Raw genomic sequence first — 72,089 nt, 5'->3', positions numbered from 1 at the left:
GAACAATTTATTTTTCAATAAAATATACAAGAAGATAAGATGTCACGATTTCGAATTCATACATTATTTAGTAATAGACCTTTTACATTTTTATAATAAATTTACGAAAAATTAAGTATCAATGTTGTAGTGTACATCAAGTGAAGGAGTTTGGTTTCTTACAGTGTACATTGTACACATAGTAAAATTTTCCATTTCTGTTTGCCCTCCATTTCCCATTCAAAAAAAAAAACTTTACTAAGATGATTGAATATTTGAAAGAAAAAATATTTAAGTCGTCAGATTTGTCGAGTAAAAAGCATTTAGTTTCATTTAGCATTCTACTCCACGGAAAGATTAGTATGTTGCATCCTGACCATTATACTAACCCGGTAATATTAATACCATTACGGGAAATATATCAACGAGGTTCATATCCATAAATACTATAATAGGAATACGTGGGGAACGATTTTTTGATTCCCCATATCTTGGAATCAACTGGATGGATCACCTCCATCAAGGTACTTCGATTCCTAACTTTCTACTCTCTACATCCTTTCCAAAATTAGTGGTGATCCATAAAAAAAATCTTGAGATTTCATGTCGGACACAAGGACAGACAAACTAAACGGCGTGATAAACATCTTGGCATTTGAAGGCGGCGCTCCAAGTTCCCTTTAAATGCTGTTCGCAAATGAGAGGCCAGCGGTATTGTCACGTTTATTTTGTACACATCCACGTCTATCCCCTGTCACCTGATCGCGCTGTAGTTTGTCTGCACAGCCATAGCCACATTCCTTTACCACTTGGCAACGTCGCGCCAGAGCTTGCGTTTTATTTGTTTACCTGAAATGCCAAGATGTTTGTCACAAGCTTTAGATATCTAAAGGAGCTTTTCGTAAAATCGAACTCCAAAAAATTAGTCTGATCATCCAATAATATCGATGTACTTGCTTTGTAATAATCATCATTACACACAGAAAATATTTAAGTTGGAATTGGAGCGTTCAGGGAATCAACTCTAATTACAAAGTTGTGAGAAAAAGAGACACGAAAATTGCATTTGACTTCATTGTGCACTGAACGCGCCATTTCTCACTCAGGTAGTCGTGTTAGGGCAATTACTTCACGTATGAAAGATGCAGGGGGACAAGAGATACTCTTTCTTGTCGTCGTGCTACTTGTATAGCATTCTTCCAATCAAATAATCTAATTAATGATGTCCAATACCTGCGCCATATTTGTCTTCTTAGCCAATTGATATATGTTTCTCGTGACGGGGAACAATAGCCTCGGTCCTGACGTTCTCATTAGTCCCTATATTTCTTCATATTTATTTAAATGTCCCTTACTGCGTAAAAATTTAAATTTCATTACATATAATGTTAACACAGCATTTAAATCAAATTTATTATAAGCAATATTTTATTTATATGTACAGCGTGTACTAAAATGATACAAACGATAAGAAATCGATCTCTGAGCGATAAAACTTCATTGACGACATCCTCGTTCCTAATAGTTCGAAATTCTTCCTCCAGGTGGCAGAGTGACAAGTTGCAAGATGACTGTTGTGCAGATAAAGCATCTTGCGTAGTACAATTTAATATTCGTCAGTCGGTTGTGAATGATCATCAGAATTTCGTAAAGAACCATCACTACCAAAGAATTCCATTGTACCATAAGCAAGAAGAAGGCATTACCGCTGCAGTGGAAACTGTTGGTGAATACGTACTGAAGCGGGTTTGGGAAGAATTGGATTACCGAATTGATATATGAAAAGTAACAAACAGGACCTACATTGAGCATTTGAGAGTCACTGTATTACAATTTTAACTTCTAAAATTTGAACAGTACTTATGTGTGAAATTTTAAGTAATTTGCACAATTATTTTTTTTTTTTTTAGGAGTTGAAATCGTTCCAATAATTTTGAAACACTCTGTCTAATGCAAATTCATTTTGAAAAAGGAAGGAGTAGTAAGGGCGATACTCTGCATAACTTTTTGGCCCCTGGGTTCCTGCCTCAGGACCCATGGTCCCTGGCCGGGGTCAATGACCTAGGGGTACATAGGACCACCCCCTCTAAATTTTGGCAGGGGTACCATGGCCCACCCCCTAAATTTTGGCAGGGGTACATAGGACCACCCCCCTTAAATTTTGAAAATTGCCAAATCTAAAAATTTGGTGTGGTAGCCTAGGACCATAGTATGTACCTCGATCAGTATTGGGTGTCTATGTCTTTCCCTTTCATGAGTAAAAAATTGCCAAAAATTCAAATTTCGGAGGTTTTTGACCTAATTTATCCCCTTGGATGAGGTGTTATTACCCTATATAGTTATATGGGCGTATACAGGGGTCCATTACCTTTCATAAGACATGGGTATATTAATGCACCCCTTTAAATTTTTGGGAGGGGTACCTTGCCCCACCCCTTCAATTTTGGAAATTGCCCAATTTCAACATTGGGTATTATAGTATAGGACCCTAATATGTACTATGATAAATTTGGGTGGTCCACCTCATTCCCTTTTAGGGGTACATAGGACCACCCCCCTTAAATTTTGGAAATTGTCAAATCTAAAAATTTGGTGTGGTAGCCTAGGACCATAGTATGTACCTCTATCAGTATTGGGTGTCTATGTCGTTCCCTTTCATGGGTAAAAAATTGCCAAAAATTTAAATTTCGGGGTTTTTTGACCTAATTTATCCCCTTTGATGAGGTATTATTACCCTATATAGTTATATGGACGTATATAGGAAAGGGGGGCAAGAGTACGCAAATTTTAATTAAACTTATATATTTTGGTAAAAAATAGTTACAACGGAAAACTTTTACATGGAACACAAAACTTGAACTCTCCTTTACGAAATGTGAACTCAACTTTTATATACCTCTATTCTTAGAGGAACTAGAACTCATAAAATGAAAACATTCATATTCGTACTCTTGCCCCTATATGTGGGGCAAGAGTACGAAATCAAAGGGGCAAGAGTACGCACCCAAAAGAGCATTAACAACTATCACAGGTGAAGGTGCCTACTCCTTTATATGATGTGCATTGTTCATGCCACCATTCATGGCATCTTGCGCACTTGATCCAGTCTTCTATTGGTGGATCACTGTAAATGATATTGCATAATGGACACTCGTACACTATTTATACTTCCTCACTGACCTGAGGAGTTGTAGCTACAACTTCGGTTGTAGCTTTCCTGGTGCAAGATGATGATTGCCTTTGCTCTTTGGAGGACGCCCTTTCGAAAGTAAGTTCTGCTTGAAAGGAGAGGATGTCAGAATCTCTGATTGACTTCGAGATTCAAGATCTACTGGTTGAGTGCTTGGTACCAGTTGGAGGAGGACTGACAACCACCAAAGGAGTGCATGATGTAAATGGTCCACATGGGCTCCTGCTTACCTCCAGTAAAGATCTAGTTTACTGGTTGAAGGTTTGGTAACCGATGAACGAGCAGCCAGCAGAGAAGTGTTTGATGTGGATAATCCGCATGAGCTCCTGCTTGCTTCTAGTGAGAATCCGGTATTATTGGTTGAAGGTTAGGTAACAGATGAATGAGAACGAGCAACCGGCAGGAGAGTATTTGAAGTGGACAGTCCGCATTAGCTCTTGCTTGTTTCTGGTGAGGATCTAGCGTTACTGGTTGAAGGTTTGGTAACAGATGAGTGACAACGAGCAACCGGCAGAAGAGTGTTTGAAGTAGACAGTCAGCATGAGCTCTTGCTTGCTTCTAGTGAGGATCTAGCGTTACTGTTTAAAGGTTTGGTAACAGATGGAGGAGGACGAGCAACTGGCAAAGGAGTGTTTGATCTGGATGCACCGCATGGGTCCCTTTTTCCTTCCAGTGAATCATCGATGAACGATTTTGGGCTCTATTCAGGTCTGATGCTTGATTTGTTGCTTCAGGAATGCTTTCGTCTTCAGATCTGGCTTCTACATTTAAGTCTATCACATCCACAATAGAAGGAAGAAAATCTTCTTCAGTGAACACATCTGGATTCAGTAGGACAACTCCAGATTCTTGAAGGCTGAAAACCAATGGTTGCAGCTTTGTAGTCATCATCATCATAGGTATTCTGCCTTTATTGGCAGGTCACTTGCCGCAGCTGAGAAGCTTCCATGCTCCACGGTCCTCCGCAAACTTCTTCGTCTTCGCGTATGATCTTTCTGTTTTTATATCATCCATTAATTATAGTCTCCTTCGCCCCCTCCCTCTCTTTCCCGCCACCATACCCTCTAGGACGTCCCTCATGATACAATATCTTCTTAGGCAATGTCCCAACCAGTTTCTCTTCCTCTTCCTAATAATATCTAAAAGTGTTCTTTTCTCACCCACCATTTCTAACACTCTCTCATTCGTTTTACGCTCGACCCAACTAATTCTTTCCATTCTTCTCCACACCCACATTTCGAAGGCTTGCAGTCGATTTTCATCACCTTTACGTAATGTCCACGTTTCCGCCCCATACAGTACAACACTCCACACGAAGCATTTTATGAGTCTTTTTTGTAGTAAGCCTCAGTAAACAAGCTCGCAACTTGGAATTATGTGGGATGGATGATTCCTCATCCATTTATCACGCACAGTTGAATACCAGGATTTCATCGGGTCAAAAAAAGGAGCGATCTAATGGTTTTAAATTATGACTGGGATTTGGTGGTAAATTCAACACAACTATCCTATTTTGCCTGCAGAAATCAATCGCTTCGATTGAAATGTGAGAGGTCTGATTGTCAACAAGTAAAAATACCTTTTTCGTATCCGAATTTGATCGCACATGTTGGTGTAAATAATATAACCATTTTACGAAAAGTTGTGAGTTGATGAACCAGAATTAGATATTCCCACAGAACCTGGCGGCGAGCCATCGAATAATTCTTGTTTCATTTGTTTTGTGTTAAATATCTGGGAAATAAAGGAACCAGATGCACTCACCATGAAACAGCTGTTATGTTAACTCCAAAATCACTAGATACAGTTTTATTCACAACTAATTTTTAGTCGACTTTTGGAACTTTATGAGGAACCGTATTTATTCCAGTTTCGTACATGTTATAGATATCCCGTGGAGAAAAGCCGTTTTGTCTTACAAGATCTTTTAGACAATTAAAAAAAACATTCAACTTGTGTCTTGCTAAAACCACGAGCTCTCCCCAGACCAGTCTTTGAAGGCTGTGGCAAAGCAAATGTTAAAAATCTACGACGGAAAGACTCTGTCCAATCTCTTTCTGCCATTCGATTCACACGGCTAAAGGATATGGGGCACCTAGTTACGTTCAGGAAAATTGTATGCCATTCTTCTTAGATCTTTTAAAGTTAATTCATAGAAGAATTGATCCAGTAATGTGATATATGCACTAATTCGTTCTCCATTTCTTCGGTAAATAGGCCTACTGGCATTATTGTACCTAAAGACGTTGCAGATTCTCATTCAAAAAAAGAAAAGAAAAATCCTTAATTCTCCTTATATCAGTAATGGGAATGCATACGATACAAAAAAAATCAGATAATATTTAGACCCTTTATAAAAATATATTTCCAGCTTATCCCATCAGTTACAGAATGCTTGTCACCTACGAGGGTAACTTGAAAACTTCTCGACCTATCCTTGATGAAGCTACATATTGTCAAATGTTAGGTTAGCTTCATATATTTTTATAGAATCCCATACCAATCATTGGACTGATACCGCCTTATACAGAGCCGTTTTAACGTATGATTACTAAAGAACTGACTACTACAGGAAACATACGGTAGTCGAACTTTTTAATATGGCACTAATCACGCATCAGAACGACAATGCATAAGGCCCATTGAAATTTATTACTGAAGACTACTGACATTTAAGATAAAAGAGGACAAAGCGTAGTATTTCTGAAACCTGAATAAAATAAGCAAGCGTGACGTTATTCAATAACTGCAGATGTTACTATCTCACACGTTTATCTGTTTCGAAAACTCAAACACCACCTTAGATACTGTTATGTAAGGAATGGTATTTAGAATAAAAAGTCATTCCTCGTATATAAGAAAATATCAGGATTCTTCAGAATTCTTAACGTTAGAGGCTACATATGGGAACCAGTATTCGTAAAGTTTGCCGTCACTCTCTATTACAACGGAATCTACATTCTTTTTTGATTGTTAGTTCTAAATCAAATTGGATTCTTTTTCATAGAACAGAAGGGGCAAGAGTACGCACGCGTACCCTTGCCCCGTAGGTATCTGCGTACCCTTGCCCCCTCACTGCACAATTGACTTTCCCGTGATGTTGTACAGCCAACTGTTGGAAGAAAGTCAATTTACTCCATCCTGTCAAACAATGGATATATTAGAAACTAACGGTTTATAGTACTTTGAAATCGTTATAAAATTGTGTAAGTTATTCATTAAGCACTTATGTCCCAATATTATATCAAACTATTAGAAAAACATAAATAATTACCTAGATAGCTTGTAGTTTGCCGCAGCACACTCAAACTTGTTTAGGTTCTAGACGCCATTAACATCAAACTCCACGTGACGCATTATTGCCATACGCGAATATATTCACCTGATTTTAGGAAATCGTATTCTTACCCCCCACGTACTCTTGCCCCCCTCTACTCTACAGGGGTCCATTACTTTTCATAACATATCGGTATATTTGTACACTCCTTTAAAAATTTGGGAGGGGTACTTTGGCCCACCCCTTAAATTTTGGAAATTGACCAATTTAAACATTGGGTATTATAGTACAGGACCCTAATATGTATCATGATAAATTTGGGCGGTCCACCTCGTTTCCTTCCAGGGGCACAAAATTGCCAAAATATAAACGTAAGCAATACGTTATACCACGTGTTTGATTTTTGGTCGATTTTATCCCCTTTGATGAGATGTTATTACCTTATATGGTTATATGGTCATGTATAGGGGTCCATTACCTTTCATAAGATATCGGTATATTTGTACACTCCTTTAAAAATTTGGGAGGGGTACTTTGGCCCACCCCTTAAATTTTGGAAATTGCCCAATTTAAACATTTGGTATTATAGTACCGGACCTTAACATGTATTATGATAAATTTGGGTGTTCCACCTCGTTCCCTTTTAGGGGTACAAAATTGTCAAAATATAAACGTAAGCAATACGTTGTACCACGTGTTTGGTTTTTGACCTAATTCATTTCCTTGGATGAGATCCTATTACCTTATATGGTTATATGGCCATGTATAGGAGTCCATTCCCTATTATGAAACATAAGTACATATGTGCACCCCCGGGAATGGTACCTTGGCCCACCCCTTAAGTTTTAGAAATTGCCAAATTTAAACATTTGGTATCATAGTACTGGACCCTAATATATATTACTACAAAATTTGGGTGGTCCACCTCGTTCCCTTTTAGGGGCATTTTGTTCCGCTTTAGGAGTGAACATGGATACCTTGGATTCGTCCCGAGTTTGATTCTTGGAAATGTTGAATTTAACGTCCCCGCGAAAACGGTAAGAAATGATAGGACGAAACATGAACTTACTTGACTGAGGATTGAAGCAGGGACCTCATACAGTAGAGACAAGCACTGAGCCATCGTACACGTGTGTTGATTACTATGCAACGGTCCCGAGTTTGATTCTTGGTGCTAGTTTCAGGAAATGTTATCGTCCCACTTGAAACGATGAAATGAGAAAAACATCATAAACTTACTTGCTTGCGGATTGAAGCAGAGATCTCACACATCAGAAATAAGAGCTGAGTCACCATGGCCCATTGAGAAGTTCAGTTTGTTGATTACTATGTCATGGTCCCGAGTTCGATTCTTGGAAATGTTGAGTTTAACGTCCCCTTGAAACGATGATGAGAAAATGATAGGAGGAAACATGAACTTACTTCGTTGTGGATTGAAGCGCTGAGCCGCCGTACTCCATTCAGTGCGAACAGTTTCGCGTATGAAAAGAAGACGAGCAGATTATGTTACATTACACATTTCAGTGCGAGCAGTTTATACTAGGTTTATGTTTCATATAGAAAGATAGAAGATCTGCGTTGTCATCTTTTTTACTTCGTGTGCAACTTTGACCTTGAAGAAAACCTTGTTGACTCAGTGCAAAGCATTGACGTATACACATAATCTTATTGTTTAGTTGGCTGTATTTAGAGATGAATCAGACATTTAAGGTTGTTGGTTCGAATCTAGTTGTGTTCGCTGTAACTCAGGGTCTGAGCGATACTTACCGAAAATTTTCCAGTGTTGCCAACACTATCAGAATGAATCGATTCATTTAGTCGGAGCAGTTTCGTGACGAAAACTGATTTTTGTTTTGCACACACAAACTTTTCTGAAACAGAATTTTGTTTGTACATAAAAAATTTTTTCTGAAACAGAATTTTGTTTGTACATAAAAATTTTCTGAAACAGTTTTTGTTTTGTACACACAAAAAATTTCTGAAACAGAATTTTGTTTTCGTACACAAAAAATTTTTCTGAAAACATTTTTTTTTCGTACACAAAAATTTTCTGAATCAGTTTTTTTCGTACACAAAAAATTTTCTGAAACAAAAATTTAGTTTGATTTTTTTCCCGCAAAACATTGATTTATTTTATTGGTAAACTGATTCAGAAAAAAGAAATTGAAATCGCAGTAGAGGAAAAAGAATTTGATTTTAGGATGTGAAATAAAAACACAGAATCATGTTTTTGTACATTTATTTTTAGCATGTGAAAATGAATACAGAATTTCTTTTTTCTTCAAAGGAAGACGTGTCCGTGACGGGTACAAATTCTGTAAAGAGAAAATAAAACATATGAATATACATGGTAATATTTATTTTGTTTCCTGTGAAAGAAGAAAAACAGATTATTAACATCGAACTAACTGATCAAGAGAGAGTGAGGTGAGAAAAGAAACGCAAATGTGACGTACCTGAATTCCTTTTTTTTTTTTCTCCACGGGTTTCTGCAAGGTGATGTCATCTGAGTTTTTGTCTTCGCTCGTGCATCGTTGAAGCATGTCCCGTGTTGCGTTGATTCTTTGCCCCGTCTTTGGGAGGTGATGTTGGTGGGATTAGGGGAAATTATGGCTGTTATTCTGTTCTGGCTTTTTTATACCCATAGGGCAATGTCTCGTATGTGTCTGGTATTAATCGGCGTTTTTTATAGTTGAAACTGTACTTCTTTTCTTCAGGTTTTGTGACAAGATGATGATCGTGGGTTCTGTAAATTTTGTGTGGCGTGCTAATGGAGATTTTTTCACTCGATTGATTTATGATCATTTGCTCCAGACTATTAAAATTTAACTTTTGACTTGCAGTATAATTGAGTGTGAATCCACGAATTTTGCATACATAACTGGTTGATTTCGTGTCGGGGTCGTAGATTTCCAAGGCGTACTGTTTTGGGCCACCAGACACGAATTTTTTAATGTATGCTTTTGGTCCAATTGATTCCAGTTCATTTGACATTGAACCAAGAAATACTTCTGGTTCTATTGTGGGCTGTGATGGTCGCTGCGTGAATATCACGGAATCTGTATCGAAATATAATACTCTTTCTTGCAGCAGTTCTAAATATTTGTAGAGTTCCAGACGAGCTTGACACGTTGTAAATGCTCCAAGGACAACATTAGCATTGTGATTTTGTACTGGAACATCATCTTCATACTGCCAATAAAGGTATAACATCGAATCGTTAACAGGTAAAATTTGGTTGACTTTTATGTCTGGAGCAGTTAATTTCTGATACAGTTCTTTGGGGTCGTTAATGATGGTCGTTTGGCTGAAATTGTCTCTTATAGCGAGTCGTCCCCAGAAGGCATTCAAACAGAGTTTTGCAAGACTACGACGTGCTGAATTTGTCATTATATTTGCTGCATCCAAAGTTATGCCTTCCCGTTGTTGTACCACTTGAATATACTGCTGCTTTTCTTCTTCGGTGACGCAATTGGCAGGCCAACCAGAAGCTTCCAGCTTAGATTTCAAAAATGTGTTAATGTATTCGCTGAATAATCCGCCAGTCTTGGTTTCTGGATCATATACGGTGATGTCGTAATCCCAAATTTCGTAAATTTCAATGACTTGATACCCAAGTTCAATGGCTTTTTGAATTTCATAGGACACCCATGTTCCTGTTAGACTTCGTTCACTGTCCGAATGTGTACATTCAGAATCTTGATTTAATGCTGTGGCACAGGCAGCACAAAGTGGAAACAACAACTTCTTATTTGAGCGAAATGGCAGCACTGGATGAAACACATTTCTGCTAGGCAAAATCTTCAACTTGACCAATCCGTTGACATCTTGAATGTCGGGCATTTCTGGATCTCCCTGTAGATATATTCGTGGATGCCCTATTGGATACCGTCCACATTTATTCACATAAGGATACAGGGAAACGATATCCAAGAATTTTATTTCTTCGCCTTCATTTTCATTTGCTACGTGATACAATTTAATGGCATTTACACGGCCACCATAGAAGCTGTCTCTTGGATTTAATTGTGTCTTATTAGTATAAGGATGTGTGCTTAAAGAAGAGGCCAATGCTGGATTGGATTTTAACACTTGATGAAATTCACATTCCCACATTTCATGTACTTTATATCCCATGGATCGTAATAATTTCATTTTACGCTGTGTTCTCTCGTAGCGATAGTTCATCGTTTCTTCGGAGTTCTCATAAATGGGCTGATCACGGCCTGTAGGGACACATAGAGGACATCCATGGAATCTACAGCCTTCAAATTCATACACGTGTTCCTCTTTAGTGTCGGGATCTTTGTAGTAGCCGTCCAGATGAAAACCAGCAACATAAACTTCTTTTCCTCTCGCAGCATGTTGAATTGAATGGCCCTCTTTTTCTTCCATGTAGGCAAGCCACTGCAAAGCAATCCGTGACTGATTGTTTCTGTGACGGTATCCTCGTGCAGGAAGAATGCTAATAGTATTAGGTTTTAAGAAATTTCGTCGAAATACTAAATTGCACGCACTCGCCAAAGTGATAGCCTCCAGGAAAGGATTGACGTGAGTTTCTTGTTCAAAAGTGGTCATGAAAGATATACAAGCCATTCGAAGTACGTTGACGTCCTGGACACAATAGTTTACCAATTCTTCTTGGAAAATAAACGTATCGTTCTGGTGTTCGTTGTACCATGTCATGAATTTTTCTCGTTCATCCACTTTCATTTCATCTGCACCATAATAATGGATGTCCGGTAATTTTCCCACATACGCTTGATTTGCAGCAGTATTAAAAAAGTGTGGAAAATATCCTTTGGTCGCTGGTAAATGAAATGCCTTGGATAATTTACTTAAAGCCATTGGCATGAAATTTAAGGAGTCAATAAACGATAAGTGATTCACTTTCATGCTTAAAATTTTTGCTCCGTTCAAGATCAAAGTAGGTTTCAATTCATGTTCTTCCACTAAAGATTTAAGAATAAAATGACCATCATATCCCTTACAGTTATGTGCCAAAGATACAATAAGTTTGATGTTGGGTCGTGGTTGACGTAAATACGCAAGAAAGGCATTGATCGGATCATCTTGAAAAATATGTTCCCGCTGTCCACAAACTTCACACGGATGATGTATATCCTCATCTTGAACACAGTTGTAACATACTTGTTGGGCCACCAGTAAATTGGGCTTATGAATGAACGTGTCTTCATCGAAGAAAGTATCCTGTGTGGCTTCGATATCATAGAAGACAATCATAGCCTTCTTGGCATGTAACACTGATGGAACTCCAGGTTTTAATTGAGTCGTATCAGGCTTCATGTAGCATTGGTGAGTAGACGTAACGTGTTTATGACATACATTACAAAAATAATCTGTACAATCATGTTTTCTTTCCCCTGTACGGACAAACGAATAAATGCGTAGACATTTGGAACACTGTTTCACCATCTTGCATATTGGTTGGCCTTTATGGTGTGGTACAGTTAGATGATTTGTATAGCATGTTTCACCATAAAATTCACGATTGCATTCTAGGCACTGCTTCTCCGTATTGGTCTTACTGCATGGCGGTTTTTGCAAACATTTTTCACACATGGCCGAACAGTTCTTAACGTGTCTATTAAGATGATCATATTTTTTGTGGCATGCTACACAATAATATCCAGTAGAAAAAACAGACGTTAATGACGTGATGATGTCATAATGAGAATTGATGCACATTAAATTGATTGGAATCTTGTCTTTGCCACCCGGCCCTTCATACAGAATATCTTCTCCGGAAAAGCTGGTGTATACGGTAAGTTTATAATTTGTCAAGTAGCGTTGCAATTGTCGTAATTCTTCCACAGATCCCCCATGGTCTAAATTCACTGATGATCTGGACAAAAGTTCATGTACGTCTGGAATAACAACACACTTGCTCTGGTTGTGATATTGTCTGTACAGTTTCTTGTTCGTATCCTTATATTTCTTTAGGCCAATAGCAATCACAATTGCATACGCTAAACATTTCTTGTCGGTGTTTTTTACACGTAAAATGCCAGTCTTGCGTTTTAATAATTCGTCGTTTGATAAAAGACCTCGACGCATTCTCCCAAATCCACGGGGCACAGCCACATGATGAAAATGTACAATGAACGGTTCGTTCATGAGAAAACTATCGTTACTTTGAAGGATGCGATCAAAGGATGCCCATAAAGTCTCCAGTGTCAAATTACTTGCACGCCGGAAAGATAAATAAAATGGCTTGTTCTTCTCATCGTGGGATAAAATCGACAATCCAACCATCGATGATTCGTCGACGTTTTCCAATAAATAATCCAACATCTGTTGAAAGGAGGCCTGAACCCACTCCACAATATCGGTGCCACTGGCCGGAGCATTAATTTGAATTTCCAGCATTCGTCCTTCGAGATTAAAACGCCGATAATGTCTATTGATTTCTCGCAAGACAGTAAAGCCAGAAGTAGCCATATTCAAATAGGGAAAAAAGGTAAGGTAAGCAAAAAGGAATAGGCAAAGAAAACAAATATCTAAAACGAAAAAAAAGCACGAATTAAAATTGAATTCAGAGATCACTACGTTATCAAAATGACTACACGATCATATCTCAAATAGTTCTACTACTGAAACGTTTTATTGTCGTCATACTGGAAATCAAACCCGGGACCAACATGTAACTGACCTAACTTTCTGTAGTGATAAAAAAGAATGAATGAAATTGTTTTTCTAACTGTGTTAAGAGAATCATTGTAGTAAGCATTTTTTCCTCTGACACTGAACTTTAAAACGTATGACGAACATGAAACGAAAACAAAATCTCATGCGCTTGCTTTTCTCGAGCTAAGGCAAGAAAGACTCGAATTCGTTTCTCGGCGGGAGATCAGATCCCACATTAAATTGTAGGTCCACGTCTCACTTTCGGGGAACAAAATCGTGCGTAGTTTCTTTGTTTACGTTAATGGTAACTTTCAGAAACTGAGCTAAGTGGTTAGCGTTACGCAACTCTGGCCCGGGTTCAACACCCAGTATGCGATCAGATTCAACATTAAGCTGTATTCCTAACCCCCCACTACTGAAGGGACGCTAAAACCAAAATCAACAAATTTCTCGTGCTTACTTCTAATGTGTGGGATGTGGCCCGGGTTCAACACCCAGTATGCGCTCAAATTCAACATTAAGCTGTATTCCTAGCACCCCACTACTGAAGGGACGCTAAACCAAAATCAACAAATTTCTCGTGCTTACTTCTAATGTGTGGGATTCCTAATTTGATCCCCGGTCAAGTAAGTGAGGATTATTTTTCCATTTGCTAAATAATTCATGCTAAAATAAAAACAGTGATAACAATGTTATGCTCATGCAAAAGCACTCCATTGATGTTAAGAAAACGCGGTCGATACTTACCTCAAATTCAAGGAACGGAGTAAAGTCACGCTGTCACTAGAGGTACACCTACGTTCATTCACGATCTTCGTGGAAGTAGGACTTCAAAAATGAAATTAAGAATTTTATTTAGATCTGAAACGGTTCAACTATAAAGTGACAACACTATCAGCCAATCAGAAACGAGGAAAATGAATCAATCACATCACGGAGAACCAATGAAAACACAGCTTTCATCATGTATCATGAGCCGAAACGGGATGTAAGAAGCAATCTGATTGGTTGTGACATTATTCACGTTTTTCTCCTTACACATCAATCGTTACGACATCTAGTATCGCAATTTTGATCATGACATCATACCGTTGACTCGTTAGTTTCTTACGACATTCAAATTACCACATCTAAAATGTGATTCATTTTCCTTAAACTTGATTGAAAAAATGTAACACTCATCGATATGTTACGAAACTGTCTTTGACATAAATGTAAAGTTGAGCTTTAAAAGTCCGTCAGCTGAGAAAAATGCTGATGTAGTACTCTTCGTAAAAGCACATGCTGCAATTTCACAATAACAAGCTTCTATGCGTAACAACGAGCAGAAATGTGTAATGTAACATAATCTGTTCATGTTCTTTTCATACGCAAAACTGCTCGCACTGAAGTTGGCATGGTGACTCAGCGTTTTTTTTCTGATGTGTGAGGTCTCTGCTTCAATCCGCAAGCAAGTAAGTTTATGATGTTTTTCTCATTTCATCGTTTCAAGTGGGACGATAACATTTCCTGAAACTAGCACCAAGAATCAAACTCGGGACCGTTGCATAGTAATCAACACACGTGTACGATGGCTCAGTGCTTGTCTCTACTGTATGAGGTCCCTGCTTCAATCCTCAGTCAAGTAAGTTCATGTTTCGTCCTATCATTTCTCACCGTTTTCGCGGGAACGTTAAATTCAACATTTCCAAGAATCAAACTCGGGACGAATCCAAGGTATCCATGTTCACTCCTAAAGCGGAACAAAATGCCCCTAAAAGGGAACGAGGTGGACCACCCAAATTTTGTAGTAATATATATTAGGGTCCAGTACTATGATACCAAATGTTTAAATTTGGCAATTTCTAAAACTTAAGGGGTGGGCCAAGGTACCATTCCCGGGGGTGCACATATGTACTTATGTTTCATAATAGGGAATGGACTCCTATACATGGCCATATAACCATATAAGGTAATAGGATCTCATCCAAGGAAATGAATTAGGTCAAAAACCAAACACGTGGTACAACGTATTGCTTACGTTTATATTTTGACAATTTTGTACCCCTAAAAGGGAACGAGGTGGAACACCCAAATTTATCATAATACATGTTAAGGTCCGGTACTATAATACCAAATGTTTAAATTGGGCAATTTCCAAAATTTAAGGGGTGGGCCAAAGTACCCCTCCCAAATTTTTAAAGGAGTGTACAAATATACCGATATCTTATGAAAGGTAATGGACCCCTATACATGACCATATAACCATATAAGGTAATAACATCTCATCAAAGGGGATAAAATCGACCAAAAATCAAACACGTGGTATAACGTATTGCTTACGTTTATATTTTGGCAATTTTGTGCCCCTGGAAGGAAACGAGGTGGACCGCCCAAATTTATCATGATACATATTAGGGTCCTGTACTATAATACCCAATGTTTAAATTGGTCAATTTCCAAAATTTAAGGGGTGGGCCAAAGTACCCCTCCCAAATTTTTAAAGGAGTGTACAAATATACCGATATGTTATGAAAAGTAATGGACCCCTGTATACGTCCATATAACTATATAGGGTAATAATACCTCATCAAAGGGGATAAATTAGGTCAAAAAACCCCGAAATTTAAATTTTTGGCAATTTTTTACCCATGAAAGGGAACGACATAGACACCCAATACTGATAGAGGTACATACTATGGTCCTAGGCTACCACACCAAATTTTTAGATTTGACAATTTCCAAAATTTAAGGGGGGTGGTCCTATGTACCCCTAAAAGGGAATGAGGTGGACCACCCAAATTTATCATAGTACATATTAGGGTCCTATACTATAATACCCAATGTTGAAATTGGGCAATTTCCAAAATTGAAGGGGTGGGGCAAGGTACCCCTCCCAAAAATTTAAAGGGGTGCATTAATATACCCATGTCTTATGAAAGGTAATGGACCCCTGTATACGCCCATATAACTATATAGGGTAATAACACCTCATCCAAGGGGATAAATTAGGTCAAAAACCTCCGAAATTTGAATTTTTGGCAATTTTTTACTCATGAAAGGGAAAGACATAGACACCCAATACTGATCGAGGTACATACTATGGTCCTAGGCTACCACACCAAATTTTTAGATTTGGCAATTTTCAAAATTTAAGGGGGGTGGTCCTATGTACCCCTGCCAAAATTTAGGGGGTGGGCCATGGTACCCCTGCCAAAATTTAGAGGGGGTGGTCCTATGTACCCCTAGGTCATTGACCCCGGCCAGGGACCATGGGTCCTGAGGCAGGGACCCAGGGGCCAAAAAGTTAGGCAGAGTATCGCCCTTACTACTGAAGGGATCTTTAACTAGACTTGAAATAAGAATCGGTAAAACCACACCATTAGAAAATTCCAGTTCATTTCATAGAAAACAGAAACACGATTTCCCGAGCTGAAAACGAATACCGTAACAGTGTAGCAGCACCCAGGATACAACTACACTTAAATCGCCATCATTATATTTTTCTTCTTTTAAAAATATGTTTTCATATTTTATTTTGAAGCCTCAAGGTTTTCCAGAGTATTTGCACTCCAAGACACGCAATTTTTGTATTCTTATCCTAGTAGATATGGTATTATTATTCATTTTTTTAAAAGTTCTTCCATAATATCTTGTAGAAGAGATCTAAAACCCTTTAACTCCTCTTACGTACACCACTGATGGTCATACAACAAATCAGAAAGTTCGTGTACATAAGATTTAAGCATATAATCCAAATTATATAATTTATATTAACGTAACAACTGCACTAAGTACGAATATATTTCTCAGAGTGCATGTGGTACATAGTGTTCAAGGAGAAGTCAATATAACATTGACGAACATAAGGAACTCTATGCATTAATTTCATTTCAGTTTAGAAAAAAAAAAAATCATCAAACAACTTCCTTGACCATGGCTCTCAAGTCGGATTGAACCGGAAATTATCAAGTAATTAGCACATTACGATCCTCCTTCCCTTCATCTCCGTCCAAATATAGATCCTTAATAGAAGACACGTTTACGCTGTGAGTTGAGCCAACGGACGTTAGAATATGAGTTTGACGTTGAAATTTTCCACCAGCTTCTAAACGACTATTTACACAACGAGTTTAAGAAGGTATTGGACTAAATGGGGTTTCTATAAAGAGAAGTCGCAAAGTCAGTTCAATGAGGCAAAGTTTATTTTGTGCATTATTATTATTAATTAGTTTTCTTCCTCAAGATACCCTTAACTTTAGTCTTTTATACATTCAACTACAGGGTAGATACAAAATTGGAATCAATCGAAAACTGATGACCTTTTCAGTCCCATTTGTCAACTATCATTGTCAATATACTTTCTCGAATCTTTCCTCTATGTTTCTTTGAGTTAGTTTTATCTTCAATGTGTAAGGATCCACACTGAAGATCCTAGATCTTCCGTCATTTATTTAATTTTTCTGTTTTAAAAAATCACAAGGACAGTATTTGTCGTATGTGATCTACAGAAGACATTCGATTGTGACCAAATTTGGTACGGATTTAGACTCAAACTTGATTAGTACGCAAGGGAAATATATCTTTCTGAATAGACTTTTGGTTCTTGAGTTATGGTCCATTGAAGTTGGGATTTGACTTTAGAACAGTGGTTTCCAACCTTGTTTATCTGTTGTCTCCCTTCGTCAACCCTGTATACTTATCGCACCCTGTCCTTGCTGCTTGTTAGTCTGACCCCTTTTGCGATTTCAGATAGGAAGACTTCACACGCATCAGCTCCTAAAGGAACCACATTTGGAACTTAAAAATAATTCTGTTATACCACAAAGGATGAAATACTATTAAACTCTTTAGATAAGGCTAATTCTGTGGAAGGATAAGGCTAAAAATTTCAACTCATGTTTAACTATATATTTTGACTCTGGTTTATAGCTATTTTGAAGAAGATAGATCTATAATTATATCTTAAGCGTATCCTGAGGGGCATGCTGGAAGGTATGGTGGCAAGGATAAGAGAAAGGAACAAAAGAAGCTACAGTTGATAGACAATATTAAAACAGAAAATTCTTACTTGAAGATAAATAAGTTAGCTGAAGACCGTAGTACATGGAGGCTTGTTGGTTTGTGGCAAATTATCTGCCAATAATGGAAGAATACCTATGATGATAGCAATGATGGTGATGATAAGACTCCTACTTCATTAAGAAATATAAAATAATATCTGTTTAAATGGACAATGACATCTAAATATGAAAAAAATAATATTTTTTAAATCTTTACCAAGATATACAGGTGGAAAAATCCATGAGATAAGAAACGCTACCAAATCGATTACATTCTTGTCAATCGATATTTCAGGAATAGTGCATTCTGTACGGGACGACCGGAGCGGACATTGATTCGGCCTAGTGGTGAAAGTAGAAAACCTGGTTAAAGTAAATCAAGAAAAGTCGGAGAAGAAGTCGAAAAAAAATTGAGAACGACTAAAAAGTATGGATAGTGACGCCAAACAAGAGACAGAAGAAAAATTCTGATATGATAAGAAGCGTAGAAAGTTAAGCAGGGGGGGGGAGTTCCCAGAAACAGCTGGGGAGAAAGTTAAGCAGGTTCTACTAGATACACTCTAGATACAAGAACCACAATTACTAAATGGGAAGAGTACCGAGAAAATCGTGGATTATTGAAGCGATGCTTAAGAAGGCGGAGGAACGCAGAAGGGTGAAAAGCACGGACATCAAAAAATACAGAATGATAAATAATGAATTCAGAAGAAAAATGACAGAGGCAGAGAAGTATCTGGAGAAATATTGGAACTTTACGAACGGCAGATATGATCTGATATATCAGAAAGCACAAGAATTAGGATGGAACGCTAACAAAAGAATACACACTTTTGGAATCGAAGAACAATAAGGTCAAATAGTCACTGAGATCAACGATTCTTTAAGAACCTGGGAGGAATGCATAAAAGAACTATGCGATCAGTATAACAGCCCAAGAGCTACTGCGAAAGAAGCATACGAAGAGACAGAAAGAAGGAAAAGGAACCAGTATATTGAAAAATGAAACAGTACATGCCATCAAAGACATAGAAAGGAGAAAGGCCACTAGAGACGACGACATACCAGCAGCTTTGCTAAAGGAATTAACAGACAATGCAGTGAGAGTACCGACTTCAATTATTAGCAAGATGTACCTGAGCGGAGAATGGTCGAATTATTATCTAGACCAGCATTTCCCAAACTTTTCAACTTGTGACAAACTACGGGTGTTACTTGGATTCTCGTGGCACACTTATAGATATTATTATTTGTAAATATAAAACACAGTTATTATTTCTGTGATTATTGATCTCCTCACAGAGAAGAAAGCTCTATCACTGTTTTTTTTTTCCGCGTGGTAAATCATTATGCTTATTTTTCATTCTAATTTAAAAATAGAAAACAATTGCAATGAAATATTGGACTCAGGTTTTTAAGAATACGCTTTATTTTTAAAAACTATATCCAACCTGTTACTAAGAAGGAAGATCACTAAATAACGATCGAACAAACAAATCTTTTCTACTTTTAAAACACAAATGTAGGTAATTTTTCGAAAGGATTGGATGATATTTTAAATTTTCAAATTACGAAATAGTCTGCAACAGTAAAGAAGCAATGGTCATGATAATGGTCATAACAATGATAGCAAATACTTTTTACAACATTAGAAATGTACAGAACAGTAACCCGGTATGAAACTTAAAATTGTAGATTCATAGTAGAGGTTCATAGTGATGTGAAATACAAATATACATTTTCCCCTACGTTTTGCAATTTGATTGCTATAAAATTAATAATTTTGTTTCGATTCCTCGCGGCACACCGGTTGGGAAACGCTGATATAGACGTTACAATGGTAATGCAGACAATGAAATACAGTGATAATAAAACCATTAACCCTTTTCCCGACACTGGAAAGATTATTGCGTGTGTATTGAATAGGCAGCTGGAAAGTAAAATAAAGAAAGAAATGAAATCTTTCAGTTTTACATCCCAAATTTATGCCCCCTAGGCTAAAAAGGACGGTGATAATGAGAAATGAATGAAATGGTGGAATGAAATAGTTGAAGGAAACGGGAGAACACCGAGAAAGCCTACACACACGGTGTTTGTCCACCATAAAACCCACTTGGCGCCAGCTGGGATTGAACCAGGGCCCCCACGCACCAGAGTGGAAAATAAAATAGAAGAGATGTTGAAGGAAGGTCAATTTTAATTCCGAAAAAGAACAGGTATCAGAGGTGATATTGGGTTGATGAAAGATACCAGAACTGGTCCTTGATGAGGGAAGGGTCGTTTTTTGTGCTTTATCGACTGGCAAGAAACTTTTGACCGGAACGATTCGACCAAACCTTTGAAAATACTTGAAGAAACCAGGGTTAACTGGAGAGATCGTCGGATCATTCACAACCGGTACATAGGAGAATGAGTGAAGTTGTGCTTGAACAAAAGAGAAACCAGTAGTGTGGAGAGTGGGAGAGGAGTCAGACAAGGATGTGTTATGGTTCCTCAATTAGTCAACGTTTATAGTGAATACTTAAAGAAGGAAGCAATAATGTGAGTTGAAGATTTCAAGATTGGAGGACGTTTGCAAGGTCAGGTATACAGATGACACAGTTACTGTAAATGTTTTTATTTAGAATTTTCTAGAGAGGAGAATCCTGAATCTTTAGCTAACACTTCAAAATTTAAAAACTGTAGCCCTCCCTCACCCTGCGCCAAACAGAAAATTGATATTTTCTGTAATGCTATTCGGGAGGTATTATTACAACTGTCTTGACAAGTATAGAATTTCATACTCAGTATCTTTTATTTATTTGACACTAGAATTCGTAGTTACTAAGTATTTTTTTTTTGTATAAATAAATTTAGGTAGAAAAATAGGAACCAAAATAAGAGTAAAGTTATACAAAAATTGAGGATGGACAATATATATGTTTTATGTCATCTTAATATAGGAAAAAATATTAGAAAAACAATGTCTTGATGCATGTTAACGAGAACTTTCCATAATGAACATAATTTACATAAATATCAGTTCTTACATTGCAACAGTGAAGATATTTGAGTTGAGTTGATTTTGAGTTTAACGTCCCTTTCAGCAGCAAGGCTATATGAGACGTGGACCTACTGATTAACGTGGAATCCGAACCACATGAGCTCCCGCCGGGAATCGAACCCGGGTCTCCCATGCCAAAGGCGCGTATGCTAACCGCTTAGCCACGGAGGAGCTCCAGTGAAAATATTTGAGACTGGTAGACATGCAATGTTGACTCCTGATCAGAGGGCTTGTCAGCAGCAGAATGCGGATCGCATTATTAATCCATTTAACAGTAGGATCGTCAGCCCTGAAGAAGAAAACGTGTGCGCGGTCCATTAATTCATATTCTAAAAAAGTAGAGATTTTAGTGTTTTAACAATTAAACGGTTCTTAGATGCAGTATGATGAAGTTTCAAACTCGTTCTTTCACATTTCGTAGATGAGATTGGAAGGATAAGTCTTATATTATTTGCAGACTATCAAAGTAAGTTTGAACAAGACTCTTGTTGCAGACTATTCAAGACAATTTGATGAAAGACGTCAACACTGATGTCATTTTTGGCAATAGTTTCGTTCAAGAGATTTCGTTTCGGCCAAGGATGTTATAAAATAGAGGATTTGCCCATACAATAAAATTGTGAAGCCATACGTCACAGCTTCGCCACACCTACTCTGCCCACTCCACGCCACTAAAATCACAATGTTTCGAGCCAGCAATCATGACGGAAACGAGAATAGCTAATCAGACGTTCCGGCTCAGATGATGTTCGGTTGTTTTTTGGATTCATTGAGTTCATATGATGAAGATACTTATGGGCAAATTCTCTATTTTATAAAATCCTTGGTTTCGGCCCTGTTCTAAACAGTCCAATTCAAGAGCATTCAATAGCCAATCAGCGCTCGAGTTGAGTGCAGAAAAATACAGAACAACTAGGCCTATGATGGCGTCGTGAGCCAGGGCGGCATTTGTTGAATAAAATATTTTTTTATTACTCTTTTCCATAATTTTCAGATGTTTAAAATGTGCATTACAATAATAAACAAAGGCTAATAGAATCTGGGTGGAAGATATTGTTAGTATTTTTATTGATACTTGTAATATACAAGGTTTATGTAGTTATAGTGCTTGCATGCCCATAACCATTGTTAAATTTTGAGGTAATGATAGGTGTATAAGTACCGGCATTAATTTGAGAATTTAATATACAAGAATATCGGGTGTAGATGAAGAAAGAGGAGTCCATCAAATGAAAAAAATACGTATCTGACTTTTCTTGTTTTAATAAGATGTTTTGTACTGGTATTAATCTGAGATAATAAATAATTGCATACAGATTGATAATATGCTCGCAAACTGAAGTACTCTGGAAATGATTACATGTTATCCTATTAGAATGCAATTATTTTATCACAAAATTCACACGTAGTATTTCGGAAGTTATTTCTTAAGGTAGGAGTTGCTTTCATGCATGCGGATTAATTTTACGATTGCTTTCCGTGAGGTAAAAATGCGCATCCAGACATTTGCCACATATACGAAAGTGCAATAAAAAAGCCCACTAAAATCAAGAATGCTATATAACAGTGTCAGAACAGGAATATAGAAGGGAGCCAGTCCGTAGGGAGCACCGTCATTGGGGGTTATAGTGCAAGAAATATAAGAATAAAAAATAATGCATAAATAAGAATAGCGCAACAAACCCTTGATATCGTATTCCTTCATTTCAACTCAACTATAGCCCTTACAATGATTTGATACTGGTAACACCAAACTTCCAAACATGAAATACTGGTTTCCTACATTATACAGGCATGTTCCGACAGTGGAAATTATTATCTCAAACAATCCTCTTTCATACACGCTCACACATTTTAAGAGTAAAATTACTATTTGTTTGACGGGCTATTCTTAAGCAATACCAAATATGAGATAAGTTTGTGAAGAAAGTCTGATACAGTCCAGTAGCTGAAGAAATATTATAATTGCTTCGTTTGGTTTCTTGTGTTTGCAGCCTTTTCTTTAAACAGTCTTCTATGCCATAGCATAAATAACATCAAAAGGCAGTCATTGCTTCGTGATACACACAATTTTAGGAACAATTCGATTTTTAGTGTGATTCTGTCATCAGTACACCATTTAGAGAATCAGATTTTTAAAAAGCTTAGTACAGGGAACGATTTTCTACCTAAGCAGCTCTTTACTCTTTTAACGTAACCTAACCTAAGCCACATTTAATATAAAAGGGACAAAATACTTAATGAAAATTAGATGGGCTTGCTACAAAATCAGTTTACCTGTTTCCTAAATGATTTAATATAATCTATTAAATCCGAAATGCGTGCAGAAAGTTAGGAAAGATATGTTAATATTATAACTATTTATGCGCAGGTCTGAATTAATCAGCACGCAGTTTCTCTTTCCATTTGGTTTCATAGTTTCAGTCACTTGTTTGAGACTGGCACCTATCAACAAGAATATAAAACATGATTCAATACCTCTATATTGGTGTAAAAGTTATGTCAAGTTCATTCGAGATTCTTGTTCAAGTGTCTTCAACAATACTCCTTTGAACGTATACATTTGAGGTGTTCAAGCTTTCTTTGATCGTCTACAATCAGCATTAGGAACAGTTTCGATAGGTTTTGTCATATGTAACCAGGTTTCGCCCTGAACTCCAAAACTCCTGCAAAATTTTTGATGATTCGGCAGAAGGTAACTTCAATTTTTCTGAAATTTCCAATACTTCTAATCACCATACAACATTTTCTTAGCCAGTTCGATTCATCAACACTACAAATCTATTAAAAATTTCCTGGAGAAAGCGAACTTCGAAAACAAAACAGTACTCTTATCCGTTCATATCTATGAAGAGACTCTTCTGAGTCAGAGTTTCGCTACTGGAACTCTAAAAAAGGTACCATTATCTTCCAACTGACAACGAAACTCTCTAAGGAATTTACCAATATCATTTTATAGTTCCGAGCCTTGGTTGGGAGAAATGTGGTGTTGGAGAAAGATGGAGAAGATAAAATGGACACAGAAAGAAACAAAGATATTTTAAAACGGGGTGGACAGAAGATTATCCTTTTAGCTAGTATCCTTCGTAGAAAGGCCAATTGGATTGGACACATTTAACGAAGAAATTATTTTCTTCACAACGCCATTGAGAAGAAAATGGAAGGAAAGCGAGGAGTAGGAAGAAGACCAACTTATCGATGATTTGGAAACTAGAAGAAGATATTATGCGTTAAAAGAGAAAGTTAGAAACATTTCCGAGAAACTTGGAAGAAACGTTTCCAGACCAGGCCGGTAGCCAGCCGAAAAATCTAGGGGAGGGGGGCGATTCAACCATATCATAGTTCATCACCATATTATAGTTCATTTGCAAGCCTACCATGAAAATTTTAGGGGGCCAATAACAATTTAGGGGGGCCCGACCCACCCTAGCCCCCCGTGGATACGGGTCTGTTCCAGACCCAAACCCAAACCTAAAACAAAACAAACAAACAAAAACTTATTAGTCCCTGGACCTATCGGCTCGAATATTCTAGTCTTTCTCACATCGAGAGAGAGAATTTTATTCCAGTCGCAGTATTTAATAAATTTAGTTTGTGTACGAGTTTAAATAATTTTTATTCTCATCATTCAGACAAACAACTTTGTAGTTGGAATCAATGGTTCAGTTCTCTCTCCTTCTCAAACTTCTTTTCCTGTTCAGAAAATGATCTTAATATTTAACTTTTTGAATGTGCATCTTCCAATGAATAAAAAATATATAACTTCATATATTCAATTTTGTTATACAGGGTGGCCCAAAAGTAGGTATATACCCCTGCATTGATCTCGTATAACATTCTAGTTTATGGGTTTATTTGCTTTGGCTGTTCCGAGCTTAAGGTATAAGTAAAAGGACATTAAGAACAAATAGTAAAAAAAAAACTAAGTCTACCTGATGGATAACAATAAGAAATGATATAAAATACAATGAGCTGATCAGTACGGTACTGTATACCTACTTTTGGGCCACCCTGTATAATACGTAGCATTCTACTTAAATTTTCTATGTTTTGTGTAAATCAGATACTTCACTAATACAGTATTTCCTTATATCTGTTATACTTAACTTTTGAACGCTAGAGAATATATGCATTTCGAGAATTCAATAATTTACCGAATACATTTAAAGTTTATCGAACCAAATAATAGGTGTGAGGTTTCAGATTTGTTGATAGTGTAACTCTCCACGTTCCCCTACAGTAAAGATGAACAAGAACTTTTGAATTGAGGCCATAATATTGATAGAAATTACATAAAGGATCACCATTTACGTTGACGACTTTTATAATGTTAAAAGTAAGGTAATTTCATAGTAATAATAGAAGTGTTTTTATTTTTTTCTAAAATGTGGATACTCTCAGTTTTAATTAATCATAACCATCATTTTATAGTTTAAATGAGAGAAAACGTACACAACGAAACTATTAATAAACGAGAAATAGTGCTAAAAGAAACATCCAGAATTGAAAACATTTTAAATTACTTTCACAACAAAAAGTAATTGAATTAAAACAACTAAATTTTAGCACATGGCAGTGACCCTAACTACCACTTTAGCATGTTATTTCAACATCAAGGATCCAATGTTAGGTTAACACAGGCCTAGTGTTACCGGTTTGACTCTCAGTCGGTATAAAGTGGTGTGAAAGTAGCCCCGTGGCGGTGTTAAAGAACTAGGTGGATGAACAAAGGAACGCTAATAGAAACATCACCATGGCGTTCTTTCAATATATACAGTATGTTATTAGGAATACCTCAGCTCGCATGGTGAATGCAAACCTTTGAGGCACTAATATTGATAATTATATTCCTAAGAAAAATGACTGCGAAGGTTTTACAGTTGCCTCAAAATACTGTTTATTAAATAGTTTCTGAGAGTATGAGTTTTCTTACAGAATTTATATTAACGGAAGTGCTCGCACTTAACTAAGCTCTTGTTCCTTATCTTCAGTGAGACTCGCATTAGCTCAATCTCAAGGCCATTAGACCTTATAGATCCCGCGCTCGCTGAGAGCTCAGGCTCACTCTCCTTATGGGACTTCAACTAAACGGCGTGACACACATCTTGGCATTTGAAGGCGGCGCTCCAAGTTCCCTTTAAATGCTGCTAGCAAATGAGAGGGCTGCGGTATTGCCACGTTCATTTTGTACACATCCACGTCTGTCTCCTGCCACCTGATCGCGCTCAAAGTCGCGTCAGAGCTTGCGTTTTATTCGTTTAGCTGAAATGCCAAGATGTTTGTCACAGGCTTTAGTTCGTGCTCACTAAACTTACTTAATAATTTGCACACGCCAATCATATTCATCGACATAAATTTCTTCAACTTCTTACAGGCAGTCATCCAGTCATTTCCAATTGAATGTACCATGACGTCACAGTTTGCTAAGGCAGCAAAGCCAACGTTGATAGTGACAACAGGGAGACAAAGTGTAGTCAATGGTTTTGTAGATACGCTACTCGTGGATTTATGAATAATCGAACACTGAAAACCTTGTTTTATTCCATTTCATCCCTTTTATGCTCAACCTTTTTTCTTTCTCATTCCTCTGACCAATAAATGCCAGCTTCAACGTCATGCTTTCAAGAATTGGAAATTACTGCTCTACAGCGTAAAAAAGTCAAATTTATTTTACAGACATTTTTATATGAAAATTAAATTACAAAATAAATAGACTAGTTAGATATTTGAATAGATATTTATTAACAGAAATAGGACAAATGAATACAATAAAAGAGTAAAAGAATACCAATTCGGAAAGAAGCTTCCTCCAGCCCAGCAAGCTAAGGATTTCAAAAATAGAATAAGGCGAATAAAAGCTAACACACTTACAAGTGGCTTATTCTTTGTTTTTTATGTATATATAGTTCAAATAAATATATTTGTTACCAAAAAATCTTACAATTAATTAATTTTTTAATTACCATTGTGGATATATATAATGAATTTGTGAGCTTTTAGTCAAGTGTTGTCGTCTTTGAAGTGATTACTTGATTTTTGTTTCCGAGAATAACAATTACAGACTAATATTGCTGAAACTTAAAATTTAATTTTTGTGTAGTCAACGGCCACCGTCTTGTTTGCTGACCGATGATGATGTTGACCTTTTAAATCTTTCAGGACTGACGATCCTCCAATCCTGTAAACAAAACAAAAAAAAAAACATCCTTTAGTAATTTAAATTTATGAGGCAAATCTTTCCCATTTGTTAAATATTTCCCCTTATTATTTGGGTACGCCTAATTAGTATAGGTGTCATAGTGTTGTCAACAGGTGACTTCAGAAAGTAATTCAATGATGCACAGATTCTGGCCAAAAATGACTTACCAAAAAGTACAGCTAAATTTATAGTTAACTTATTTATTTATTTATTTATTGTCAACACAACAGGCTACAGCAAAATTACAGTTGAAAATTACATGATTACATATTCGTATTATTACTTTGTAACAAAATATTTTGTAAATAAAATTTCATTTGTTTGACATACACTGTAAAAAATGAAGTGTGGAAACAACACAAAATGACTACCACTTTAGCGTGTTACTTGTGTGTTAATTCAGCACTAAGCACATCGCTTTCCGAGCATATCAGAGATAATTCGTTACTACCTGGGAAGATTTGCATTGGTATTTATCATATAATATGGGCAATGTTTAATATATATATATTAACATGTCATAATTTGTCATAACATTATAATTTGATATACATTTGAGAGTAATGGGGTATCATACGGATGTTTCTGTAAACTTATTTAGCAAAATAGTCCGTAGAGAAAACCTTATTTAAGCAAAATTCAGTTTTCCATAAACGATAGTAATAATTTATAGTACATAAAAGACATAAAAATTAACTCATCCCTGGCACGGTGCACTGTTGGTATATAAACGATTCGGTTGGATTGGATCAGACCCACTGCTGCTTCAGATGAAAAAAAATCCTTAAAACAACAAGTTTTAAGGAGCGCGTTTATACTTTAGTAATTTAGATGTCATATAATAAACTCTGCTTCTTTCAGAAAAGAAAAGGTATACATATTACACTGAAAAACTAAAAAGAAAAAGAAAGAACTTTGAAATATTCATAAAAATAATGTATAATTCGAGGATAGTTCAATACTAAGACAGCGCCAACATGTCACTTTCATCCTGTTGTTTTTTGATTCCCCAAATGTGATTTCCCTACAATTAATGCACATGTCTCAGTAAACCAAACTCGAATATGAACGTTGGACTAAGTACATGAGAGTTTTACATTTGCAATACACCAGGTTCAGAAAAGAGTTGGATGCTGGTATGTCCAAACAAGTAATTGGGTAGCATTTTTCATTTTCTCCTCCGATTCCCAATCTGCTGGAATATCTTGCTCCAGCCAAGTTTATTCCTGATGATACACCTTCAATACCTGACGTCTGCTTACACTTGCTTTTATGGATAAAACTGGGAGATGAATGACTAGTGTGAAATAAGTCCTCTGTATGTGAAATATTGACTGAAAGCTAGTGCGTCACCATCATGTGATGCATAAAAGTGTATTTGGAAATGTTATCCCACTTTTATTAGTTCTTCAAGATTCGTAGTAGGTTTCATGAATATACTCACAACATGTTGCACTTTGATATATACAGATTTATAGATATTTTGAAACAGGAGAAGGTAGAAAATGAAATGATAATGTATCAACTCTGGATGGGACACGTCGCTACATCAAGGAAAGCAAAGTAGTGTCGCCTTAATCGACGTATTGTGGAACTCGAAAAATTTGAATCATAAGAAAGAGACATAATACAGTACGTTGATGCAGTGTTTCACTTCTTTTCATTCACGTGTGACTAGTGATTTATTTTAATTTATGATTTATGCAAACTCTCGTAGAAGTTGTTACTTCATTTTATGTTTGCCGTAATACATTTCGTAACTTCATGTAATATTTTCATACCTCGATGTCAAACATATCATCTAGTCATATACTGTAATTGCGCATATGCTGTTTTAATATGTACTTTTTAAATATATATTATTTTAAAATTTAGAAACTACAAATTTTTGTCATTTCTTGTCAGTACTATCAACATAATTTCGCATTAGGCAAATCTTGAATTCAAGCTTTTCCTACACTTTCTCTTGAGTTAATATTCTATCTGTAAATTCTATGGCCTGAGGTTATTAGGCGAATCTAGAATAGGCAAAAGTTGGTCACCCATAATCAGAAGATGAAAAGTAGCAACTTTCACTTTGTTTCGCTTCGAATATTCTTCTAATAGGAGTTTTGATTAGAGAAAAAATTCAAACTAATAGCTCATAGTTAGATCACATAAGCTACCTAGCACTTGAAAATTGCTTGATTTAGCCATGAAATTGCTAAATTTGACACTATTTAAGGTGACGACTTGCGAGAGATTCTTCTTATTTTCACAAAACTGTCATTATATTCCAGTGGGTATGTTAAAAATTGAATTGGTCATTGTTTCAAAAAATGGTTTCAAATGTTCCATTTGAAATACGTTGCACATATCACCTTCTAACAATGACTGATTCAATTGTCTGTCCATTAGTTTAAAAAAGTAAAATAAGGCTAAGATACAGTCATAAAATTGATAAGTTGACAGTTATACCCGTAAAGAAATTACAAAGAAGTGAAAATAAATTTAGCAGTCAGTAAACTAGACTTATCTTGAAGCAAAATAGTAAAGTTCCTATTTCTAACAGCAAGAGAATTACAATATTTTTCTCTGATCTTAGTCACATGTAAAGAAGCATTAACTTTTTATCGTCCTAATGTCTTCATATATATCATTCTGAAATTGAAGGCAAAATGGCTCCTTCTCTTGTCCCTTTATACGTTGACATCATCTTTTGACTGAAAATTGTGAGGAATATCTCAAAAATGAACAGTGATAGGACATTAATACAACAATAAAAAAGATTACTTCTTGACTAAGTTCAATGATTTATTAACTAATGCGTAATGGACGTTATCCTGAAAAGTATTTATTTATAGTGAAGACTAAATATTATTTTGAGTAAAACTCAACTCATGCACGTTTTCACAAAGTGAACTAGGGCACAAGGATAAAACTAGAATTGAGTGTGCTCCTGTGAGATTTCATATGAGCGTATTTCTACCAACTTTGAGTAATAAACAGTGTTTCATTCACTTACTAAAACCAACCACTCTGTTATCTGTATCTTATGCATAGGATCTGGTCAGATCTTTTACATTTCTTCCCATTGATTAAAGTTTAACGTCTCTTTCAGCATGCAGACTGTATGAGACGTGGATCTACAACTTAATTTGAGATTTGAACCACATAAGCACTCAAAGGGAATCGAACTCGGATCTCCCGCGCGCCGAAACTTCATGACACGTTGTTAATGTTTCTAGTAAAATAGTCTTCCAGCTATAACTGAAACTTCGTAAAAGATAGTTAATAAGCATTTTGATATAACTATAAGGCTGAGAAAATATATTTTATTAAAAATCATTAAAAACCATTGTTCCATAATAAATGTTTTAACATATTCTCCACTGGTTTTCAAATGTTAAACTTTTTATTCATTTATGAACAGCAATAATCCCTTCACATCTGAATAAAATTTATCTCATGAAATACTTCGGAAGAACTATAATAATTTTCTGTACACGACACATTTATTTCTTCTTCTAAGCTAACTTAACTGATCGTTAAGAAATTCGGAACTAGGGGCCGCTGTGTGATAGAGCTTTCGTCTCTGGTGCATGGGGTCCTTGGTTCGATTTCAGATCCCGCCAAGTGAACTTTGTGGTGGACAAACACCGTTTCCGTGGATTTTTTCGGGGTTCTCCCGTTTCCTCCCACTTTCTTCATTCCTCCATTTCCTTCATTTCTCATCATCACCGTCTCCCTTAGCTTAGCCGGCTATTTTCATTTCGATTCGGGACTAGTTTAAGGAGAGAATGAAAGAGCAGAATACAAAATTTATTTCATTTCTATTTACTCACCTGAAGTCTGCCATCGAGGACGCTCCTGAGTCTTTGATACTGGTCAACCGTCCGAGGGTCGCAGGGGGAGGGAGGAGGTGCAGCGTCTTCCGTCGAGACTGGTAACATAGAAGCAGCAGAAGCTCTCTTCCGGCCATTAGTCCAGCCTCTGCTATACTGGAACGTCTGTGCTATCACCGCTCCAGTGCACCACAATAAAATCAGTATACACAAACGGTGGTATAGGTACATAGCGCTAGAGAGGGAAAGAGAAAAAAAGACATCCATGTAATACACTATATTATTTATACACGTGTGTTTCTAGCAACATTATGTACTATGGTGTATCTACAGTCAAAGATAGAAAGAGATATTTATCATGGATTAGCTGAAGCGCCCGTTCATCGCATGAAAAGGATATGTTTATGGAAAATGTACAAATCCTCTTCCACTCTTACTGTTAGTATGAGATACACTAATTTTGATATACATTTTGAACCCCCTTACGACACGTTCTTTAATCAAAATGACATGATGGAAATCCAGCTTAACGTCGTCGGTTCCAAAATTCATTTCAAACGAGTCAGATTCAGATCTTCTCCCATGATACAATCACAAACTATAGGTAAATTCACTTTGAATCGACTCAACCCATCCTGCCCCAATCAGAAAAATAATGTTTAATTTGTTATACTAACTTTTGATAAACGTTAAGCGGCGTTGTCTTGTCCTTAAAGAGTTCCTAAAGTAGGATAGAACCACTACTCAGTATTGTATTGAAGGCAAGTGCCTCATAAAGAATGGAACCCGCACCATATGAACGAAACTATGCCCAGTAGTCTGCGAAGGGGCATACCATGATAATAAAGGTTTGACAATTCCTCCTGAGGTACTGGTTACTATCTCAGATTGGTTTAGGTTATATTTTCAACTGTAGATCCATCTGCCTCTAAGGGTTAACTCACACATAGTATGCTGTTCCCAGCCGTGGTTCATGAAGTTTCTTTTCAGAATTTTATATTAAAAAATCATTAGGTTGTCCTTTTTAATTCACACATGATGTGCCGTGTCTGTGCCATTCCCATGCCGTACCAAGACAGGCAGCCTTGGAGGGAAACCACCCCGGCCGCGATGCTTTGGCTTTCCTTAGAGTACTCGAAACTAGGGATGGACAAAACTTGTTTTTATAAAAACCAGAAACCGGTTTCTAGAAAAACCGAAACCCGAGAACCGGACATTTCGGTTTTCTCCCGAAACCGGTTTTGTTTTTCACTGAAACTGGTTTCAGTTTTCTCGAAAACCGGTTCGGTTTTTTCACATAAAACTACTTCTGTTGAAACGGGATCGATTTCCGAAGAACAACGAAGCACTATTCTGGTCAGAAATAGAACCAGTTGTGGAAAGACTGAAACCGGTTTTGGAGAAAACCGGTTTCGGAAAAAAACAGTTTTTTTAAATTTTCAAAAACCGGTTTCGATTTTCCTAAAAACCGAAAAATCGGTTTTTGTGCCCACCACTACTCGGAACAGCATGCAATTGACCCTCTTGCAATCACCTTGGGAAATGGTCTGTGCATTACCTTCGTGCATACAAATTACGACAGTGGATTAAAGCTTGCAATTCACTCTCTGATACATCCATCCTAAAAAATATTGGAAGCGTTTCAACACACTCACCGGAAAATACACCAGAACTTCCTATCCACTCATTCATCAAGATCAAGCACTCCACTCAGACCAAGATAAAGCTAATGCCTTCGCTACCTATTTACAGGATATCTTTACGCCTTTACAAACTACACGCCATTTTCGTCATCATCCCACAGAGCACTTTAACTTCTGGTCTCCATATCTGCAACCTGATGCAAATCACACACTTGCTTCTCACAAAGCACCCACTGTCACCATCACTCCTACCGAGATTATGAATGTAGTTACCCGCAAACGCAACACCGCTCCAGGCATCGATAACATCTCATATCGCCATGTGAAAGAAAGTCCAAATGCTCTGATAATACTCTTGCCCTGATATATACTTTCATTCTTCGTACTGGCTATATACCCACTCCATAGAAAACATCTAAAATTCTTATGTTTCTTAAACCAGAGAAACCTCCTGACCAAGTATTCTCTTACCGTCCAATTCAGCTCACCCCGGTTTTCACTAAAATTCTGGAAAAAATCATAGTACAACGTCTTCATCTCCATCTGTCCCGGTACAATCTCTTGCCACTACACCAAGCAGGATTCCGCCCGCAATTCAGTATTAATGATCAGTTCATGCGTCTTTTAAACTACATCACTAATCAATACAATACGGCAAAACCATCCTGCATGGTCCTTTTTGATCTGGAAAAGGCATTTGATAAAGTTTGGCATCAAAGTTACTCAATTTTCGCCTTCCCCTCGCATACATACGATTCATTTATAATTTCTTGTCTGGTCGCTTCGCATACGTGTTCATCAATGAGCAATAATCTCATCCTATCTTCCTACGTTCCGCTGTACCACAGGGCTCTTCTCTCTCTCTCCTCTACTCTACCTGTTGTAAGTCGCCGATATGTCTCTACTTCCTACCAACGTTTATTTATTTCAATACGCTGACGACACAGCCTTTCTTCCCGTAGTCCTCACTGTTCACCAACTTAGCACAGCATTACAAGAGGCGATAGATACATTTTTCCTCTGGTGTGACAAATGGAGTCTCAAGATCAATGCCAGTAAACTCAAACTACAGTATTCTTACCACCCAATAAACGCTCCAAAGTAAACCGCAATCCATCTCTATTGAATCTCACCGTTAACGACACCCGTCTTCAACTTTCTAAAACTGTTAAATATCTCGGCCTCACATTAGACAGACACCTTACTTGGAAAACACACCTACAAGATGTGGCAGCAAAAGCTTACCGTCAACTTAACCTAACGACTAATTGGCACAACTTGGGGTCTTCATTCAGACCTTATTTTAAACACCTACAAAGTATTCCTTCGCCCGGTGCTGACTTATGGCCATTCTGCCTGGATTGCAGCTCCCCCTTCCTATTATCACAAACTTAAAGTCCTTGAACGACACACGCCCTTCGTATTGCTTACCGCATCAAACTTCCCAGTCCAACTCAGATTCTGTACGATAGAATGCCTTTTCCTCACATCTTATTCCATCTCGAAAAACTTCGCCTTAAATACTTTCAGACACGTCTCAATTTTCATCACCCGATCCTCCGAGATACTCTTAACGCTCATACCAACTTCGATCTTCCACATCCCATCACACATTCTCCTCTTTCACTCCTTTTCACATTGTATCATTACTCTCTACCACCCCGATCTTCCACTTACTCGTACTTTTCTCATCGACCATCCTCACACCTCATATCGTACCGTCATATTCCGCACAGTAGACAACTGTTACTAACAGGGCTTCCCTTTTGTCTCTCATCAATGCTTGGAGCAGCCCACAAGCGAGAAGATTAACCTGCATCTGTCCTCCAACTCTCACCCTCGTGTTGTGATGTCAAGTACACCTCATCTCATCATCATCCCACATATCTCTTTGCCCCCATAAAGAAAATAATGTCCAGTCTTATAATGTACTAAAACAGAATTCACTGTACAATAATGAACCTTTCCCTATTCTTATGATTGTTATCGCAAAGATAGCAATATCCCCCTCCTGTATACCACAGTATTAAGAATAAACTTTTAAATCAAATAATGAAACATCCCTTAGACCCTATCCCAGTCCTTTTCCTCTCAATCCCCAAACTTCTCTTTCCCCATGGAGGGCGTAACCCTCGAGCTGGTGGCTAGCCTCGGCTAGCAAAAAAAGCGCTTTTATTGGTATTGTAGCATTTTAATAGATGGGTAGAAGACAAAACAAAAATTAAATTTTACGAGTTAATCATAATTGTTGGCTATATCTTATGAACCATGCTGCGTACTGTTGTCTTCCTAGAGCCACAATGAAAAGCTTGATGATTAGTATTAGTTTCATCTTAATGGGTGGCATAGTTACTATTCAGCGTCAATTTTCAAGTTAAAAATCCTCGATTTTCTCGAAAATTAAGCATAAGTATTTATATACCATTTTGTTCAGCTGAATCAGACCTACCGATTGATAAATATATTATCTTTGAACTTTATTTTGTTAAACGGTTAAAATTTTGTTGAATTGTTTATTATTGATGAAAAGCAAAGCACTATCGAATGAACACTAAGTAGTGTTGTACGAACTATGAAAGGGAACTTTCCATTGGGAATTCCGAACAAACTTTTACGCACAACTCGTACTAAAAGAAAGAGCTAGCAAAATGGCTTTATAATCGAAACATGGTGTCCCAACCTACTCCTGGCACTCGTTTCTCCTCGAATCAAATTTACAGTTCTAACGGTGCTTGTCAGCGAAAGACGGAAAAGAAAACAAGATTTCTACCCTTGCAGCTGAAACGTGCACTGTTGGGAATACTCGAGACACGATGTTTTCTGATGTATTTCGTCTCCAGCTACTGCATGTATACCTACCTACCTACGTACTATACATACATATATACAGCCGTGTTTCAAAACTGGCCACACCACTTCTCTTGCTTTGAAAGGAATTAAAAAGATGTGCTTTTTAATACAAATTCTTCTAAGAAGGAGAGTACAATATTGAAAATTAGTTTTTTTTTTCAATATTGCTTAAGAGTCTTCATACCGGCGAAATTAAAAATACCGCTAATTTTACAGTAATTATGTGATATCTTCAAATAGATAAAAGATAATCGAAATGTGGAACAAGAGCGCCCTAGACAATATTATTTTACATGAGAAACCGTTATCATGACTCACTTATCTGCTTTCAATTTCGAGCCATTTTGAAAATCGGCATTTATTTTCGCGTTTCTAAACAGCTGAAAACGGAAAGCCACTAGGTTACTTGTGATAACAGTACCTCACGCAAAATAATATTGTCTAGGGCGCTCTTGTTCCATATTTCAATTATCTTTTATCTATTTGAAGTTATCACATAATTACTGTAAAATTAGCGGTATTTTAATTTCGCCAGGATGAAGGCTCTTAAGAGAGAGCAGGAGTGCATACAGTTAGTATGGATTAAGAGCTTCGACTGAACATGGGCGTATTACATTCATTATACAGGGTGGCCCAAAAGTAGGTATACAGTCCCGTATTGATCTGCTCAGTGTATTTCAAATCATTTCTTATTGTTATCCATCAGGTAGACCTAGTTTCTTTATTATTTGTTCCTAATGTTTTTACTTACATCTTAAGCCCGGAACAGCCGAATCAAATAAACACATAAGCTAGAATGTTATGCTTGATCAATGCAGAGGTAGAAAATATATACCTATTTTTGGGCCACCCTGTATATGCATGCATTATAATACATACATATAATGAAAAGTGTTTATGATGCATGTTAAGTCGAAGCTCTATATAGTGAGGCATTAGTTTCTTTTGATATTGTCTCGAAGTGGATTGAACGGCAGCTCGAATACCACCACATAAGCTTCCCATCCTTCTATCAAGCATATGCAGGACATGACAACGCATAGATCTATTAACCTTGAGCATAGACGAGAGTCTTCGTCAAAACAATTAACTTTTTTGGATATGTTCTACTAACAACTCTAAAGGTACGTGACTGAGTGATATTGTGCTGTATTTTTTAAAATTGTTTGTAGTAAGTTTTTTTCAATAAGCATTAGTTCTACATTTTTATTAAACTAAGCGATCTTTGAGATTTTCTTTTTATCTCATGTAATAACATAGTCTCTTATACTGTAGATGATTTATGCATATCCGTTTTGCAACCAGTAATCATTAGTCTGAATAATAATAGTTTTACTGTAGTTGCAAATGATTTAATACTAAACATCGTGACTGCTGAGTGAGTTAACGCACTCCACTCCAGAAATAGGGTGAATAACATGTGCATTGCGGCCCGCAACACCAGACAGCCTTGTCAGCTGCATTTTATTGTCGTGTAAACGTTCATATATGTCAAATGTAACCAAAGGTACACCTGTACACAGTAGATACGATCGACTGCGGAATTTACCTCTTTATCCTTAGATTATTTCAACCGCAAGAAATTAAGAGTAATTCATAAGCGTTAAAGGCTTACATATGTATTTTTAAAAATACCATGAACATTTTTCTTAAAATAGCGTTGACTTCTCCCACTTGTTCTTGACAGATCCTATTTTCAAACAATATTCTACACTCGGAAGCCTCAAATAACGCATACATACTCCAAGTTTTACAAAAAAAAAAAATCCGATAGATTTTGTGATAGTTATATTGTCAAACGGTCAGGTAGATTGACAGACAAACAACCAAGTACGCAGGTCATGTAGAATGTTGAACCCACTTAACCCTTCCTCTCACAAGTTACATCCATGCATTTAGTAAATAGATGTTTTATTTTTTGAACACCCTGTATGTTTTATCCGCATAGTCATTTTTAGTGAAGTTCTACTCTCAAAGCTACTAAAGTCTCTCCAGTCTACTCACTCTTCTTTACTTTCCTGATATATTATCTCTAGTTCCTCAGCTTGTTTGTGTCTAAACAGTTATACTATATGGCAGCGTTTCCCAACCTTTTTCAACTTGCGGCACACTACGGGTGTTACTTGGATTCTCGCGGCACACTTATTGATATTATTATTTGTAAATATAAAACACAGTGGTATTTTTCTGTGATTATTGATCTTCTTCTCACAGAGAAGAAAGCTCGATCACTGGTTTTTCCCCCGTGGTAACGTTATGCTTATTTTTCATTCTAATTTAAAAATAGAAAACAATAATTTCAATGAAATAGTGGACTCAGATTTTAAAAATACGCTTTCTTTTTAAAAACTGGATCCAACCTTCTACTAAGAAGGAAGATCACTAAATAATGAACAAACAAACAAATCTCTTTTACTTTTAAAACACGAATGTAGGTAATTTGTCGAAAAGATTGAATGATATTTTAAATTTTCAAGTTACGAAATAGTCTGCAACAATAAAGAAGCAATAATGGTCATAACAATAACAAATACTTTTTTCAACATTCAAAATATACAGAATAGTAACCCGGTATGAAACTTAAAATTGTAGATTCATAGTAGAGTTTTATAGTAATGTGAAACACAACTATACATTTTCCCTACGTTTTGCAATTGGATTGCTATAAAATTAATAATTTTGTTTCTATTCCTCGCGGCACACCAGCGGCCCATTCACGGCACACCGGTTGGGAAACGCTGCTATATGGCATGAGCTCGCGATGCGCTATTGCCAATACGAGAAGTAGTTTGCTTTTCAGTAGGCGAGTATTGCAATATATTGATAAGATTCTCATATCACTAATAACACACAGCATATCGACCTTTATCGGATTCCTACACCACAGCATTGGGAACGTCGCTGTAAGCTGATTGGTAGACAGAAGAATAGCGCTCAGGTGCAGATGTCAATTCGGATGCCGCACACAATAGAGCTCTCGTCTTTAGTCCGGAGATCTGGGTTCTATATCCAATGTTAATATATACTTCGGAACGACATACATTTTAGTACCATAAAAGTTTCATTTCCTTTTTCAATTTTCAATTTTGTAGGACAAATACATGTTGAGATATTCAAAACAACGAAAACGCCTACAATCGAAAAAACGCAAAACGGTAGTAGCCGGTGAGTTGCCATGGGATGTTGTAAAAAATAATTAATTGTAGTTTTGAAGTACTCTGATATAGGATAACATTAATGAAAAAATTATATTTTTTTGAAAAGGTCGAGCGGCATTTTTTCTTTTTTCTCGATCACTTAACATGGATTGACCCTGAATTGTTTATCATTAATGTATTGATGTTTAACCTATAGAATGTCACTTGTTTCACCTTCCTGTCCCTTCTCATTCCAGAGTAATGGAACAATCCATGGCATTCAGTGATGACGTCTGGTTGAAACAGTGGGCTGTCATTGAATTTCTGACTGCGGAAAGTTGTGCGCCCAGGAACATTCATCATCGGTGACTAGTCGTGGGCACACCATTATGACTCGAAAACGAAGCGTCGGTCGATGGAGTACCGCCACACATCCTCTCCTCCGCCAAAAGATTCAAAGTTGATCTCTCTGCTGACAAAGTGTTGACATTCTGCCTCATCCTGCCTATAGTCCGGACCTTGCACCCTGCCACTTTTGACTCTTCCGAAACTTAAAGACCACCTTGAGAGCCAACGCTACAGTTATGGCACGGAGATGAAAACAGCAGTTTGGCAGTGGTGTCGCCAGCAGACACCACGATTCTTCACCAACAACATGAAAAACCTTTCTTCTCGTTGGCGCAAGTGTGTTGGCCGTAATATGGACTATGTTGAAAAACGATGCCCTCATTTGTAGATGACTTTGCAAGCTTTCCACTGATACCTGTATCGGTGTTATGCGTCAAAAACAAATAAAGGTATACCCTATCGCCTTGGATACATTACTTTCTGAATCACTCTCATAGTTTAACAAAAGTTAAAGTTTAAGCGTTAATCACAATTTTGGGCTCATTATCATTAACCATACTATATACTTTCTTCTTCTCACTAGTGTCATAAAGGAAAACTTGATAAAGGTATACATATAAGACTTCCATATCTAGGGATGCATTCGAGTCGAGTCGAGTCGAGATTTAAGCCTGTCTCGACTCGACTCGAGAAAATGTTGTCTCGACTCGTGTCTCGACTCGAAAATATGTTGCTGTCTCGACTCGTGTCTCGACTCGACAGTCTCTGTCTCGACTCGACTCGAATTCGAGTCGAGACGTCTCGAAATTCGAGTCGAGAGAAAATATACACACACATCAGCCAGACCGTTATGACTACCTACCTAATTGTTAGTATATCCACCTTTTGGCATGTATATCCACCTTTTGAACGGCAGCGCGTCTTGGCATGGTCGCAATGTTCCTCGGTGGGTCGCTGGAGAGAGTTGGCACCACATATGCACACACAGGTAATCTAATTCCCGTAAATTCCGGGGAGGGGGTGATGCACCCTCACGTCACGTTCAATCACATCCCAGATGTGATCGATTGGGTTCAGATCCGGAGAGTTTGGGGGCCAGCACATCACTTGGAACTCTCTCCTGTGTTCCTCGAACCACTCCATCACACTCCTGGCCTTGCGACATGGTGCATTATCTTGTCGAAAAATGCCACTACCGATGGGAAACATGGCCGTCATGAAGGGGTGTACGTAGTCTGCAAGCAGGGTGCGATACCTCGGCCGTCATAGTGCCTTGCTCAAGCTCCACTAGACACATAGATGCTCACCTGAATATTCCCCAGATAATAATTGAGCCGCAGCCAGTTTGTCTCCGTCCCGCAGTACAGATATCAAGGAGCTGTTCCCTATTAACACTACGGATTCGCACCCTCACATCGTCATGATGAAGAAGATATCGGGATTCATCAGACAATGCAACGCTCTGCCATTGTGCCAAGGTCTAGTGGCGATGGTCACGTGTTGATTTTAGTTATAGATGCCGATGTCGTGGTGTTAACATTCGCCATCGTTAGGAGTGTGTGTTCAGACTAGTGTTGTGAAGGCCTGTGAAAAAAACGGAAATTTTGGGTTAAAAAACAGTGTTTTTACTGTTTTTCCGAGCTGGGGAAAAAACGGAAAATTTGGGTATTATCAGAATCATCATTTAATCACAGAATCATTTTAGTTAATATGTTAAATCAAAGATATATTTCATAGAGATATCTTGATTGTTCTATGTAAAATTCCGGAAATTTTGAAACCATTAGAAAAAATCGTTTGTTCGAAAATATTGGCAAAAACAGGAAAATGTAGTTTAAAAACTATTTGTTAGCCTGATGCTAGTAATCTTACTTGCTGTAACATGTCTGCAACATATACAGAGGGAAGTCGAAAATCCGAACTAATTGGGACCACAGGTATTCGGATTTTCAAATTGTTCGGATTTTCGAAAATGACCAAGAAAATGCCATTTAGGCTTACATACTGTACGGTATGTTCTTCTATCGATACAGTGGTTATTCAGTACGTACAGTAATTACAATACCGTACGTAAGGCTACTTACATTTAATGTTTCTGAAGAACTTGCTTGTACTCTAAATAACACTGTTCTTGTAAGTCACACTTAAAACTTATAGGCCTAAGAAAAAATAAAAATAAAAATACATGACAAACAATCTATTATATAAAAGAGAACGCACAAATCCTTTGTTAGCTCATCACGCTAATACGGCTGAACCAATTTCTTTCATTTTTGGGGGGTTATTAGGATTTGGACCCTAGATGGTTTTTATCATATCACTTTAATTTTTAATTACCAGTGTCTTGAGATAATTGACCATTCAAGTGTCCATAACGTACAAATCCTTTGTTAGTTCATCATAGGTATAAAAATAAACGTATTTATATGCAACCCGCATGACCGTGTCACTCGGCGGGTTAACATAAATGACAGGCGATATAATGTTAACATTTACTGGAATCTACTATGGTTTTTATCATATCACTTGAAAGCGAAAAAGTAAAAATTATCTAAGTAACAAAGTTTATTGCGTTCCGGGGTGACCGCAGCGAAGCGGGGCGGGTTAACATAAATGACAGGCGATATAATGTTAACATTTACTGCAATCTTCTATGGTTTTTATCATATCACTTGAAAGCGAAAAAGTAAAAATTATCTAAGTAACAAAGTTTATTGCGTTACGGGGTGACCGCAGCGAAGCGGGGTGAACGCTGCTAGTTACATATAAATGAACTTTTGTAAAAACACTGACTTCACATAACGTCGATGGACACGCTATTGTTTGTTTATCGCTAGCGTTAAGACAAAATGTAAAAAGCTTCTAGGGGATTTTTGACGTTAGGATTATCGACGTCCTACTGTATATACAATGTACAGTATTTCGCTAACGGAAAAATACTTAAAGCAACAGGTTTTAATTCTACTTTACACACATATACCGCACAAGTGAGTAAATTTGAGCAGCGAGAAATATATTAAATGAAACTTCCGTTAGTTATTATCACAGACTAGCAGAATATCCGTTCTTCGCACGGGGAGAATAGTTTCATTTTGGACACAAAGGGCACCAAAACTGTCACTAATGAACTTGTGGAGCCCCAAAACTATGAATTTGACATTAATATCGATAATTTTCAATTATTTTTACATGACACCATCCTCCTTAGAGTACTAATGGGGCTGAATTTGTGGATTTAAACGGCATCTTCTGCTCATCTCAGCGAGTATGGATTCGAGGCCATTTTCGATCATATATATATATATATATATATATATATATATATATATATATATATATATATATATATATATATATATATATATATATATATATATATATATATATATAGAGGCGGATCCAAGGGGGCTATAGCCCCCCTTCACACTCAAGTATACACTGCATAAAATGGGCTTCAATCCTGCTTTACACTGGATAAAACTGCAAACTATGGTTTAGCCCCTCCCTTGATCATATCCTGAATCCGCCACTATATATCTATACTGTATATAATGCTCAAAAAAATTAGGGGTTCAGCTGAAATATCACACAAGACCTTAAGATAGTGTATGAATAAGCTTGTGCTTGACTCATATATATCATACAAAAAGGAATGCTTTAAGATACACTAGAAAAATGGGGCACATACTGGTGTTGGGGCACGGAAAACATTGTTCACATGGCTCATGACACAAGACGGTTATGTGTGCATCTCTCGAACTGCCCATAAACAGGCAAAGCAACAACACTGATTGTTCCTTAATATGTCATATGATCACTTCGAATAGCCAACAGAGCCTCGCACCTGCGTGGCATGGATTCAATCAGATTATCGATGAGTTCTTGGGGGATGTTGTGCCACTCATCCAGAAGAGCGACTTCCAGCTCTGGAATGGTTGTTGGATTTACTGGCCTAGCGGCAATTCGTCTGCCAAGCATATCCCAGACATGCTCAACTGGAACGAGATCCGGAGAGCATGCTAGCCGCTTCATCCGAGCGATACCCTCAGCATCTCATCCACTAACCGAGTTCTGTGAGGACAAGTATTGTCATCCATAAAAAGGAACGAATTACCAATGGCACCAGCATAAGGAAGAACAAGAGTTTTCATGATCTCATCCCTATATCTGAGAGCCGTCAAAGAGCCATTTCGGATGATGTGGAGCTCAGTACGCTCACCAATGCTGATTCCTGCCTACACCATCAGTCCACCACTATGATACTGGGATCTTTCTCGCACAAACATGGGATTGTGTCGTGTTCCACACTCACTCCAGATGAAAACACGTCGATTATTGGCTCTACACTGAATCGAAACTCGTCAGAGAACAAAACATTGCCCCATTCATTGCATCCCCACCCACGATGTTCCTCCGCCTACGCTCTTCGATCAACACGGTGTCGTGCAGTTAATGGGACACACACCATAGACCTACGTGCGTAGAGACCACCTTCTCGAAGGCGATTGCGGACCGTTTGAGTAGATATTATGCGTCCTGTTGTTGTTCGGAAGGCTCGCGGTAGCAGAGTTGTATTCTGGTTTTGACGGGCTGTTAACAACAGATAGCGATCGTCTCTGGCTTTAGTTGCTAGTGGACGGCCCTGTCCTTGTCTTCTTCGAACACTTCCAGTTGTTTGAAATCGATTCCACAATCGGGAAATCACACTTTGTGCCACTCCTATGGCATGTGCCACCTCCCGCCATGACTGACCAGCTTCCAACCTCATTGGGGGCCGCGGTGGCTCAGTGGTAGAGCGTTCACCTCTGGTGTTTGGGGTCCCGGGTTCGATTCCAGCCCCTGCCAAGTGAACTTTGTGGTGTACAAACACCGTGTGCGTGGGTTTTCTCGGGGTTGTCCCGTTTCCTCCCACTTTCTTCATTCCACCCTTTCACTCATCTCTCATCATCACCGTCTCCTTTAGCCTAACCGGCATAACCGTGGAACGTAGAAACTTAAAGATTTTTCACGGTCCGCATACAATTATAGTTGAATTTGCATATCATCGCTAATGGAATTGTCACCATTGATTTCAGCGACTGCGAAAACTATGGATTTGACACTAATATCGGTCATTTTGGATTACTTTTACTTGTCTCGGTATCCGATCCCCCCGGTGACCCCCGGCCCGAATAGGGTGAATTTGTAAGTTAATGTGATCAGAGTTTTCAGCGACCGCGAAAACTACGAATTCGACAGTAATATCGGCCATTTTCTACCACTTTTACATGTCCCTGTAAGCGCCCCCTGAGGCCTCCTGGTCCGAATTTAAAAAAAAAAGATTCGTCTTGATCTGGGGCCTGGGCCAGGGTACCCCTGACTAAAATTTGGTAACTCTCGGTCCACTCGTCTGGTCCCCAGGCCGCATACAAACAGACAAACACAAACAAACTATTTATTTTATATATATTAGACTAGATAGATTCTTGCAAATTATGCCAGATTTTCATATTATCTTTCCGAACTCATTTTAAAGACCCGCTCCTACTTATCTTTTTATATATATACGCAGTATCTCTATATTTATATCTATCTATATATGTATATAACAAACGTAGGAATTACACCCTCAATAACGCTCCTGGAGGACCCCTTTCTCAAAAAAAAAAATGCTGGGGAAACACTTGTAGAAACTTCATTTTTCGTGCCAGACGATTACCGAGACCTGGTGAACAAAGAAAAAATAAATAAATAAGTAAATAAATAAATAAAAATAAAAAAAATTTAGCGATCGAATTAAGAAAAATAGTTCTCCATAATAGTATTCACTGAGAATATGAAATTTAAATTTTATGGGTAAATCAGTAGACTTTGAATACATCCACATCGTATCCACTAAGTTGCGAAATTGTGTACCTCCAGACATGGGCGCCCGAAGAAAATTTTCTAGGGGGGCATCTTCAATGTTTGCTATATTAGTCTGGCATTTAATGTGCATGATTTGTTATATTACGTGTACCTTTTCGTGAGCCAGGGAAGTTCATTCTTATCAAACACGGAGATTATGAAGGAGCAGATCTACTGCACAAATTTTAACAAAAACATCTCTTTCGGATTTCTATCATCCCGCAGTCCAACCCCGAGACGGAAACATAAGAGATAGGCTTTTTGTTTTTAAACAAGATAACGTGCCTGGCAAATGCTTTACATTGTGAAGATTATATTAGTAAAAATTAAACGAATATAATTTTACAACTTAATATACATATCACTAAATGTTGAGCTTCCCGTTGCTATGTGGTTAGCGTATGCGCCTTTCTCGAACGAGGTTTGATTCATGGTAGGAGCTCATGTGTTTCAAATCCGACTTTAAACTGTACGTTCACGTCTTGTAGAGCTTTGCTCCTGAAAACGACGCTAAACTATAATCTAATTTAATATTACTAAATATTAAAAAATAATGACTTACCAAGGTGACGTCAATTTGGCAGTCATCAAATCCATTTTATACTTTCACTTAATCCAGTGGATATTAATATAACAATTACAAGACACACGTCATCATCTTCTCATGTATCTGCATTATTTGATTCATCCATAGATTTGTTATTTGTACGCATCATTCATTTTTGCATTTTCGGGAGGGTTCAGGGTTCTTTCTTCATTTAAAGAGTCGGTTCTCTGTATTGGAAAGAGAATCAGGGGAAGAAATATATACAAAACATGCCGCTTCCGACGCAGCACTGAAGCATTTCTTTTAGCGGTCATACCCCCCTCCCCTCTCAAGTTGTAAAGTAAGAAGGGACAGAAACATCCCAGACACTCAGGGTTCAGTTGACAATAATAAAACTATGGGTAAGTAAACATCTTGTACAGAGTCACGTTTTGCTTATTTTTGAACATTTCTGTGAATTCAACAATACTACAGCGGAAATACTAACTGGTTTTATTACTCCAACCATCACTTCAACTAAGGGTAATTCCCAACGCTCAGTGAGCCATCTAAATTTTCGTCCTTTTTCTGTTCTCCAGAGGAAAGAATGAGATTTTGCCAAGATGCTGGATGCTAGATGGGAGTGAATTATGCTAGATCTAGCACCAAGATGCTAGATATGGCTTCACTGGCGGGCTTCGATATCTACAGAACTTTCTGCCAAAGCATACAAAAAAACAAAGCACAATAGTTTCGATAACATCTGTGTGGTCCTTCGGTAGACTACACATCCGGTAAGAAGCTCAATCCAAAGAGTAGTTTGCACTGCACCCGTAGCCGGCTAACAAAAGACTCGTAGCCGGCTTGTATAGATAATTGAGTTCAAATTTTCAAGTATCCATTTACTGAATGCCCATATCGTGTATGCAAGCATTTGCATGCATTATTTAATAAGTAAATAAAGTACACACACAATTAATTATGTCAGTGATAAACGGTGTTTATTGAAAAAAAAAAAAACCTCTCCAAACAATGAAGATTAATCTTAGACTGGAGAAATGGTTATCCTTCGTTTTCATTATCATTTGGCCATGAAACAAACGCCTGAGAGATATACAACCCCTATATACAACTATGTGATATTGGAATATATAACTCGTAGGGTATGATGCTTTACTTTTTCAAAAATTTCAGTACTTCTAGTGAAATGAAATCTTTAGTTTTACGTCATACGGTTATGCCGGTTAGGCTAAAGGAGACGGTGATGATGAGAAATGAATGAAATGGTGGAATAAAGAAAGTGGGAGGAAACGGGAGAACCCCGATAAAACCCACGAGCATGGTGTTTGTCCACCACAAAGTCCACACGGCGCGATCTGGGATCAAACCAGGGACCCCATGCACCGGAGGTGAACGTCCTACCACTGAGCCACCGCGCCCCCACAGTACTTCTTGTGTACCCTATAAATGCAATAAAGAACTAATGGCCATTTTTTTTTTACAAAAATATTCAATTAGAACTGGACAATTTGCATAAAATTTGGAATCGACAAATGAAAACGGCACGTTTCTAGCACTTGTGGGTTCGAGGTCTCATTGTTGAAAGGATTGGAGACAAACATATAAACTTTTCTGTGAGGAGAAACATATACGCGTAAATCTACTATTTTAATATATAGATAATAATTGGAATAATTTTATTTTCGAGTGCTATTTTTTAATATTCGCAATATTGAAATTTTTGAACTTAAATTTTTCCCGTGTTTGAAAAAAAAAAGATATCATTACTAGTAAAATTAACCTAATACAAACATATTTATTTTTTTCAATTTTTCCAGAAAATCGAAAAAAACGTTTTTTAAGAAAAAACAGGTTCAAAATTTCCGGAAATTTGACAAAACTAGTTCAGATACACTTGTACTTTGCCCAGCATTAAACTCTGATCTTAGTTCCGACGCAGTTCGCCGCCTGTTCTGTTTTACCAATCTGCCCAGACTAGAACGTTCGACATCTGTAATGAGGTGGGGGCACCCAACCCCTCGACATTTGGACGTCTTTTCCCCTTGGTTTCGCCACTTGCTGAAGACAATCACCACAGCACTCCTCGAACACCTGACAAGTCCTGCAGTTTCCGAAATACTCGTGCCGAGTGTTTCTGAGCGAGCACTTTCTTCAAAATAATATTAAAAATTATAGAAAAATTTTCGAGACATTCGAGTCGAGTCGAGATTTTTAGCAGCTGTCTCGACTCGACTCGAGTCTCGACTCGAAAATTCGAGTCGAGAAATACGTTTGTCTCGACTCGTCTCGAATTTTACAAAGTGTGTCTCGACTCGAATCTCGACTCGAATTCGAGTCGAGTCGAGTCGAGATTCGAGACATGTCTCGACTCGTGCGCATCCCTATCCATATCAATTTAATCTTAAATTGAGTGGTTATCCTATAGCATAAATTTTCAGGTTTATAAAAAGATAAAACCTCGATTTTTTTTTCGAAAACAATGCATGGGAATTTACATTCACTAATATAATTTTATTCTGCTCAATAAGATTGGGTCTGTCTTTCATCTTTGGACATTTCTTTTTCAGCTATACGCTAACAATATTTTAAAATGTAAACACACCTCCAATAAGACAGCAATGACTGTGGAGATCATGATGATATAACCATTGAATATTTACTTTAGCATACGTGAATTTGCACAGAATGAGGGAAGTTTAAACGACATGGAGGTCATTCATTGAATGTTTTGAAAGCAAAAGCACGACTATTTTATGAATGCATAAGAAGGAGCTCAAGATAACTACTCAACAAATATTGGTGTCCAATTAAATTATCACACTTGACAGACAAAATAGCATTCAGCAGAAAGTGCGTTTTGTCCATATGAATTATTAACGATACCAAGCATCGTGCGCAGTGAGTTCAAGTGAAGCTATTGACTGTGAAAAGAACTTGAGATCTAATCTGTTCCACTAAAGAAAACCCATTTTCTAAAGTAGCCAGGATATAAAGAAAGATGGGGAGGGGAATCTTTCAAGTATACTTACTTTAAATAAATTAATAACGACGGAGCGAATATCGAAGGCATCCTAAATGCAGTGAATATTTCGACTTTTGTGTGTTGGTAACTCAAAGAAAATGCTCAGTAAAATAGAATTATTAGTGACGTTTTTATTTTCTTACGTTTACCAGTACTCCTAAATATATCTGGAGAAAAATTAATTGGTCATTGAAAATGGGAATGCAAGAGCACAAAAAAAACAGCTATCTTGTGTGTGTGTGTATAACAGACATTTTCATCATTAAATAAGCTTATCTGAAAATGAAATTAAACCTTTCAGTTTTACGTCCCACGATTATGTCGGCTAGGCTAAAGGAGACGTTGATGATGAGAAATGAATACAATGGTGGAATTAATAACGTGGGAGGAAACGGGAAATCCACGAGAAAACCCACGGACACGGTGTTTGTCCACCACAAAGTTCACTTGGCGTGAGCTGGGAAAACAAGCTTATCGTTTTATTTCAGAGACATCATTTGGGAGCAGGCTATATATAGTGAGTTTGGAAATTGGATTTTTTCTTGAGAAGGGTTATTTTATAACTAATTTGGAACAAATTTGTCCCTATGAACCGTAGGTCGGAAATCAGTTGTTTCGGAATAATTTGCAGATTTGCGATTTTTTTTTTTTAAGATTTGCCGAACTACAACAAAAACAGCAAATTGTGAACAAACTATCCCATTTTGACTCCAAATAGGTACCAGGCTACCTCCACACACGTTCGAATCCACGAAACCGGTTACGCGCAAAGCATGGTGGTTTTCTACAGTAGCACTTCATTTGTCAGCTGCTAGAGAAGTTTCGGAGCCCATAAGAACATAGAAAACACGCTTTTCTTTCTGCTCCAAAATTTAGACTGCATCATGTATGGCATGATTTAAAGAGGGAAAATGACCATGCTGTTTAAACACGTGATTCTAGTCACAAGAAGAGACATGGAGTACCAGTATGATGGCTACCCAGTCCACTTTTACCGAGACGTATAACAGTGGGTGGATAACAGTTTATTCAATCAGATGGGTCGGTCGAAGTGGCGGATACCATGGCCAGCGCGAAGTCCGGATTTATCCTCTTGTAATTTCTTTCGGATCTCATGAAAGATGCTGCATACAGCACACCGGTAGTATCCGTGGAAAAGTTGAGAGAAGGGATCTTAACAGCAGCTCAACACGTAAAAGACACGAGTGGTAGTGACTTAAGTACGTTCTACGTTGCGTATTTAAATACCCAATCAAAGGAAACAATTTGAAGAAGTTTTGTAATTTGTAAACGCATTTTCTATTTATTTAATTAATCTTGGTTACTTTGCAACCTTCTTTCATTTATTTTTCTACATTGACAACTTTTTCACGCTCAAGTGAATTTACGAATCAAATTCAAATTAATGCTACAGCGCATTGTTTTCTTCTCTAACTCTTTCGAAACTTGACAACATTTATAACTTTGTAGAAAGCTTATGAAAGCAACTTGTTCGCCAAGTGTCTTAACATTTTTGCTTTGGTATAAAGGAGTTGTTTTTAAAAAAAATAACACGATTTGAGATTTTTGACCCATTCGCATCTGACTTTCTGGTGATTTTGGACATTTTTTTTTTTTTTTTTTTTTTTTTTTTTTTTGTACAGTAGTACTTAATTCGTCAGCTATTAGAAAAGTATCGATTTAGTGATCAGAGTGGAGTAGTTTATTCACAATTTGCTGTCTTTGGTTGTGAATTGGCGTTTTAAAAAAAGAAAAAGAAAATCACAAATCTGCAAATTGCTCCGAATCCACTGGTTTCCGACCTCCTGTTCATATGAATAAATTTGTTTCAAATTAGTTATATATGAATCAATAGCATACTTATGTATAATTCAATAGCATGAGTATTCCGCTGAGGTATCCGCTGTGTTCCGTCCATTTCGATTTACAAATGCTTCTGAATATGTGTCATAAAACAGTACAAGGCGGCAGGTAATGTTGTCCCTTTCAACAGAATTTCTCCAGTTGCAACTACTACCACGATTATGATTTGCCCCTATCTCGGTGACGTTAATAACCCCGAGGCGTAGCTTCCCTTGTTAACTGTCAATTCGGGGTTCCTAATTTTGATCACAGTATAGTAAGAAGACAGAAAGAGAGAGAGAGAATAGAATAGAATAGAATAGAATAGAATAGAATAGAATAGAAGAGAAGAGAAGAGAAGAGAAGAGAAGAGAAGAGAAGAGAAGAAAAAGAAGAGAAGAGAAGAGAATTCTGTTTCTTAGCAATACATTACGAGCTTCACACATACTCACCATGTGTGTGATGATGTTTCGTATTCTCCGGTCTGTCCGGGTCATTCCCAGTTGTGAGTCTGTCCGGATTAGACCGGATCATAGATCACCGGGTCTGGTGGGTCGTGGATGTGACTATCTCTTAGAACTTGGAGGCACGTTCCATCACTACCATTATGACATAGGTTACCCCAGTAATCATGTTTTCAGTTTTTTAAAAAAATGGTCCATAAAAAAACACAGTAGTTATTATATTCTCAACAGAAGCTGATCCACAATTATGTACTAGGTGAGCATTCTAGAGGTGGCATTTGAAACTTATATCATTAAATCTCAAATATAATGTAGATCGTTTATACACGATTCAGGAAATGCTGAATAGAATGAAATTGAGTCCACCATTTTGAATCACATTGTATTGAGAACGTTTTAAAACAGCTATTGCTCTTTCAGGCAGTGGCGGATCCAGGGGGCGATTTGGGCAATCGTCCCCCCCCCCGAAGAGGATTTTTTTAAATTATATATAAATTAAATCCATCCCAGAGTTTTTAGCTCTTAAAAGTAGCTCTAAGTAGCAGTATTACAACCCACCGCCCCCCCCCCAGAAGTACGTCCTGGACCCGCCCCTGCTTTCAGGCACTCTGCAAACAGATGTGCATATTCCTTGTTACTCCAATACTTCTTATTAGAAGCCGAAGAATATAAATAACACATTCACTGTTATGTCTTGGAAAATTTTAAAAGAGTATTACATGAGTATAACTCAACAGTTGTATTTTTCCTTTGATGCTTGTTTCTGTCTTTTTAATTCAATATAAAGCACGTGTTCACCTATGACTCAATCAATACGTACCCTGAATATACTAAACTACTATATGCATCACTTTGAAAAGCAAAGAATCTTAAATATTTCTTTTTATGAACTCATTTTAGTTTTAAGTTCACAGTTAGGCCTATAAATACGTGTTGTAATGATTATTTCTTTGAAAAAAGAAAGAAAAAAAGAGAGAAAGGTAATGAAAAGAAAAAAAATAACTTTGAATGGAAAGTGAAGGTTACAGAAAACAGAATGCATTATTTTTCTAAAGGTGGAACAAGAAGTACAAAGCGTCGTACAATTTGCTTTCAAAATATAACGAAATGCTTTTTAATGCCCTAATAAACGCTAATGTAGAAAAGTAGATTTGGGTTGATTATTAGCGTCCCTTTCAGCAGCGAGGCTATATGAGTAGAGACCGGATGCTAGGCAAAATGCTTATTCTTTAATATTAAAGATATGATCAAAAGTAATCTCGTTTTAAAGTTTATATGAGGGTTATAGTTTCAATTTAGGCCAATTTTATTTTGCCTATTTTACGGCTTCCTGCCTAAATAATTGCTTTAGTGCCTATGTTGCTATTCTATATATTTTCTTCAAAATAAAATTTTATTGGGAAAACATATAATTTAGTATTTCAAGAAAGGATTCCGAAAAATATTCCTCTTCCGAAAAATGTAAGTGCTGTTTGTAGTGATAAGATGCCGTAAAGCTTTGGACTGCTATGTGCTCTCATAAAGGGCCGTAAAACTTTGGACTGCTGTGTGTACTGATAAAGTTTATAGCATTTGGCCTGTTATGTGTAGTGATAAAGTGCTGTATAAAATGTATTTACCAAATATACATGGAATACATGTCAAGCTTCGTTTTCATATACAGTAGAAGAATATATTAATAAACAGATATGTTTCTATATTCTTTGAACGTTACCTATGACTTGAATTTATTTTTTAATTGTATTGAGTATTTAACTTCATTATTTTGCGTTACATTTTAGTGCCTTTTTACTGCCTGTTTTTTTTAATTTACGTGCCTATTTGCCTGCCTATTTTCCAGGTTTTTAATGCCTAAACATCCGGTCTCTATATATGAAACATGAACCTACTGATTTAAAGTGGAATCAGATCCAAATGTGCTCCTGCCGGGAATCAAACCCGGGTCTCCCATGCGCGTATGCTAACTGTTTACCCAGGAAGGAGCTCTATACCGGTAAAAAGGTAGAGTACAATAGGTAAGGCATCTATATGTATATGCCATAAATGGACAGGAACAGGGTTCGATGCCTGATGGGGACGGGAATTTTTCTCCTATCCTTACTCTAATTCTGCTTAATAGATCACCTAACCTCTTAGCCTCTTTAAACTGAGTGCCTGGGGGAGTAAAGAAGGTAAGAACGTGATGCTGACGTCACCCCCACCCCAGTAATCAAGCACGTCTACAATAAGTCTAAATTTGCCCTTATTTTGCCTTGATAGACTTAAGTTTAGAAATCCTCTCCGTGTATGGTTTTCCGAAGTGTAGATTTCAAGTCCTGATAGCTTTGACGTATAATTCTGTGTATGCTTAGACCAGATGAAAGAATGAAGGTTGCGAAGGAATGCTTGCGTGTTAGACTTAGCCTTAGATGTCCTATGTTCTCTCTGTGTATGACTTTGCCAAGTGTAAATTTTAAGTAGTAGACAAGTGTTTCAATGTAGAGGAATTTAAAGCTAACTCTATATTATGTATAACTGTCAAGTTTGAAACAAACTTGCAATCGAGGAACTAGCAAGTTTGCTATAGCCTTGGTTAAATGTGCAGGCCATGTAAATACAAACTTGTGCAAACCTACAGACTTAGCCTTGAAGGTTTGAGTAAGGCTATTAAAAGTCTATTCTCTTTCCAGCCTTAGAAAAAAGTAGATGTAAACAAACCCACCTGACTACCAGTGGGTTGATGACCAGTGATTGGTTGTTGGTCTCACTGTACTAGTATCCTATCGCAATATAATCCCTACTAAAATAATAATTTTAAATAAAAATACCTGAATTTATCCTACATTTTGTGATAATAAGTGCAATATATATAATATTTAACAAGAGATGTAGCTTTATTTCAACCTCTCCCGTATCTGGACATATACCGCCTTATGCAGAGTCGTTTTGACGTAAAATTAGCGTCATACTAAAGACCGGCTACTGCTGGAAACTTATGTTAGTCGAAATCTTTAATATGTCACTAATCACGCGTCAAAACGACTCTGCATAAGGCCAATAGTATTTACTGCGCATGCCTATGCGTTCGCGCGCCGATCCCGCTCATTTGAAATTGTAGAATGCAGTTTCATGGCGACGATGAGAGACAATAATCCGTCTCGTGTTATAAAAGACAAAAGAGGACAACAGGAACAGAGGCAATCTCGTTTATATGACGATTTGAGAAAATACATATTTCCAGCATAGCAGTAGTCATTGTCAGTGCGTTCATTATCTACCAGCCAACCGTAGCCTTACACTTTGGAAATTATGCGTCGACAAAAAGCTAGCAGACGATCTTGCTGTTCACGTCTTCCGCTGCTGAAGCACGTGTGAGCCGCGGAGCAATACACTTCGCTTTGTTTACGTCTACTTTGTTGTAAGACTGGAAAGACTTTAGAATGCAATTAGGCATGAATGTCCAAGACAAGAAAGTATGGAGCTTTTTCCTCTTCGTACAGCCATTGGGTCTTCATAACCTGTGCCGAAATGGAGCTGACTTTACGTTTAGTTTACTTTACTTTTCAATTCATTTACGTGACAAAATGAGTTTACATGAATGCCGTTCATTCTAGCTTTGGAACTTCTTTGCCTTAATTAAGATTAAAATCTGATCAAAGAAAATCACTTTTAATAAATAACAGTGTTATAGTTTGGGAAACATATTGTTGCCTTCATCATATACATTATGAATTAGAATCTAAGTGCTACAGCTAATATACTATATCTCAGAAGATGATGGGAGGTCATTTCTAAGAACCAATGAGATCTTTCCTTTCATTTTTAACAACTTTTAACAACATACAGATTTCGGTTTTTAATTACGAAACTTCACTTTATAAAAAAATAACTTTTAATTGGATACCTGCACCACTTCACGTAGGCTTGAACACACCTGTATAGTATTTTGTTTCTTTTTTGCTGTATCCAAATATCCATGATTAGTGGGAAAAAAATTACTTCTACTTCCAGTTTCAATACTGATTTTCATAGAACAAAAACGATAAAAGAAATGGTCCTTTGCAATCGATTCAGCGCCCGAAAAATAGGTTCCAGCTCCTTCGTTAACCTTCTATTCAAACCGGAAGTGGTTCAAATGATCATTTCCCGTTTCAACATTTACCGAAAAAAAAAAAAAAAAGAAATGGTAACAAATAGTGACAAATGTTTTCTTCAATCGATTCAGCGTGTGAAGAGAATATATTATCACAACCAATAGCACTCTAGTGAAATCAGAAATGGTTGAAATTTACAACTGCTTCCAGTTTCAATACAGTTCCATACATCAAGAACTGTAAGAGATATGGAGATTTTTTTAAAAAATCAATTAATCGTCCCAAAAATAGATTTCATTTCTTCGTTAACCCTCTGTACAAACTGGAGTGGTTCAAATTAACCATTTCAGTTTCACTATTTATCTTCATAGAACAAAAATGATAATAGTTAACGATTAACGGTTTTATAATCGATTCAAGATCTCAAGGGAATATATGTTCACAACATGCAACACTACCAAACCAGGAAGTGCTTCAAATCAAGAATAGGTTTCAACTCTTCCCTTAACCTTTTATTCATATCGAAAGTGGTTCAATTTTACCATTTCCTGTTTTATCATTTACCAGTATAGAACAGAAGCGGTAATAGATAGTGATAAACGATTTGATGCAATCGATTCAGCGTATCAAGAGAGTATACATGTTATCACAACTCACAACATTCTAACAAAACCGGAAGTGCTTGAAATTTACTAGTAGGTTCTGTTTCAACACTATAGAGGGACCGCGGTGGCTCAGTGGTAGAGTTACCTCTGATGCATGGGGTTCCTGATTCGATCCCAGTTTGCGCCAAGTGAACTTTGTGGTGGACAAACACCGTGTACGTGGGTTTTTCGGGGTTCTCCCGTTTCCTCCTTCTTTCTTCAGTATCCGTGGAGAAGGGTTGATTAATATGGAATATTTTGTTTATTAAAAAAAGGGTGACTGCTATTGCTGCCATTTCATTCATTTCTCATCATCGTCGTCTCCTTTAGCCTAGATGGCACAAACGTGGGACGTAAAACTCACAGGTTTCATTCTTTTTAGTAGAGCAAAAATGTTAAGAGATATCAAAATTCTTCTCTTTTTTTTTTTTTTTTTTTTTAATCGATTCAGCGTCCCAAGAATAGGTTGCATCCCTCCGTCAACTGTCTGTGCAAGCCGAAAGTGTTTGAAATTAACCATTTTAATTGCCATAGAGCAGAAACACTAGTAGCGACAAATGGTTCTCTACTACCGATACAGTAAGGGTTTAAATTTACTATTATTTTTGATTTCAATGCTGATAGAGTAAAAACGATACGATATATCGAGATGCGGTTTTTTGCTACCGATTTAGCGTCCCAAGCATATATTCCATCCAGGGCCGGCGCGAGGGGGGGGGTCGAGCCGTGCCACTGCCCAGGGCGGCACGTCTAGTGGGCGGCAATATTCGAAAAAGAGAAGAATACAATTAAAATATAATGCTTCGTAATGGGCCCACATGGAAAAATAAAATTGTGTTCCCTGAGAATACTGTATAATTAAACTTACTTCACTCACATTCAGGAAATTACTCACTCAGGAAATTCAGAGCATTCCCCCTCTTTTTCAATTATCAAACTACTAGCCACAGGTATCTCGTTCAAGATTTCCCTTGCAGCAGCGTAGGTAAGATTTACAGCTAGGGCGGATAAGATTGTCAAGTGTCTTTTATAATTTTTTTTTTATTCAGCAACATTCTAACGCTCCACTCCAAGTACGCAAAAGGTACACTCCCACTTGAGACAGGCCGTTCTAGCCTACAGCATCTAGAGACATTTCGGTTCTAGCAGCGAGTTTTTAATCAATTTACAAATTGTTCATCATCATGTCTTATCAAATCATGGCCGAACACATTAAAAGAACCATGGGAGGGCAAAATAAATACCATCATTACTAAGGAAAAGATGTCCAAAAATTTTTTATTGCTATTCCTAGTGAGTAAATTGAAAGTAAAATACTGTTTTTGTTGAGAGCTGCAAGATATTATACTATAGTGCTAGACTGTACACCAGATATTTCTGGTACAGAGCAAAGGATCGTTCGTTTTGTACAAATTACATACAGTAATGGAGAATGGCTTATAAAAATTTGCGAACACTTTCTTGGTTTTGTGCCAGTAAAAGACATCACTGGTCTAGCTAGAACTGACAGAATTAATAATTAAACAGCTAAAAGAAATGAACTTCTATCAAAGATATGAAGGGCCAAAGATATGACAATAGTTCCAATATGAAAAGCAAAAATAAATTCCCGAGCCTTCTATGTTCCTTTACTAAACTTTGTCGTTAACGATGCAGCCACATCATCTCAGTCCACCGTTTCATTTTTTTTTTTTTTTTTTTTGTATAGTTAAAAAAAGTTTCTGACTTCTTTTCTGCGTCAGTTCAACTTTGGGCCATACTAAAGGAACATATTAGCAGCCTCACTTTAAAACCATTCAGCACCACAAGATGGGAGAGTCGAGTTGATGCTCTGACTCCACTTAGATATCAAATAGAGGTTTATGATACCTTACTTCAAATAAGTAACGACAATATAATAGAATGATCGCCCATGATGCTCTGTGTATAGCAAACCAGCTGCGTGGCTTTACTTTCTTTACTCACTCGTTATGTAGTATGACTTTTCACTCCACATAAACATAGTAAACAAAAGTATCCAAAGCATTGATTCTCATGTGTTTGATCCAGTAGAGTTTCTTTAAAACAAATCTGAGAACTTTCAGAGGAGCAGAAATGATGCAAAGTTTCAATCTTACTTAGTTGATGCGATTGAGTTGGCATCAGCATTAGATATGGATGATCCATGAATAGGTAATACAGTGCAAGCTCGAAGTCGAAAGAAAAGACAGTTTCAATAGAAGGCAGAAGATGAACTATTGAAGATCCACAAACAAGATACAAGATCGATTTTTATTACAAACTTCTAGACGTGATTCTGTTAGATTTAAGAGAAAGGTTTGAGCAACTGAAACATCACAGCGAGTATTTCGATTTTCTTTACGATATGAGTAATCTGAACGATATGCCAATTGAACTTTTGTCTGAAAAGTGCTTGCATTTTAATACGCGAAGAATCGAAAGATATTAACCCCAGTTATTTGAAAGACGAACTGAAACTATTAACCGCTATAATTAAGCCTAAAAGTTTACCAAAAGAGACTAACATTAATTAAGGAATATTACTTTGCTTCCTATGTCAGTGTTGCATTTATGATTTTGTTTACCTTACCAGTAACCGCGCAAAGTAGAGAAAGAAATTTTTCGAAACTTACTCGAAGCTTATTAAAAACTATCTGCGTTCTTCCACATCTCAAACACGTTTAAGTGGTCTAGTGATGATATCAAAGGAACATTAATTGGCTGAAACATTGGACTACGCGAATGTGATAAAGGAATTTGCTCATATCAAAGCAAGAAAAGTTTTTTTTTCAATTAAAGTATGTTAAATTTGTGTATTTGTATTGTGTTTCAGTACATTATAAGTCTTAAACAAATTACTTACTTTTGCCGTAATATTTGATTCACTATATTATCTTTTTGCTCCACACTCTATTGGAAACACCTTTTGATATAAAATAAGCTTAAAAATTAAAATTCTTAGTCGGACTAAAACATATATTTTTTTAAAAAAATATGCCCTGCTGTATATCACGTACAGCGAAATCGATCATACTGAATATTGTGCCATGTATGGTATGGAGTCGTTTAAATATTAAAGCATTCGAGAGAGGTAGTTCAATTTTTTGTTTACGTTTCCTTTCCATACATGCTTTTAAATATGGTATCTTTCTTTTTCTTAATACCTGAATGTCTTCTGTCAAAATAAGGTTTGTGGATTAAAGGGGCGGCATTTGAAAGTACCGCCCAGGGCGGCAAAACTGCTAGCGCCGGCCCTGATTCCATCTTCTCCATTAACCCTATATACAAACCAGAAGTTGTTGTCCGGTTTCATCATTTATCCCCACAGATCAAAAGTAATAATAATTAGCGACAAGTGGTTTTCTGCAATCGATTTAGTGTCTCAAGAGAAAATATCACCACAACCCGCAGTAATTTACCAAAAACGGAAGTGGTTGAAATTTGCTTTACCCAGGGCGCACAACCACGCGAACTAGCCAGTAAGACTAAGGAGCATTGCTAGTCCGTTTGGGACTTACCCCTTTCGAAACTACTTTCATCAAGGCCAGTCCAGAAGCAATTGAAGGAACTTATCAAATGGATTTATACGAATACGAAGTGCTAGTAGAAAGGAACTTCAGTTTTGTTTTCGATGAAATATGATTTACAGTACTATTAATGTCTTAAAAGATATTTACTACCTTAATAATACATTTATCAGCTACTACATAAGTTACGACTTTTTTCAACGAAATATGTTGATATATATAAAAAGATAATGACAAGAGAATTTTAACATACAATAAAATGCGCATAGGAACTGAAAAGTTCTTATTGGCGAAACATAAATCAGAATAATTTCAATTGGATGACACAGTACACTTTTAATTTGAACACTTTCTACTTCTTATCTAGTAATACATAGGGTATATAGAATGCAAATAAAAGCACTAAAATAGTTTCGCTGACAAGATTGTTTTAGAGGACACAGTGGTTCAGTAGTTGAGCACTTAGCTCAGATGCGAGGAGTCCATGGTTCAAAATGGTCTCAACCTTGTGAACTTGTGGCGGACAACACCATGTCCGTGAGTTTCCTTGAGGATTCTCCCGTTTTCTCCCACATCCTTATTCCACTAATTTTTTCATCAATTTCTATATCCTTTAGCCTAAAGAGGATAGGCGTGAGACGTTAATTAAAAAAAAAAAAAAACATTCAAACATGGTGATTAATATAGCTACCCACATGTTTACCACAAAAGTTAACAGCCTGTAAGATCAATACAAATTTCGTTTATAAACTTTCTTATGAAATCATTCTACTGTGTGTCGAGTCCAGGCCTATTGCGCCTATTATATTTTTCCAAACCTTCGGCTCGTCTGTATATTGCCTACACGAAGCGATATCTCTTGGCGTGAGTAGGAGGCAGCAAAACTAGCGATATCTATTGCCCTGAATGTGAACTATTAAGAATTATCGTATCTGACGAAGTTGTATCTATAGTAAAGGTTAAGAAAATATAAATATTTTTGGTTAGATGTTTATGCAACCCACAGCATTGGAATGTTTTAGGGTTTGCATATTAGCTTTACTCACAGACTGAGCTATTTTAACTGCATACAATAATAATAAGAATTATTGTGAGTTTTCTTCTTTTTGGCAACAAAGACAATATGTTCAGTTAGTTGACAAAACTGTTACACATTTATTATCTTTCTTTTAAAAATAAACATTGCTTTTTTCAGTATTTGTATTTCTAGTTTGTTATTTACCTAGGTAGAAAGTTCGAGGGAAATTTCCCTAATCTAGAGAAATTTCATAGATAAATTTGACAAAAAGGGAAATTTTTCGATAAAACGTGAAAATCCAGAAAAATTCTCGAACTGACTGATTGATCAACATAAATGCTTTTTTAAATTATTTTTTTTTAAAGGAATGAACCAATATAATAGCAATACTTTTCGTGCTGCGTTTGTGTGTGTGTGTGTGTGTGATTGTTCAATGTTGCATAATTTGCACCGACTTTCCAAAATTTATGTGGGTGCGCATATAAATGGCGGGACGTGTTGTGTTTTCAGGGGTCTCGATATTTTTTTGATTTGTTTCCTTTTAGTTAAAATCTTTTACTAACAATGTTATAAAGAGATGCGCTGTGATAAAGTAAAATATGCCTGTACTATTAGGATAAGTCGTAGTGTAGTGTGTCACTTGTAAAGAAACGTCAAAGCAAGCCGAAAATGTGCAATTTTAGTCACAATATAGTTTTTTTTTTGGGGGGGGGGCTGCCTTTGACTAGGCCAGAGACATGCAAGGAATGTTGCTTGGTTGCCTTTGAACAAATACATTTGAAGCAAAAAATTATGTTTCAGAGGTTAGAAATTTTAACTTGCATCTCATTGTTTTAATTGCTTATCATTTTTTTTTTTGATAATAGCAAGTGAGAAATACTTATTTTATTTTGTTTCTATCAAACTAAAAATTTTGTGGGTGTGACGCACCCACAAGAATATTTGTGTGGGTGCTGGAGCCCCGGAGCACGCACATAGTCGGCGCGTATGGTTTGCACCCATTGCTGACGGTGTATTTGTGTGCATTTTTTGTTTAAAAAAGTGAAGGAAAAAGTTTTAAAAAATAGAAGCAAAAAGCAAATGAATGAAATAATAGTTGACACTTCCTTTAACATGGCTACATTAATCTTATCAAATAATTTCTGTCATAGGAATTGGATACTCAACATACTAGGGAAAATTTCATAAGAAAAGGGAAAATTTTGTGTCAGTCGAGGAAAATTTTCTGAAGAAAACCAACGAAAACTGATTTAGAATAGCAAAGCTAATATGAACCAGTTAATTACCCAAACTTATGAACAAACTCGGAATTTCTCACAAAGACAAGTACAGTGCAATGTACTTATTTGATAGGCCTATACTTGATATCTCGTAAAATAATATAGTTAAGGTTATTTTTAACATCCAAATAGTCTGTGTCTAAAACGATAGATGGCGCCACCCTCACCAATGTTAACATATACAACTAATAAAATTAAAACAATCAAAAATAAAAGGAATAATTCAAAAATTAAGCAAAAACGGATATAATCTGGTTAATGGACGTTACAAAATCTAGGGAATTTGTACGTGCCAATTTCACATATTGTTGTTAGTTTCATTGTTAGAGGCCATCATTGTTAAGTAAACAATCAACTTTATCTGCCGTACTTTCTACCAGAAACTGACCAAACTTTGCACACCCATTTAAGATTGAAATATCTAGGGAATGGTACGTGTCGATTCCACATATTGTTGTTAGTTTCATTGTTGAAGGCCACCATTGTTAAAGAAATAATCAACTTTATCTGCCACACTTTCTAACACAAACTGACCAAATTTGGCACGCCCATCGGATTACCACAGAGATATCTAGGGAATGGTATCAGTCGATTTCATATATTGTTGTTAGTTTCATTGTTCAGGCCACCATTGTTAAATAAACAATCGTTGGATTTCTCCATTGTTAAATAAACAAGCAACTTTATCTGCCATACTTTGTACCAGAAACTGACCAAACCTTGCCCATCCATTTAAGATTGAAATATCTAGGGCGAAAAGGCGAAGTACTCAGAGAAGGGGGAGGGAACAGTAACCTTAAGAGAAAGTGACTTTTCCTCTATGTATATTGTCTACCTAGACAAGCAAAGGAACACACAAAATTTAAGTCAATATACTGTAGAAGGACTATAGCACCCATTTGTACTACGTTGATATTCGCTTTGATTTAAAAAATGAAAATAAATTAATACGGAGATTTTCCCAAAAAAGGCTTCTTAAGTGTTTCGTATTTTTTTAAAAAAAAAAAAACACACATATTATACAAGAATTTTAGGTATGATTCAAAAAAATGGATCAAAAGTTTGCGACCTTGGTCAAGAATTTTAGAAATGATACAAAAATGCAACAAAAGATTGTGATTTTGACCAATAATTAGTTTTTGGATCAGGGGCCACAAAATTTTTGAACGGCCCCTAAATCGAGTTTTCGTATTATTTTTTTTTTTTTAACGGAATAAGCACATCATACTGAGTTAAGTGATTGTTTGAGTTTGCCTACGCTATATGTAGGCCTGCAAGAAATTTTTGCCTGAAATATATTTGATCTTTTGATCCAAAAATAAATTCCACGCTTTTCTGTGATTTATATGACTTTGAAATCGATAGTAGGCTCCATCAGGATGCAGAATGTCTGTAGAGATGAAAACAAATTGATAGATCAGCATACGGACAGACGTCTAAAAACGACTTTCATGACAGGTAAAGCAATGAAGTGTATTAATACGTTGAAATATCTTAATTTTTCACAATTATAATTAAGATTACTACTAATCTTGAACTACAATATGTGTATTTTCTTCACTCTTATTGCTGAAACAAATTTGAAAAAGAAAAAAAGAAACAAAGAAAAATTACCATCATCAATTATGTACAATTTATTTTCCTTTTACGTATATTTTTTTTTAAAACAAAAGTTACTACGACAATAAGACCATATCTACTTCATATGTTGGCAAGTTTATACACTTCAGTGATCATTAATCAGTTAATTCAAGAGAACTTACTATCAATAGTACTCGATCCTGGGCATTACAAAATGGCACATCTACATATGAAACTAATTTTTTATTACAATTACTTGAGGTTTGTTTAACAACCAATATATTCCAATTTGAAGATCATTACTTCTCTCAGAATGATGGCTTAGTCATGCGTAACACATAATCCCCAATATTGTCCAATATTGTTTCAAATCAGATTGAAACTTCCGTTTTACAGCAGGATAAATTTAAATACACTTTAGATATTACCGTTTTAAATATTATTTAAATATTAGATATTACCGTTATGCTGATGACATTTTACTACGTGTTCGTAACGAAAATACACTTGCACAAATATTTGAACAATTCAACATCAGCATCCCAGGCTGAAGTTCACCCTTGAACGTGAATCTGATAACTGTCTTTCATTTTTAGTTAAAATAACTTTGGTTAAAAAATTAAATGTTATCGCTACAAGCTAAGCGAGGGAGAAAGTTATTCTAATGTATATACAAAATCTTGTATGCATCTTTTCGGAACTGTGTGAAGCTTTATTCCCTTTGCTGTTAGTGCGAAAATAATAATAATAATAATAATAATAATAATAATAATAATAATAATAATAATAATAATAATAATAATAATAATAATAATAATAATAATAATAATAATAATAATAATAGGAAACTATCCTTGTAAAAATTCGAGAGAAGTGATTTGCGCAACATTGTAAAGTTATTTATGACTTATGAACAAAATCATGTCTTTATATATATATATATATATATATATATATATACCGGGTGCGTCATTTATAATGTCAAACCTTCATGACGGAGAAACCAAAAGAGAGAGAGAAGCGAAACTTTGCACGAAGCAACTATACAAAGGGGCACATTGATAGACGTATTATTTGACATCATCGGATGAACAGTGTTGCCAACCCAATATAAAGTTATGATTTTTTAAATGGAACGACCTAAATTGTATTTCATAATTTAATTCAACACTAAAAAGGAAGACGAAAGATATGCCACCCGCATGTCAGTGTTGCAAACTTCTCGAGAAATAACGTTAAATATGTGTCACATTTAAACACCTTTTGCACACACAGGGAGTGAGGTACACACTAGTTTTGCACAATAATTTAAATATTGGCCAGAACGGTTTAAATTGACACCAAGTTTAGATGGGTCCGTTAAACAGTGTTGACAACAGAAAAGACAAAAGTCGAGTTTGGATATGGTGCAATAACTCGAAAAAGGCCATAAGTAGTATACATTACGGTTTAAAATTTATAGGACAATTTGTTATGTCATAAGAAGCATTCTCACGTTAATTTGAAGTCGATAAGTCAAGTACTTACCGAGATATTCGGAATTTTGTAAAAGCTGAGAATTTTGCGTTGTAGAAGTTGGTAACGCTGTCTCAAATTCCCACTTTTTCCCTCAACTTTGAGAAATTCGTAAAGAAGTGGTTGAAATAAAATATAAACATTAATAAACACACATACGATGAAAAAGAAACTTTTTTCAGTACTTGAAATGACTAATTAAGCGTAATTTACTGGATATGAAAAAAAAACGTAAGGAAGTAATAGGACTTCATATGACAAGATAATACAAAGACGTAGAAGACATGTAGGTACCTAGTAGCTACTTTCGCACTATGAAAATATTTTTCCTCTTATAAGTTTGGGACACCAAAATCAAAACAATCCAATACTCGCACCACTAAACGATACGACAGGTCAAGCTGCTTTACTTTGACAAATCTGGAATTGAGCTACGATGGTATGTATCATATGTTTGAAAGATTTGCACATACTGATATGTAGGGTTACCAGACCTGTTCTTTTATGAGCACATGTACTGTTTTTCAAGGTATTCACTTTTCTACCCTCTCATTTTGAAGTGGAATATTCTTTTGTACTTTTTTTTTTTAAATAATGTGTGACTCCTGACATGCTGAATACTTTTTCCATGTATCTGTTAACAGGAATTGGTATTGTCTGTTCACTCTAGGATGGAAGATTGTTTACAAACAACTATTGTAGTGCGAGCGTCAAAACCTTGCTTCTCACCCCTACATGGTTAATTCATGGTTGCCAGGCACATGAATCTCCGAACCGAATGTACCTACTTCTGCACAGCCATGGACCAAGTGCTATTACTACATAAATTGCTGCTTTTGAGATGACTGAGATATTAATGTTATGAAAAATTGAGTTAGTTATTATGTAATACAATTTTACATATAATGCACACTCAATTTTGTACAAGTGTTCTTGTTCGAAAGTGTGCGAAAACCTTGTACACCTGGCAATATTGGAATATGGCAGTTTGTGTTGTAAACAATAAACAGAGGTAGCGAAGACCGTTAGGTTCGCTGGACAGCGTTGTTTTCATGATAAGGCGACAGAAACAAATTGTACTGATTGTAAACAAGGGCTGGGAATTTCGATGCGAGTATAGGTGGAAATATTCTTCCCACATATTGCCTGTTGGTGAAGGTTTGCAATGTTGCAAACTGCTAAGTGTAGAATTTCATACTAATTAAACGAGCTTTGAGAAGGATTAGTATGATGCAATAATTATAAATACTAACAACCATAGACTTAAAGTATTAGGAAATAAACCATGCTGCTGTAAGAAGAATATAATACACATTGAATTAAGTGTTCAAAGTACAATATAAAGCGAATTTTAACATTTAAACATTTTAAAGCTGTACACATTTGCCCTGTTTGGGTGCCCTTAACAGACACTGTGCAACACGAAAAAAGGCATTAAAATAGGTAGATCGAGCGTGGGCATGAACGCGGCTCTGGCCGGTATTCCTTATTAAGGTTTTCCTCAGTCCCACGAGGTGAATGACTAGATAGTAGCTTCTGTAAGGCAGGGGCGGATCCAGGACGGACTTCTTGAGGGCGGTGAGTTTTAATACTGCTACTTAGAGCTATTTTTAAGAGCTCCAAACTCTGGGATTGGGTTTTATTTAAGTATATAAAATGAGAAAGGTTCCTTTCCTGGGGGCAATCGCCATGATCGCCCCCCTGGATCCGCCACTGCTGCAAGGCCAGAATTGGGCCAAACACCGAGGCCCCAGAATTGGCGGGAAATATATTACTTCAGAATATTATGTTGTCAACACTTCCACAAATATTATGGTGGTGGGTTCCGACATCCCTTTTTCGTTTATGTGTGTTTAAATTCATTATGAAGTAAATGTAGAATTGTTTCTTTCATTCTCTTTCTTTCTTTCTTCTCATCTTTCTCATCCTTGCTCTCCTTTCCCCACCTTCTTAAAATATGAATACTATCCTCCTGTAATATTGTTTCTCTCCACGGCCCAACCGGTTTAAAGAGACCAACCTGATATAGTTAACTATTAGCAGAAGTGTACCAATAAATTCACATTAGAGACAGCGCCGTAACTTATACTTTTTTTTCTGGGGGGCAAGCATTAATATGTGTATTTGGGCCTCCTAGAAAAAGTTTTTCTCATTCTTGCCCCCCCCCCTCTTTCTAACTTTTTCTTACTATTTATACCCCCCGGAGCCTGTCGGCCCTCCCTCACGGCAAGGTCTGCGGGGCCGCTACTTACGCCCTTGGGCCCATTCCATACATGACAAATTAATTAAGGGGACAACATTGACAAATCTCAAAGCCATACGAATAAATGTTATTTCTAGGGCCCCTAATAATAGACGTTTCTTACTGAAGTGGGCACAAGGCTCACTTTTGTTTTATTTACCTTTTGTGCGCTGCTTTATGTAATGTAGTGAAACTGTTTAATGCTTCATTTATAATTTCATGTTCGTATTGTATATGGATTAAGAAAATTTCGTCTCCAAATGGGCCCCTTCGAACAGCGGGGAACATCCCTGGGGGGAAGTTGCCCCTCCCCTGTCCCACACAAGTTACGGTCCTGATTAGAGAAGAAGTAAACTCTTTCGAAATTTACGCAACTTGCAAATACCAAACCCTACTAGTGCTAAAATTGATGAGTTAGTTCCACTGTTACAACTGCTATAAGGGGAAAGTAGGGGAAGGACTGCTAAGATTCGCTGGCCAGGTTTTGTGTCAAAACACAGCGCCAAGCTACAGTGAACGGACAATAACATGCTGGTAATGTACACAGTGAGTATTGGATTGTTTTGATATTTGTGTCCCAAACTTATAAGAGGATAAATATTTTCATCGTGCTAAAGTAGCTACTAGGTATCTACATGTCTTCTACGTCTTTGTATTATCTTGTCATATGAAGTCCTTTTACTTCCTTACGTTTTTTTTTCATATCCAGTAAATTACTCTTAATTAGTCATTTCAAGTACTGAAAAAAGTTTCTTTTTCATCGTATGTGTGTTTATTAATGTTTATATTTTGTTTCAACCACTTCTTTACGAATTTCTCAACGTTGAGGGAAAAAGTGGGAATTTGAAACAGCGTAACCAACTTCTACAGCGCAAAATTCTCAGCTTTTACAAAATTCCGAATATCTCGGTAAGTACTTGACTTATCGACCTCAAATAAACGTAAGAATGCTTCTTATGACATAACAAATTGTCCTATAAATCTTAAACCGTAATGTACGTATGGCCTTTTTCGAGTTATTGCACCATATCCAAACTCGACTTTTGTCTTTTCTGTTATGTCAACACTGTTTAACAGACCCATCTAAACTTGGTGTCAATTTAAACCGTTCTGGCCAATATTTAAATTATTGTGCAAAACTAGTGTGTACCTCACTCCCTGTGTGTGCAAAAGGTGTTTAAATGTGACACATATTTAACGTTATTTCTCGAGAAGTTTGCAACACTGACATGCGGGTGGCATATTTTTCGTCTTCCTTTTTAGTGTTGAATTAAATTATGAAATACAATTTAGGTCGTTCCGTTTAAAAAATCATAACTTTATATTGGGTTGGGAACACTGTTCATCCGATGATGTCAAATAATACGTCTATCAATGTGCCCCTTTGTATAGTTGCTTCGTGCAAAGTTTCGCTTCTCTCTCTCTTTTGGTTTCTCCGTCATCAAGGTTTGACATTATAAATGACGCACCCGGTATATATGTAAGGAAAACACTTCCAAGAATAAACTATCCCTTGTGAATTTTTTCAGGGCAAATGGATTGTCATATTGTGAGATTATTAATAAAATATCTATAGATGAAATGTGAACAAAATCGCTGGAATCGTTTTTCAGAAAAGTGTCCGGGAAAAACACCTCTAAGAATAAACCACCCTTTGTGTATATTTTTGAAACAAATGAGTTATGCCATATTGTCAAGTTACGAGATAGGAACAAAAAAAAACTGTGTCACTGTTCGGGAAAAGTTCGGAAAACTCACCTCCAAAAGTAAACTATCCCTTCTGGACTTTTCCTAGAAAAACGACTTCCGCCACATAATAGGGTTATTAGTGAAACGTTGATCTATGAAATATTAATAAAACTGTTACTGTCTTTTTGAAAAAAAGCAAATTTTTAGTTTTTATGGAAAGAAAGAAAATCTAAACAAAACGCTCCTAGGAAATCATATAAAAAAAACTTAAATTTTTAAATCTGTTTCTGATACGTTGAATGGTATGTCCTTTAGGCGAGCGAACATCTTTACATATGGGTGAACGGCCAAACAGATAAACAGAACCCAAAAATCCGTTTTTAGGCATGTAGAGGCTATAAAAGTGTAAATTCACTAAAATCTGGATTTTTAAAAAAGGATCACCATACTTTCATCTCTCCTACCGCCGCTCGAAAGTAAAAATGAAAAAAAAAAAAAAAAATAGGGAAACGGGACCAACTGATTAACGTGGAATCCGAACTACCAGGTCTTCCATGCCAAAGGCGCGTATGCTAACCGCTTAGCAACGAAGGAGCTCGCAGAGGAAGAGAGAGAGAGAAACACTGTGTAAAATTTTACTTCCCAACTTGAAATATTAGAAAATTTTCCGGTTCCCGAAAGCTAATTGGAAAATTATAATTTGTTGCTGACTAACTTTCCTCTACAGAAATTCAATTTTGTAGCTCTATGTACAGTAAATATAGTGGAAAATTTTCCACCTAACATGACTATACATATTATCCAAAATTGTCCGGCCTATGAAAAGTTTTTTCACTTGTTTCTACATAGTGATGAAAATTTTCCGATCTATGAAAATTCCTTTCACTTGTTTCTACAGAACAATAAAACATTCCGATTCACAAAAAAGTCGTTTTACTTTTTGCTTCAAAATGATGAAAACTTTCCGACTCATAAAAAGTTCTTCAATTTTTCCATATAAGACAGAAAATATTTCGATTCATGAAAAATTGTTTAACGTGTTCTTACATAGTACTGAAGATTGTCTGAGCCATGAAAATTTTCAGATTCTTTAAACGATCTTTCACTTTTTAACATTTCTATACATGAATTCAATCAATTTCATGATTGCTGAGGAATTGTTACTTGATTACTGATATTTTTTTAAAAACGGAAAATTTTCCGGAAAAATATAGCGGAAAATTTTCCACCTTACATCACTACCTGTGTGCTCTGAATGTCCCATACCATATTTTTAAAAATGACCAAAGAAGACTGAAGTGGGAGTTCTGTTAAAGACAGCTAGTTTTTTCTTGTTAAAAAAGAAATCAGAGTTTAAAATCTGGGAGAAATAGAAACTAAAATATTTCAGAGGAATAAAGTCAAAACAAGCTAAAACTTAGAATGAATCAGTGGCGGATCTTAAGGCAAGTCGCGTCATCAAAATTAAAATTTTTGTGTCTAGATGCTAAGGGAAGCAAATTCAAATATGTTTCAAATCTTGTACACAAGAATTGATACATCAGATAAGTTTTCTTTCTCCTTAGGTTATAGCGAAAAAAATTCTTATCGCTATGACTTACCTCAAAATCCGCCACTAGAATAGTCTATCATTTCACGTAAGCAACAAACATTCGTGACTATGACAGGCAGTCAAACTTTCATATTACTAAGTTTTGAAATGAAAATGAGGACGAATGATTATATCATCATACAGAGAGAGGAGATAACATTTAAAAAAATACTTATATGAGGGACATAAACATTACCTACCTGCTTCCTAACTGCAAATGTATTCCGTCTGCCAACCTGCCACTTTCGCCCGCTGTCGTTGCGTTGTTTTCAGGACCAGATTTGAAGCTCATAAGGGTTTTATACCCTATCTGAGATCGTATTTCGCGCATAATCTTCGCAGAGATTTTTTTATTTTTTTGTTATGTTTATTTATTTACGTAGGTGGCGCGTGCGCATATATGAGCGATTGACACCCGCGTAAAGCTAACTCTGACCCTATCGGATGCGTTTGTTATTCGAGTTGATAGGCAAACGGGAGGAGAGAGGGGATAGAGATTGGGGATGAAGTAGAGGAAGTTGAATGTTTAGTGATGACATATTTCAATCCTGCAGCACAAAATGTTACCATGTAGAGTGGGGAAGGGGGGGGGAGTTACACGTAGGAATGGAAATTATTGGGACAATGATTAAATATGTTTACATACACTGATTGAGGATTTACATATTCGAAATTCATCATTGCAGCCACCTAAAGAATGTAAGGTTTATCTTTTAATATTTTAAATATACTTCTGTTTCTATCTAACTTCCATAGCGAAGTTGAAAGTGGTACGGCTGATTCTGATTAAACATCCAGTCTGTAAGACATGCCAAAATTGCAAGTTTCTAAGTGCAGTATTTTGTAAGATATTTACGAATTAAATTTTACATGTTACCTTATGGAGATTCTGAAGCCTCTGATGATGGGTAGACACCCCCTTAAGTAGAAAGTAAATGAAATCTTTCAGTTTTACATCCCACAATTATCCCCTTTAGGCTAAGGGAGACGATAATTAAGGCGAGTGAATGATGCTGGAAGACTTGGTGGAATGAGAAAGTGGGAGTAACCCGAGAAAACCCATGGACATTATATTTTTATACCACAAACTTACTTCGCCGGGGATCGAACCAGGGACCCCACGCACCAGAGGTAAGCGCTCTACCACTGAGCCACCGTGCCTCTCTGAATATTAAGTAGAATATATAGTTACTACTTTTACATAAAATAACTATATAACTTGAGAGTTCTGGGCTAGTCCTTATTATAATAGTAAGACATCTGTCCGTCACCCACACTAATAATGCAAACTTCAAACCTTTAAGAGTTACAAGTTGCATAGAAAGCTAGGCGAAAATATTTAGATATTCATAATCCTTATCATCAAAGCAAGACGTCTCAGTCTGTCGGTCACGCTAATAGCTATCACTAGTTGCGCTGAGGCCAAAACATATTGCTAGCGTGCAGCCAATTTGCAGGCAATCCTAAGGCTTGGAGGGAACAAATAGTGTTTAAGAAGATTTACTTTGTCTATAGTACAATGGAATTTTAACTAAATTTAATAAAAAAAAAATGTTTTAAGAATCTAAATCGGAGATTGTTACAAGTAATATATGCGTAAAGAGTATGTGTGTCACCGTTAGGAAAAACAACAATCTGCTAGTTAACAGTGTAATTTGCTATATGCAGTAAATAAATAAATACTATTTACTTCCAGCAAAAAACTGTTAATTATTATTGAGAACGAATAACATACTTTTCAGCGCTACAAAAGTGTTTTTCGATTTTCTCAAAAATTACCCATGAGAATTTACCCTCAAGCATGCTTTCCTGTTGAGTTCGATGTGATCTAAGGGCTGATATATATGTCTTATTTTTGGAATTAATTTTAGTTAAACAGAAATTAAAATTTAAGGGTTAATGACATTTAAGGCCATAAATGTCATTAACTATATTATGTGATAGTGCCATAATGAAGAGGTTGATGATGATTTATTTTAGCATCAGTTTCA

The 72,089-nt window shown here is 36.7% G+C and overlaps 2 protein-coding genes across 2 annotated transcripts; both read right to left on the bottom strand.

Annotated features, from left to right (window-relative positions):
- Positions 1-8,720: 8,720 nt before the first annotated feature.
- Positions 8,721-10,289, bottom strand: LOC145666182 (uncharacterized). Its single transcript, XM_081733254.1, has 2 exons — positions 8,903-10,289; positions 8,721-8,761 (listed from the first exon to the last, which is right to left on the bottom strand). The coding sequence occupies exon 1, from the start codon at positions 10,287-10,289 to the stop codon at positions 9,063-9,065; it is 1,227 nt and encodes a 408-aa protein (XP_081589380.1). The 3' UTR covers positions 8,721-8,761; positions 8,903-9,062.
- Positions 10,290-27,076: 16,787 nt separating this feature from the next.
- On the bottom strand, positions 27,077-70,431 carry Crz (Corazonin). The gene is made up of 3 exons (XM_081732931.1): positions 70,299-70,431; positions 31,200-31,434; positions 27,077-27,354 (listed from the first exon to the last, which is right to left on the bottom strand). The coding sequence occupies exons 1-3, from the start codon at positions 70,427-70,429 to the stop codon at positions 27,277-27,279; spliced, it is 444 nt and encodes a 147-aa protein (XP_081589057.1). The 5' UTR covers positions 70,430-70,431; the 3' UTR covers positions 27,077-27,276.
- Between the last annotated feature and the right edge of the window lie 1,658 nt (positions 70,432-72,089).

The sequence above is a fragment of the Thermobia domestica genome, chromosome 12 (assembly GCF_964235325.1).
Source record: "Thermobia domestica chromosome 12, izTheDome1.hap1.1, whole genome shotgun sequence".
In the NCBI taxonomy this organism is placed as follows: domain Eukaryota; kingdom Metazoa; phylum Arthropoda; class Insecta; order Zygentoma; family Lepismatidae; genus Thermobia; species Thermobia domestica.
The sequence above is the reverse complement of the archived record's forward strand: the minus strand, read 5'-3'. Positions and strand labels throughout refer to the sequence as shown.

Coding starts and splice junctions, on each gene's coding strand:
- LOC145666182 (XM_081733254.1), bottom strand. CDS start 10,289: ATGCCCGACATTCAAGATGTCAACGGATTGGTCAAGTTGAAGATTTTG.
- Crz (XM_081732931.1), bottom strand. CDS start 70,429: ATGCGCGAAATACGATCTCAGATAGGGTATAAAACCCTTATGAGCTTC. Junction 31,435..70,298: donor CATTTGCAGTTAGGAAGCAG/GTAGGTAATGTT, acceptor TTCCCTCTCTAG/CGCTATGTACCTATACCACC. Junction 27,355..31,199: donor TCCTCGATGGCAGACTTCAG/GTGAGTAAATAG, acceptor TTTTGTTTACAG/GATTGGAGGATCGTCAGTCC.